General features: G+C 47.0%; 3 protein-coding genes across 3 annotated transcripts in view; 2 read left to right on the forward strand and 1 right to left on the reverse strand.

Annotated features, from left to right (window-relative positions):
* Nucleotides 1–7,441: 7,441 nt before the first annotated feature.
* LOC146355658 (vomeronasal type-2 receptor 26-like) lies at nucleotides 7,442–45,025 on the reverse strand. Its single transcript, XM_084829957.1, has 7 exons — nucleotides 44,982–45,025; nucleotides 20,511–20,802; nucleotides 16,398–16,483; nucleotides 15,650–15,995; nucleotides 10,885–11,094; nucleotides 9,135–9,261; nucleotides 7,442–8,343 (listed from the first exon to the last, which is right to left on the reverse strand). The coding sequence occupies exons 1-7, from the start codon at nucleotides 45,023–45,025 to the stop codon at nucleotides 7,442–7,444; spliced, it is 2,007 nt and encodes a 668-aa protein (XP_084686083.1).
* A 15,787-nt stretch (nucleotides 45,026–60,812) lies between these two features.
* Nucleotides 60,813–68,643, forward strand: LOC146355659 (uncharacterized). Its single transcript, XM_084832591.1, has 3 exons — nucleotides 60,813–60,997; nucleotides 61,619–62,034; nucleotides 65,568–68,643. The coding sequence occupies exons 2-3, from the start codon at nucleotides 61,623–61,625 to the stop codon at nucleotides 66,344–66,346; spliced, it is 1,191 nt and encodes a 396-aa protein (XP_084688717.1). The 5' UTR covers nucleotides 60,813–60,997; nucleotides 61,619–61,622; the 3' UTR covers nucleotides 66,347–68,643.
* LOC146355660 (zinc finger BED domain-containing protein 4-like) overlaps nucleotides 66,386–71,602 on the forward strand; it is a 10,729-nt gene continuing 5,512 nt past the window's right edge. The window contains exon 1 of the mRNA XM_084829958.1: nucleotides 66,386–66,450. Within this exon, the coding sequence (XP_084686084.1) occupies nucleotides 66,386–66,450 (65 nt within the window). The remainder of the gene's footprint in view (nucleotides 66,451–71,602) is intronic.

Here is a 71,602-nt window from a genome sequence, read left to right on the forward strand (position 1 = left end):
CCTGCTCAGCCTATTCCCATATCCCAATAATTCATAAATTACAATGATGAGATTTACTTTCTAGCTTTTTAACCTTAGACTTCAAAATAAGATTAGATCTCTGAAAAGAAGACAATGCAGTTTCATTAGCTCCAATTTTATCTTCAGGCTGTGGAATTCTAGTTTCCAGAAATGCAGCCTCCCTATCTTTCTGGCAATACACTCCTGTGACATTACTATAGAATAGGGATGGCAGAGAATTCCGGCACGGATCTCGGTGAGGCCGAATGCCAGTGCATTCAGCCCCCCGAAATCTGTGGCAGAATGGCCTGCCACCCCCCCCGCCCCCCCGCGGATCCCCCCCCCCGGGACGAGACTTACCTGGGGCGGATGTTCCGGCCGGCGGTGGCTCCAGCGGCGGCAGCGGCTGGTCTTCCAACCAGCTGCCACCGCAGCTGCCATTTGCGGACTTGTTGGGTTTTGTTTTGTTTTTCCAAGACATGATAGGCTACATAAAGATTTACGTAGCCTATCTTGGCCGGGTAAAAAAAAAGAAAACACGTACACAAATGGCTGCGGCTATGGCCGCCACCATTTGTGTTCCTTATTTTTGGTGTCTTAGTCTACGTAAATATTTACGTAGACTAAGACGGCGAAAATAAGGGAAACGCAAATAACGTAGCTGGCGCTATTTGTGTCCCTTTTTGATTTGCCGTTTTGGCCTATGTAAATATTTACGTAGACTAAAATGGCGAATCAAAAAGGGACACAAATAGCGCCCGCTACGCTATTTGCGTTCCCCTTTATTTTCACCATCATAGTCTACGTAAATATTTTCGTAGACTAAGATGGCCAAAAATAAGGAACGCAAATGGCGGTGGCCGTAGCTGCCGCCATTTGTGTACGCAGTGGGGGTTTGTTTTGTTTTGTTTTGTTCTACTCAGAGCCCTCCGCGGCCGGAAATCCGGCTGCAGATGGCTCTGGCCTGGGCCTGGCTGGCTGCTCTGCGGAGCTGCCGCAGAGCACAGTCGGCCATCGAGGATTCCGGGGGGGAGGAACGGATCGCCTCCCCCCCGTTGAGGATTCCGGGGGGGGGACGGAACGCCTCCCCCCCACCATAAATATAATCCGCGGAAAGGTAAGTACATTTCGTACATCCCTACTATAGAGGTGTTAATCATCTTCAAGTCTCCAGCTATAACTCTAAATAATGTCATAACATCTCCTTTGGATTCTTCTTCAGGCAGAGCCTTCACTGCCCCAGCAGTAGAGGGGTGGGGGGAGTTCATAAAATCATAGAATAGTAGGGTTGGAAGGAGCCTGTAAGACCATCTAGCCCAACCCCCCACTCAATGCAGGAATCCAAGTCAAAACATCCCTGACAGATGGCTGCCCAGCTTCATCTTGAATGCCTCCAGTGTGGGAGAGCCCAATATCTCCCTAGGGAATGGGTTCCATTGTCATATTGCTCTGTCAGGACGTTTTTCCTGATGTTCAGACGGAATCTGGCTTCCTGTCACTTGAGCCCATTATTCCGCGTCCTGCATTCTGGGATGATCGAGAAGAGATCCTGGCCTTCCTCTCTGGAAATATGGGTGCAACCGCCATTATCTATAAAGTAGCATAATTTATTCTTGCTGCTAGTGTCATTCCCTCTAATAGAGAGCCAAGGTGGTGAGCACCAACAGAATTTGAGCCAGAATGGGGCTGCTGAGAAACAAGAGGGAGACGTAAACGTGCTCGTGGAAACCTGAGGCTTGCAAAAGTACCCAAAAAGCAAACAAAACCCCTGACCAACAAAAACAATCCAGTGAGAAGAACTGAGAATGTCACCGGGGAGAGAAGAATGCTCTCCTTACAGGGGAGCTGAGAGCCATACAATGCATAGTATTGCAGAAGAGAGCATGGCTGCCTGGCAGGAACCCTGAAACATGCTGCTACTATCCATTGTAGCTGCCACGTGTCATATTTAAGTAACACTAATTCCTTAGAGTGCATTGGCAGGATTTTAAAATAATTCTGCAGTTATGGGGAATCTGCAGACTATCATGTTAAATCCACTTCCAGTTGCGTGAGAAAGAGCAAATGCCTCCGCAGTGGACAAAGATCCCAATGTGGAAAGAACCCCATTGTTGAACAAATAACTCAGCACATTAAGTTTCGAGACATTTATCGGCCTCCTTAAATAGATACATTTGAAACTAGACTAGCAGGGCATGCTCCAAAATGTTAGATTCATACACTTGATGTATTTCTGTATATCAGTATGTGTGTGTGTGTGTATGTATTTGATTCGGTTTGTACCTCACCGTTCTTACAAGAACAATAGTACTCAAGGCAGCTTGCAATCATCAATAAAATAGGATTAAAACAATAATAAAACAGTACATTAAACTGGGTTTCGGTTGTTATGGGTTTACTTTGTTTGCGCTATCTGTCTATAGTTCAGTACAAGAGCCTTTAGCTGCGTGTTTACTCCCTAGAGCAGATAAAAATATTCTAAACCAAGTGTACACCAAAAATTGTTTTAAGTGAATTCAGTTTTGGTTTTGTACGAACAAGAATTAGTGAAGGCAACTCTTTTTGATCCGTGTTTTATTCTTATTAGAAATATACTGTAGCATCACATGAGAATATATTGTGCATATTATGACATAAAACATTTCTGTTGTTAAACAGAACGCTGTTGAAGCTTCTTAGATCTTAACAGCTTAACAAGAAATAGAACTTCTTAAACATTTCTTGTTCTCAGACTTCTAGTTCTAATACTTTAAAACGGAGAGATCTCATTCTAAGTACCGATTTCCTCATTCACTATTGAATAGGCCATTTAGCTGACAGGTACATAGGTCTGGTGAGCTTCTAATAAGGATCTCCCACATTCTAAAATCAGCACATATGTATACTTTTTGTGTAGAAATTACCTCATAGCTTATATTATCTACTGTCTGATCAATTAGGGCTCACAGTCTTAATTCTTTCATTGTTATGAAACACTCTTAAAAATCAGAAGATACATAAAAGGCTTACACAGCCACCTTTCAGGCCAGATGAGATCAAATTTGAATTATACCTCTGAGAAGATCTCCTTACTCAAACTTTGCCAATGAAACGTAAGTACATTAATTTTTCTAGACATCTGTATACCAAGCTTTTTGATCTGTGGCCAACATAGTCTGCCTGAATGGTCTCTCCTCCACTTTCCTTCCACATTTACTCAGATATGAACCTCCAGACACATTGGAGGGGAGGCCGGAGGAGCTGAGCTAATAGGACAAGTGGGCATGAAAGGGCCGTTGTTCAGTGGTAGAGAAGACACTTCGTATGGGGAAGGTCCCAGGTTTGAGTCGCAGCATCTCCAGCTAGGGTTGGGAAAAACTCTTGTCTGAAACACTGGAGAGCCACTGCCAGTCTGTGTAAACCAGGAATAGGCAGGAAATGTGGCACCCATGGGACCTTCTATGCCATCGGACACCTTTCTGGGCTCCCACTGAAGTGTCCTAGTCCTACTTTTTATTTTGTTTATTTTTAATGGCAAAATGTCTTCGTGATATCTGGGATCCCTTCAAAATAAAGTGGGGGCCTCTATTTGCTCCTATCTTTTTTTCAATAAATTCCTCTGGGCCAGATGTGGGGCTCAGAGTCATTCTTAGAAGATGAAGATGGTGAGTGGCTGCAGGCTGATGCTTTCATCTGCAGGGTGCCCATGTTGTGGTGGCGCCCAGGATAGTTTCTCAAATTGCCAAATGTGCCCAGGGGCCCCAAAATGCCATCTACTGGTGTAGACAATGCAGAGCTTGACAGACAAATGGTCTAACTCTTTTTGAGACAACTTCCTCCAAAGTCTTTATGTCTCAGAGGGCTGTCTAGGTCCACAGTTTCATCTGGTTCAGAGGCTGTTATCGGTGGAAATATGACAGGCTACAGTTCTCTGTAGTTAAGGCCTTCTGTAGTTAAAGCCTGGTCACATGAGCATTTGGCCCTCACTATCCTCTGGGTGGCCTGAGGCAGGAGCTAAAACAGCAGCAGCCACCAAATCATCAACGGCACAGAGAGACCTTCCCTTCTAGGTCAAAGACAAACATAAGTTGAAAGAGAGTGGATTTACGTGCCCCGGCAGGGGAATTGAAACTTAGCTAGAAATAAGCAGACACCAAGTGATCAGACACCACCCCAGCCCCACATGGGAGGGCTCAGGGCATATTTATGTTAAGCACAGTTTCTCCAGAAGTCTTTGCTATTCGCATTCTGGATGGAAATCCATTGGGGATTCATCAGTAATTACTGTCATTTTGATAATTCCAGGTTCGAGAAATAACCACAGCCCAGAACCTCCCTTTGCACTTCGGAGGGAGAAAAACAGGTCTGCCTCACTCTTTGCTTCTCTGTAGACCAGTTGAATGTGACTTATTTGTCAAGTTCTGCCCTTTGACCTGTGCAGATCTGAGCACCTAATTCCAAGATGGGCTTGTGTCAAAGTTCATTACCCCAGACTGATGGCTGGAAAGGGAAGGAGTTGGTGCCTGATTACAGCAGTGCAAAGCTGGCCTGAGCTTGTTCAGGTTGGGCCCCCAGCCCCCCGCCCCCCCCCCATGTGAACTGGGAACTTCCAGAGGCCGAGGGAAAGGCCCTGCTTGCCTTTATGTGGACAGTGGGGGGTGGAGATTGTTCATTTATTTATTTACAGATTCTCTCCTCCCCCATTCTTCAGCTAAAAGGCCTCCCAAAGGCCTTCAGATAAAAGGCCATTCTTCAGATAAAAGGCCATTTTATCCTATGTAAAGATTTACATAGGCTAAAATGGTGAATGAAAAAGGGACGCAAATAGCGCCCGCTACGCTATTTGCGTTCCCCTTTATTTTCGCTGTCATAGTCTACGTAAATATTAACATAGATTAAGACAGCCGAACATAAGAAATGCAAATGGCGGCGGCCGTAGCCACCGCCATTTGCGTACACAGTTTTGTTTTGTTTTTACCCAGAGCCCTCCGTAGCTGGAAATCTGGCTGCGGACGGCTCTGGCCTGGCTGGGCCTGGCCGGCTGCTCCGTGGAGCTGCCGCGGAGCACAGACGGCCATTCAAGGATTCCAGGGGGAGGAACGGAGCGCCTCCCCCCCAGCGAGGATTCCGGGGGGAGGGACAGAATGCCTCCCCCCCACCATAAACATAATCCGCGAACAGGTAAGTCACTTTCGTACATCCCTAATTCCCCCCCTCCTAAAAAAAAGAAAAGAAAGAAAGATGTGGACTCCCTTTCCACATGAAATGTTCCACCTCTCCTTCTAAACTTTGCTGTTTTCTTAAGCAGCACTACCTCCATGCTGCCTGTCATTTTCAGAACACTGGTCCACAAGGAGCATGGGGGGAAGAGCATGTCCTATATTTGGATATCCTCAAAATGTAAAGTCTGCTCTTGCACAAAAATCCCAGCACGTATTCATCTGAAACCTGACAGAGTAGGTCCCCACAGAAGAGGAAACAGTCCCTGGAAATTTCATCCCATTCTGCCAAGAAATAAAAATGTCATTAACAGTGTCCGTAAACCCCAAACGCCCAAAATATAATCGGGCATAGCACACACACACACAAATCAGAAAGCCTCAGATATACACATTTTCTCGGGATGTACGAAAGTCACTTACCTTTTCAATGGGTGACATTCACAGTGGGGGGGAGGCGCTCCGTCCCTCCCCCCGAAATTCTCTCCAGCCAGCTCCACGCCGTGGCGATTCCGCGGAGCCGCTGGCCGGGGCCGCCTGCAGCTGGACATCCAGCCGCTGGGCAGCCTGCACAGGGACGCAAATGGCGGCTGCCGTAGCCGCCGCCATTTGCGTCCCTGTGTTTTGCCGTGATAGGCTATGTAAATATTTACGTAGCCTATCACGGCAAAAAACAAAACAAAGCAGCGAACGCAAATGGCGGCGGCTACAGTTGCCGCCATTTGCATTCCCTTTTATTTTGGCCATGATAGGCTATGTAAATATTTACGTAGCCTGTTACGGCAAAAGAGATGGGTGCAAATGGTGTCCCTGCATTAGCCGTGATAGGCTATGTAAGTATTTACGTAGCCTATCATTGCTATAATGAAGAAGTGAATGGCGGCCGTGGCCACCATTCACAAAGCAGCACGAACGGCAGCATGTAAGGTGTCCTGTTTTGCGTGCCTTTTCGGGGGGGGGCGGGGGGCTTCATTCCGCCACAGATTTCGTGGCAGAATTCTCTGACATCCCTAACATTTTCACATTTGAGTTTACAGGGGAAAACTGTGCATTTTGTGTGTGCGCTTAAAAATGTACACTGACATGCGTACTTTCCTCAGTCAAAAGGAGTAGGGAAGTGCTCATGTTTTGGGAATGGGAATGAGATCAACTGAGCTCTGTGGTGGAAATCAGAAAACCTGGATGAGCTCAAGCCTCACTGATTCTTCCAGCCATCTTAGAACCTAAGAACTCATGCCTGAGTTTTGTTTCTGGCAACTAAAATAAAGAGACAATATAATGAGAAAAAGAAGATTAGAATTATTGCACTATTTTATTTATCTTATACAAGTCACAGTAATTGCAACATATTAAGCACATAGTTGCAGAATGAGACTTCCGCTGCAATCCTATACCCACTTTCCTGGCAGTAAGTCACATGGAGCTCAATGTGACTTACCTCTGAGTTGACATCGATAGTATTGCATTATTACATTCCTAATATTCAATAAAAGTTCCCTAATGTTGAAAGAAATGTTATGCTGTTGTTTCTTCTCTCAACCTAGTTACCTGTTGTTGTTTTTATCATAGCATTCTCATGCATTTTACATTCCCATTTTGCAAATATGGGAGGAGCAACAATGGGGCACCTGAGAAACATGAGAGAGGTATCAGCATGTTTGGGGGGAAATCTCAGGTTTGTAGAAGAACCCTCATCATAAAATATAAAACTTTTACCAGGCAAAAAGGCCCAATGAGAAGAACAGAGAATGCCCTATAGCCAGAGAATGTTGTGTCAGTTGGCAGAGAAAAACAGGAAGCTGGTATGTCATGGGAGAGAGAAAAATGCTCTCCTTTCAGGCAAATCAATCTCCATACAAAATACACTATCACAGGAGAAGGCATGACTGACAGGTAGGAAACCTGAACCCTTAGGAGATGAACATAAAGTGCAACATTTTATTGCAGTGCCATGTGTCACATAAAACACTAATTCTTGATAGTGCATGGTCACCATTTTAAAACACTTCAGCCACTGTAAGGTTTAGATGGGGAATATACTGCCATACAAACAAACTTTTTAAAGCCACTTCAGGTTGCCTGGGAAAGAGCAAATGGCTCTGCGGTGGGCAAAGGCTCCAGTATGGAACATACCTCATTGTTTAAAAAATAAGTCAGCACATTAAATTTTGAGTAATTCTATTGGTGTTCCTAACTAGATATACTTGACAGGAAATTAGACTAGCAAGTCATGGTCCAAAGCATTAATTTTTTTTCCTTAGAAGTTGATCCTTGGTATTGACATTGGGCCTCAGTATAATAATGTAGCATTTGGGGAGAAAGATGCAACCCAGGAGACCAGCACCAGAGGCCAAGATGGAGAAGACCTCCACAGCCACCATGGACTTCCCTTTGGTGCTCAGGTAGGTGGGCACAAAGGAGATCCAGACACTGCAAAACATCAGCATGCTGAAGGTGATAAATTTGGCTTCATTGAAGCTGTCCGGCAATTTCCTAGCTAGGAAAGCCACTGCAAAGCTAACAATGGCCAGGAAACCCATGTAACCCAGGACAGTGTAAAACATGGTGACCGAGCCTTCGTTACATTCCGCTATGATCTCTCCAGATAGGGAATGGAAGTCCAAGTTTGGGAATGGGGGAGAGGTCGCAAGCCAGACAGCACAGACCACACCTTGGATGAGGGGACAAATCAGGACAATGGAGTTTGTCAGTTGTCTCCCCAAGAGTTTTCTAGCCGTATTTCCTGGTTTGGTGGCCATGAAGGCCAGAACAACCATGACAGTTTTTGCCAGAATGGAAGAAACAGCAACAGAGAAGAAGATGCCAAACACAGCTTGTCGAAGAAGGCAGGTGACCTTCATGGGTTGGCCAATGAACAGGAAGGAGCAGAGGAAGCAAAGCAGGAGGGAGATGAGGAGGACGTAGGTGAGGTCTCGATTGTTGGCTTTGACAATTGGTGTGTCACGGTGTTTAATGAAGGTTGCCAGGACTAGAGATGTGATCAGAGAGAGGAAAAGAGCTAGAAAAACTAAAACAAACCCCAGTGTCTCTTGATAGAAAAGGAAGTGGATCTTCTTGGGGCGACACTGGTCTTGGTTCTTGTTTGGGTGTTGATCTTCTGGGCATGGGGCACAGTGATCTGCATCTGGAATGAGCAACAAATATTAAAGCATCTCAAACATGACACAGATGTCCTTTTTTAGGGGGGCAGTTCATATCTCGAAGATGATGTACATATACATTCTCTAGCTTATTTTACACCTTAGGTTATTTTTTGTTTAAACGTCAGCAATCTTCATTTGAAAGTCAGAAAGCTGCAAAATACTAGGGATGTACAAAACTCCCCTTACCTGGCTCCGCCGGGTTCCACTGGGGGGGGAGGCATTCCGTCCCTCCCCCCAGAATCCTGGCCGGCTGGCTCCGCTCTGCAGGGATTCCACACTTGAATATTTATTTATTTATTTGTTTGTTTATTTTCTCGATTGCCCATCTGGCTGGTCACCCAGCCACTCTGGGCAATGTACAAGACAACAGTTTAAAACAAAATTCTACATTAGAACATCGTATTTCTAAAAATACCCTAACCCACCCCAAATGCCTGCCTGAACAACCACATTTTTAATGTGTGGTGGAAGCTCATTAAAGAGGGAGCATGGCAGAGTTCCCTAGGGAGGGAGTTCCACAGAGTGGGGCCCACCACAGAGAAGGCCCTCTCCCTCGTCCTCACCAGCCTAGCTGTCCTGGCTGATGAGACAGAGAGAAGGCATCTGAGGCTGATCTTGTTGAGTGGCCTGTCTGGTGTTGCTGGAGGTGCTCCTTGAGATAGGCTGGGCTGGAGCCATATAGGCTTTTAAAGGTCAAAACCAACACCTTGAATTTGCCCTGGAAAACAGCTGGTAACCAGTGCAACATGGCAGCTCTCAAATTTTCAGCTACCTGTCTGGTTAGAAAAGGTCCCTTCTGGACAACGGACACATTCATAGCAGCAAACTGGCTTTCCCTCTGGAACGTTTCTCCGGTGTCCTGGAAAGCAGCTCTCCACACATCTTGCAGAGGGCAGCTTCTGAAAAGGAAGGGAGAAATAGTTGAGGTTTTCCACATAACAGGTCTCAGAGTTACTCAACGGCATTTCCCATTTCATGGTGAGGAGAATCACCCATTTGGAGACCCAAACCTTTTCTGGAGATTTGCAAACATATCAGAAGAGGCTCATACAAAATACTGAGACAGATATAGGAGCACCGGAAGCTGCATTATAACAAGTCCCTCTAGCTCAAGACAGTGTTCTCTGACTGGCAGCTGCTCTCCGGGGTTTCAGATAATGGTCTTTGCCAACTCTAGCTTGAGATCCGGCATTTTAAGCATGCACACCAGGTGCTCTGCCACTGACTAATGGCTCCATAAAAATAAAACAAGATTCCAGTCCTCATCTTCATTTATTTATTTAATGAATTACTTGGTTATTACCTGGTCACAGTCTTCCCTGCTATGGTGAGACGTACTGATCTCGGAAGCTAAGCAGGGTCAGCCCTGGTTAGTACTTGAATGGGAGACCGCCTGGGAATCAGGCCTCCTGCACTGAGCAGCAGGTTGGACTCGATGGCCTTGTAGGCACCTTTCAACTCCATGATCCTATGACTCTATACTGGATTAAATTTATGATTTGCCAAGGCTCTCAGGCAGCAGCACACATAATAAAAGCCAATGCAATGAAACCGATTCTAACACATTACAAGGTTTATGAGAAGAAATGATAATTTTAAATACTATATAATGAAGAGACAAATCCCAAGCATCTAAAACATGAAAAAGGGTGCTTTTAAAGAATAGCATGAACTATATCCTTAAAAATTAAATAAGCAGCAGTTTAAAATTCTTTCCAAAGTTCTGGGAGAATAAAAAGGGATTTTGGTATCAAATAGTTGACAAAGTAGGTGCCAGGAGCTAGACAGGATATCCCGCAAGGGGGGGGGACTACAGACAAGGCCCCACTCATGCATAGCCACCCATGGATCGCAGTATGTGAGAACACTTGGAGCAAGGCCTCAGATGATGATCTCAGAGCATGGGCAGGAAGATGAGTTCCTTTAGATACTGTGGCCCCAAGCCATAAAGGGCTTTTCAGATTAAGACCAATGCCTTAAATTGGGCTCAGAAACAAACTAGCCGGAGTCTGTGAAAAAAGATAGTGAAGGTAGTACTAGACAGGCATAATATGTTCCCAGTGCCCAGTTCCAGTCAGTACAGTACCCCAGCTGACATATTTTTACTAACTGAAGTTCCTGAACCATCTGCAAGGGGAGACCCACATAGGACGTGTTGCAGTAATCTACCCAGAAGGCTGCCTGATCACTGAAGCCTGGCCAGTAGTAGCTCCATCTTGCCTAGATTGACCTAAAGTTTATTGGAGCTTACCCAGTCCATTAAAGTCGCTAGACTGTGATTTTGAATAAAAGGCCAATTAAATAGGAACAAAGGAAGCGAGTGCCATATCAATTCCCAGCCCTAGCTGGATCAAACTTTTTGCATGCGATGCAACACCAGTGCTTTACCACAGGGCAGCAGCCCTTCCCTGGACTCCACAGATCTCTGGAATAATCTAGAAAGACATCTTCTGTTCTCAAGGCATAGAGCTGCAACGTTCTTTACTTCTCCCATGACCCCAGAACATTGGCTTCAACCCCACCTCTGTAGCCCACACGATCACTTCTGAGCGAATGCTGAAGTCTTGGCCTGGGGGAGCCCCTGGGTCTATCCATCCAACTTCCACAGGATCAAAAGACCCATTTGGGAAGAAGACCCAGTTCAGGATATCATATCTTTTGCCATTTCCCTTAAAAGAGACTTCATCTCCTACGCTGTTGTTAAACCGGACGTTCCTCAAGGAGGCAAGAACCTGAAATGAAAGAGACACTAAGCAAACGGGGTGACGGGTTGTGACTGTGAGTGGTGTCTGGTGTTTTCAAACATACTGTGATGGTCAGCAAGGAAGGAGACGGTATTCATCTGCACCCCACTGTTTAGGGTTGGGCAACACATGACCAGTCAGCAGCATGCAGCCCCTGCAACCCACCAAATTCAGTAAAAAGGAAAAGTTGTCCATAGTGGCTATAGAGCACCAGAAGGGTCAAAATTGGCTTTCTTGCCCTTGTTACACTCCATAGCGATTACAGGAATCATCTTGTATTAATTTATTTTTATTTTTCAGCACCCACAGAGGGGGTGCAGGCTGCTTGAGGGTCCAGTGTCAAAACAGCCCCAGACTTCCCAAAGTTTCCACCCCTGGTTTAGTCGAAATCCTAAGATGCTTCTTCTTTGGGCAACAACCAATTGAAGACGTTTCCCCGCTGGTTCTCAGGTAGGGACGTTAGAGGATTCCACCACGGATCCCTGGGGGGCCAAATTCCAGTGAATTTGGCCCCCCAGAATCCGTGGCAGAATGGAGCCCCCCTCCCCACCACCCCACGAAAGCCCCGCGAAACGGACCCTACCTGGCTGCGGCTCTGGCGGCACCAGCGGCGCCGGCCACTGCCAGGCTGCTGCAGCCGCAAATGGCAGCTGTAGTAGCGGCCGCCATTTGCGTCCCTAAGGCGGCCCGTGATAGCCTATGTATATATTTACATAGCCTATCACAGCTAAAGCAGGGACTCAAATGGCAGCGGCTACGCCATTTGCGTTCCTGCTTTAGCTGTGATAGGCTACATAAATATTTATGTAGCCTATCACGGCTGAAGCAGGAATGCAAATGGCGTAGGGGACGCCGTTTGCGTCCCTGCTTTAGCCGTGATAGGCTACGTAAATATATACGTGGCCTATCATGGGCTTGCATAGGGACGAAAATGGCGTCCCCTATGCAGGATGCTATTTGCGTCTGCAGCAGCCCAGCAGCGGCTCGAGACCCCGCTGCAGGTTGGCCCGGCCGGCGGCTCCGTGGCTTGGCCACGGAGCAGAACCAGCCAGGCAGGATTCTGGGGGGGAGGAATGGATTGCCCCTCCCCCGTCGAGGATTCCGGGGGAGGAACCTATCGCCTCCCTCCACCTGAGGAACCTGAGCCAGGTAAGCGGGGTTTCGTACACCCCTATCTCAGGTGGGTGGGTGGGAGCTTAGCTAGCTTCCACTTGCTAGAAGACACTCTCACATCTTTGGGCCGGGGCTAGAGAAGATTGGCTCATACCAGGAGGGAGACCAATATCTCTGACATTTTCAGCCAGCTTGCACGAAGGAGCATGGGGGGGGGGTAGAGAGCTGCATGTAATTTGATTCTGCCAGTTGGTGGGGGGACAAATACTGTTTCATAGACAAGGACTGCATGTTTGGGGGGCTTCATTGATTCCTCCCTTATTAGTCATAGTTGTAAATACATAAGTAATTGTTGTTGTTGTTGTTCAGTCGTTCAGTCGTGTCCGACTCTTCGTGACCCCATGGACCATAGCATGCCAGGCCTTCCTATCCTGCACTCTCTCCCGGAGCGTGCTCAAGTTCATATTCATTGCATCGGTGATGCTATCTAGCCATCTCATCCTCTGCCGTCCCCTTCTCCTTTTGCCTTCAGTCTTTCCCAGCATCAGGGTCTTTTCCAGAGAGTTTTCTCTTCGCATTAGGTGGCCAAAATATTTCAGCTTCAGCTTCAGGATCTGTCCTTCCAATGAGCACTCAGGGTTGATTTCCTTTAGGATGGACTGATCTGACCTCCTTGCAGTCCTGGGGACTCGTAAGAGTCTTCTCCAGCACCACAGTTCGAAAGCATCTATTCTTCGGCGCTCAACCTTCCTTATAGTCCAGCTCTCACAGCCATACATTACTACTGGGAAAACCATCGCTTTGATTAGACGGACCTTTGTCGGTAAGGTGATGTCTCTGCTTCTTACTATGCTGTCTAGGTTTGCCATAGCTTTCCTCCCAAGGAGCAAGCGTCTTTTAATTTCATGGCTACAGTCACCGTCTGCGGTGATCTTGGAGCCCAAGAAAGTAAAATCTGTCCCTGCTTCCATTTCTTCCCCTTCTATATGCCAGGAAGTGATGGGGCCAGATGCCATGATCTTCGTTTTTTGAATGTTGAGTTTCAAACCAGCTTTTGCACTCTCCCCTTTCACCCTCAACAAGAGGCTCTTGAGATCTTCTTCGCTTTCTGTCATTAGGGTGGTATCGTCTGCATATCGGAGGTTGTTGATAATTCTCCCGGCAATCTTAATTCCGACCTGTGATTCATCCAACCCGGCATTTCTCATGATGTACTCCGCATATCAGTTAAATAAGCAGGGTGACAATATGCAGCCTTGTCGTACTCCTTTCCCAATTTTGAACCACTCTGTTGTTCCATGTCTGGTTCTTACTGTTGCTTCTTGACCCTCGTACAGGTTTCTCAGGAGACAGGTAAGGTGGTCTGGTACTCCCATCACTTTTAGAATTTGCCACAGTTTGTTGTGATCCACACAATCAAAGGCTTTAGTGTAGTCAATGAAGCAGAAATGGACTTTTTTCTGGAATTCTCTTGCTTTCTCCATGATGCAGCGAATGTTGGCGATTTGATCTCTAGTTCCTCTGCCTCTTCGAAACCCAGCTTGTACTTCCGGTAGTTCTCGATTCGCATACTGCTGAAGCCTAGCTTGTAGGATTTTGAGCATCACCTTGCTGGCATGTGAAATGAGCGCAATTGTGCGGTCGTTTGAACACTCTTTGGCATTGCCCTTCTTTGGAATTGGAATGTAAACTGACCTTTTCCAGTCTTGCTGCCATTGTTGAGTGTTCCAAAGTTGTTGGCATATTGAGTGCAGCACTTTCACAGCATCATCTTTTAGGATTTTCAATAGCTCAGCTGGAATACTGTCATCTCCACTAGCTTTGTTGTTACTAATGCTTCCTAAGGCCCACTTGACTTCACTCTCGAGGATGTCCAGCTCAAGTTCAGTGACCACACTATCATGGCTATCAGGGACATTCAGATCTTTCCTGTATAGTTCTTCTGTGTCTTCTTTCCACCTCTTCTTAATCTCATCTGCATCTGTTAGGTCCCTGCTTTCTTTGTCCTTTATCATGCCCGTCTTTGCACAGAACGTTCCCTTGAGATCTCCGATTTTCTTAAAGAGATCTCTAGTCTTTCCCATTCTGTTGTTTTCCTCGCTTTCTTTGCATTGTTCATTTAAGAAGGCCTTCTTGTCTCTCCTTGCTATTCTTTGGAACTCTGCATTCAGTTGCATATATCTTCCCCTTTCTCCCTTGCTTTCACTTCCCTTCTTTCCTCAGCTACTTGTAAAGCCTCATCAGACAGCCACTTGGCTTTCTTGCATTTCTTTTTCTTTGGGATGGATTTCGTTGCTGCCTCCTGAACAATGTGATGGACCTCCGTCCATAGTTCCTCAGGCACTCTGTCTATCAGGTCTAATCCCTGAAATCTATTCGTCACCTCCAATGTATATTCATAAGGGATATGATTGAGGTCATACATGAATGGTTTAGTGGTTTTCCCTACGTTCTTCAATTTAAGCCGAAATTTTGCAACAAGAAGCTCATGATCTGAGCCACAGTCAGCTCCAGGTCTTGTTTTGACTGACTGTATAGAGCTTCTCCATCTTTGGCTGCAAAGGACATAATCAATCTGATTTCGATATTGACCATCTGGTGATGTCCATGTGTAGAGTCGTCTCTTGTGCTGTTGGAAAAGAGTGTTTGCTATGATCAGCGTGTTCTCTTGGCAAAACTCTATTAGCTTTTGTCCTACTTCATTTTGTACACCAAGTCCATGGTTTGTACACCAAACACCAATTTCGGCCGGGCGAGGCGGGAAGCCTCCCCCCCAGCCTGAAGTTCGGCCGGGCGAGGCGGGTAGCCTCCCCCCCGGCCTGAACTTTGGGGGGAGAGCAGCGAAGCACCTCCCCCGCACCGCGAAAAGCTGCGAGACCAGGTAAGTGGCTTTCATGCACTCCTAATTCTGAGGGATCTCTGTAAATTCTGATGTGTGCAAGCCTCATTGAGCACAATGGGAGTTACGGCTGAGTAGACTCTAACTGGGAAACACAGGGGACAGCAAACACCCCTTGACCTGGGCGGGGCTAGCAGACCCGAGGTAAATGCGGGCGTTGGGGCACACAACAACTGTACCATGGAGAGCCCGACTTAAAATCGGACTTTAAGCAGTGTCAGGAAATCCGTTTTTTCCCCAGTAAGCTCTGGGGTGGCTGCTGGATGGCCATGACGTCATGTATGCCTAATGACCTCAACACACAGCCAGCTCAGAGTAAATAGCTGGTGGAGACACCCCCTGACTTCCTATTGCTTTTTAAGGGAAATCATGGCAGTAGAAGAATATCCAAAGGCAATCTTTCTTAGGATCTTTAGAATGGACAGATAGCTCTTTTCTAAGAGTCACTCTTTGCTTCCAGGGTCTGACCTTTAAAAACAACAACTCCAAGGCACTTTTTAGAACACTGCCAAATCTGAAGGAGGACGTTACCTGCCATGGCTGAACCTTCAGAAGCTTCTTGTTCTCCCCCGTCATGGCACGTGTGTATCCCAAGATGGACATGGCATGTAATGTGTGTGCCACGGAATAGATGGCATTGTAGATGATGTAGCTGCGACTGGTCATACTCATTTCGAACTTGGAGCCTGACAGGTCCTCTAGCTTCTCCTTTCCGGTACACTTTCTATTTCCACTTAGAAATGTTTGACGTGAGTTTGGAAACTGACAGACAAATACGTTTTCCCACCAGTCACAAAGAAAGACGTCTCCTTGAGGTCGTAAGGGGTCTAAAGCCTGGAGAAAAGGCCTGAATTCTGGCACATCCCTTCTGTGGAGTCTGAAGTGTAAAGCACCATGGAAAGGTTTTAGATATTGCCAGCCAAACTGGGACCCAGTTGCAGCAATTTCCCAATGAGATGTCAAGATCCAAACCTTCCTTAATGGGCTGTTGGTCTTTTGGAGATAAATAAACAATGATATAACTTCTGCTTCCCCAAAAAGAATAATAACTAAGGATTTCAGCCAAGAACTAGGAATATACATATCCTTAAATTCTTTCCCCATCATTATGACCCTGTCAGCAGGATCCAGCATTTTAGAGAAGACCATACAGATGTCATTCTGTTTGAGCAATGGTGTCAGTGTCTGGATGAAATTATCACCCCTTTCATCACTGCGGGAAACCAGCCCAATCCAGTTCCAGTGGAAATGCAGGAGCAGCTGGACTAAGCCCAGGTACTGAATATTTTCACTGGGATCAATCCGGTAAAAGGAAGGAAATACCCTTTTCTCGCTCTGAGTATGTTCAAAGAAGCCATAACCAAGCTGAAAGAAGGAATTTCGAGAGGGGTAGTCCCGTTAGCCTGTTGCAGTAAAAACAATACATTTTCTGGCACTTTACTGACTCACAGCTTTTCTCTGGCATAAACATTCATGGACTCCTCCAGACAACTTCATCAGAAGCATGACATTTTATCCTGAGGGAAGTTTTTAAAAATCGATTCCTGAATGTAAACGGAAGTTCTATGGTGATTGCCCAAAAGTGAGGGCTGCCATGGAGGAGGTAAGCCTGACACACTTGTCTGAAACAAGAGCTATTTTGTATGGGAATGTGTCCCAAAACAATCCATACGGCATCTCTACACCTGCAATTTATCACACGTTCATGATTGGCCACTTACGGAAGTTCGCAGGTCCATTACATGACATCCTAATCCTCCAGTGATTTTCCCATCATTTCCCCCGCCTATCCCATGTTATCCCCAAAGGGAAAACACACAGTATTTTTTTCAGCCCACACAATGGGAGTGCCATGGCCTGCCTGCGTACTTCTCCCGTCGCGCAAAAAAGCCCTGCCTCGTTTGGGGTTGTTGGGGGTGCGGTCGTGATGCTGATGGCAGTCGCATCAGGATGGTGGATGTGGCGGTATACTGACCTGTCAGCTTGCCACCATTCTGGCTTGCCACCATACCGTGGCTAAATGCAATGCACCAACTTTTGCTCCCAACTTCGGCTGCTTACTCCACAACACAGAATGGCCACCATGCCTGCATTCTAGCAGTTCGCCGGACAGCCGGTGCCTGTGGGGCAGGGGGTGGGCAGTTTGGGGGAGGTTGCTGTCCACCTGCATTACGTGTCAATCACGACAAAACCACGAGTAATATGTGAGGGGAGGGAAAGGGGCAGGAACCAGGGAGGACATTTCACAATGTCACAACACCCCTGCTGTGTGTAATGGGTTTTTGAGGAAAACAAGCCACAAGCTAAGCGATGAAACTGCAGCGCGGGGGGTGCCCAGGGTCGACTCTGCTTTTGAGCGTGAGCTCCTCTGTCGAACTGTTTGCAAACAATAAAATCGAGTTGGACCCAGCCTGAAGTTGACTCTCCTCTTTGGGGCAAATTGGACTCGCCTGCAGGGGGCGAAACTAGCATTTTGTGCAACAAAAAGGTAAGGAACAGAATATAACTAGATAGAAACCACTGTGTTTAGGATCCCGATCTAATCCCGCACTGAAACCGGATGGAGAAAGCCCCGGTATTGATGCAGATTTCTGCCCCCATGTGATGAACCTGATTGGACCATACAGATGGAAGGGGCCATTTAACCCATTGAGTCCAACCCCTTGCTCGGTGCAGGAATCCAGTTTAAAGCATCCCTGACAGACGGCTGTCCAGTTCTGCAACGGAGAGCCCACCACCTCCCTAGGCAGTCAGATCCATTGTCTGACTGCTCTGACATTTGGGACGTTTTTCCTGATGTTCAACCAAAATCTGCCTTCCTGTAATTCAAGCCTGCAATCTTGGATGACACAGAAACGTTGTGGCCTTCTGTGTGACAAAGCTAAACAGACCCAGTTTCCCAAACCTTTCCCCACAGGACTTAGATTCTAGTTCCCTGATCATGTTTGTTGCCCTTCTCTGATCTCGTTCCAATTTGTCTGAATCCTTCACACAGTGTGATGTATAGAACTGGACACAGTATTCAAGGTGAGATCTCACCAGTGCAGAGAAGAGTGGAACTATTACTTCCCATGGTTTAGAAAATATGCTTCTTTTGATGAAACCTGAAATTGCATTTGCCTTTTATGCAGCCACATCACACTGTTGACTCATATTCAGCTTGTGATAGTCTACATCTCCAAGTTCCCATTCACACATTCTACTGTAAAGGTATCCCCCTTCTATACCCATGCTTGTGATTTCTTTTTCCAAAATGAAGAAATTTACCCTTGTCTCTGTTCAATTACATGGTGTTATTTTCTGCCCGGTTTTCTAAGCTATCAAGATCATTTTGAATTTTGTCTCTGTCTATTAGCTATCCCATCCATTTTTGTGTCATCTGCAAATTTGATCAGCATTCCTCCACCTCTTCCTCCAAGTGATTAATAAAAGGGTTGAAGAGTACAAGGCCCAAGACCAAACTCTGTGCCCCCCCGATACCTCCCTCCAGTTTGATGAGGAACCATTGGCAAATGCACGCTGAGTATGGTTTTCCAGCCAGCTGTGTATCCACCTAGTAGTTGGACCACCCAGGCCACAATTAACTACCTTGCTAATCAGGCCACTGAGGGTCCCTTTGTCAAAAGCCTTTTTTGTTGTTGTTTATTCGTTCAGTTGCTTCCGACTCTTCGTGACTTCATGGACCAGCCCACGCCAGAGCTTCCTGTCAGCCGTCGCCACCCACATCTCCCCCAAGGTCGAGTCCGTCACCTCCAGAATATCATCCATCCATCTTGCCCTTGGTCGGCCCCTCTGCCTTTTGCCTTCCATTTCCCCTAGCATCAGCATCTTCTCCAGGGTGTCCTGTCTTCTCATGATGTGGCCAAAGTACTTCAGTTTTGCCTTTAATATCCTTCCCTCAAGTGAGCATTCTGGCTTGATTTCCTGGAGTATGGACTGGTTTGATCTTCTGGCAGTCCAAGGCACTCTCAGAATTTTCCTCCAGCACCACAGTTCAAAAGCATCTATCTTCCTTCGCTCAGCCTTCCTTATGGTCCAGCTCTCGCAGCCATAGCTTACTACGGGGAATACCATTGCTTTAACTACGTGGGCCTTTGTTGACAGTGTGATGTCTCTGCTCTTCACTATTTTATCAAGATTTGTCATTGCTGTCCTCCCAAGAAGTAAATGTCTTCTGATTTCCTGGCTGCAGTCACAAAGTCTGTCACTGCCTCCACGTTTTCTCCCTCGATTTGCCAGTGATCAATCAAGCTGGTTGCCATAATCTTGTTTTTTTTGAGGTTGAACTGCAACCCAGCTTTTGCACTTTCTTCTTCCACCTTCGTCATGAGGTTCCTCAGCTCCTCCTTGCTTTCAGCCATCAGAGTGGTATCATCTGCATATCGGGGATTGTTAAGGTTTCTTCCAGCGATTTTAACTCCAGCCTTGGCTTCATCAAGCCCACCACGTCGCATGATGTGTTCTGCATACAGGTTGAATAGGTAGGGCGAGAGTATACAACCCTGCCATGCTCCTTTCCCAATCTTAAACCACTCCGTTGTTCCGTGGTCTGTTCTTACCGTTGCTACTTGGTCGTTTACAGATTCCTCAGGAGGCAGACAAGATGACTTGGTATCCCCATACCACCACGAACTTGCCACAATTTGTGATGATCCACACAGTCAAAGGCTTTAGAAGAGTCAATAAAACAGAAATAGATGTTTTTCTGACACTCCCTGGCCTTCTCCATTATCCAGCGGATATTGGCAATTTGGTCTCTAGTTCCTCTGCCTTTTCTAAACCCAGCTTGCACATCTGGCAATTCTCGTTCCATGAATTGCTGGAGTTGACCTTGCAAGTTCTTGAGCTTTACCTTACTGGCATGTGAAATAAGTGCCACTGTTCGATAGTTTGAACATTCTTTGGTGCTTCCCTTTTTCGTATGGGTCAAATGCCTTACTTACGTCAAAATGTATTAGGTCCGCATCACCGAACATAAATCACAGATCTTATACTGTAGTGATCATGGGGGGCTACACCCAATCCCCAAAGGAGCAACTGTGTTAGTCATCTGCAGCAAGAACAACTAAGAGAGTTTTGGCACCTTGTTAGTATGTGAGTCTTTAAGGTGTTGCTACAATGTTTGCTGTTTCCCCAGTTGAAAACCTTTCCTTACATAAAAGAGCTGCTGCTGGGATTGGCCGTGCAACAGCCTCCTGACGTTCCTCATTCTGGATTATCGCCAAGGTTATTGCTGAAGTTGGAAGGCCATTCATTCCTGCCACCCAGAATTACAGCGACACAGCTGCACACACACCCACTGCGTTGCTTCCAGAAACTGGCCCTTCCATCTCCATGTTCCAGAGTCTTGCAGAACCCCCAAACACATCTCCCCCGCCCCCAGATTCATTACCTGTGGGATCTTGAGGATGCCCAGGATGTATGCCATCTGCCTTGAGGATTCAGAGTCAAGACCCCCAATAACAGAGAGCAATTTATCTCGCCCGTCACATTTATAATTGGGAACCATTCGCCCCCGAGTGGAAAGCAGGGAGAGGGTGCTCACGTATATCCTTCTGACAAACTGCTTGTGATCATAGATGCGGAAGCCGAGGGTGGTGTTGGGTAGGAGAGTTGGATCCTTGTTGAGCTCACTGATGGTGAAGGCAAAGGTCAGGATTTGCTGGTAGTACTTGAATATCCACCTGCAATGAGAACAATATTGGGAGGGAGGGTGGAATCACCAACAAAACTGCTGAGAAGTGAAGGGCAATGAAATCCATCTAATTTGACCCTCCTTTGGGGTGTGGGGGGGGAAGCTTCCAGATCAAAGCCACCCTCAGTCTATAAACCAAGGACACACAGAGAAATCTAGGTTCTTTGTTGACTCTCTGTCTGTCTATGTCTCCCTGTTTTTGTCTCTGCCTCTCTCACACACACATATACACACACGCACATGCACACACGTGCACACAGAAACAGTATTGCCAGCTGCATTTCAGAAGAGCCCAGCTGGATCATAGATCAGAGGTCAATATAGTTCAGCACATTTATTATCATTTCTCTATTTTAAGTATTTTGGGGATATCAATACTTAAAATAGAGAAATGATAATAAATGTGCTGAACTACATTGACCTCTGATCTATGATCCAGCTGGGCTCTTCTGAAATGCAGCTGGCAATACTGTTTCTGTGTGCACGTGTGTGCATGTGCGTGTGTGACCCACTCCAGTATTCTTGCCAAGAAAACCCCATGGAACGTATCACAAGGCTAAAAGAGATGACGCCGGAAGATGAGCCCCTCAGGTCGGAAGGTGTCCAATATACTACTGGGGAAGAGCAGAGGGTATTTCCAAGTAGCGCCAGAAAGAGTGAAGCAGCTGGGCCAAAGCCGAAAGGACACTCAGCTGTGGATGTGTCTGGTGGTGAAAAGAAAATCCGATGCTGTAAAGAACAATATTGTTTAGGAACCTGGAATGTTAGATCAATGAATCAAGGTAAGCTGGAGGTGGTCAAACATGAGATGGCAAGATTGAACATCGACATCTTGGGAATCAGCGAACTAAAATGGACAGGAATGGGCGAATTTAATTCAGGTGAGCATCATATCTACTATTGTGGGCAAGAATCCCTTAGAAGAAATGGAGTAGCACTCATAGTCAACAAAAAGGTGGGAAAAGCAATACTGGGGTACAATCTCAAAAATGATAGAATGATCTCAGTACGAATCCAAGGCAAACCATTCAACATCACAGTAATTCAAGTCTATGCCCCAACCACTGATGTCACAGAAGCTGAGGTTGATCGGTTCTATGAAGACCTCCAACACCTTCTAGAACTAACACCAAAAAAAGATGTCCTCTTCATCATAGGGGACTGGAATGCTAAAGTAGGAAGTCAAGAAATCACCGGGATAACAGGCAGGCATGGCCTTGGTGTACAAAATGAAGCAGGACAAAAGCTAATAGAGTTTTGCCAAGAGAACACGCTGATCATAGCAAACACTCTTTTCCAACAGCACAAGAGACGACTCTACACATGGACATCACCAGATGGTCAATATCGAAATCAGATTGATTATGTCCTTTGCAGCCAAAGATGGAGAAGCTCCATACAGTCAGTAAAAACAAGACCTGGAGCTGACTGTGGCTCAGATCATGAGCTGCTTCTTGCAAAATTTCAGCTGAAATTGAAGAACGTAGGGAAAACCACTAAACCATTCAGGTATGACCTAAATCATATCCCTGATGAATATACAGTGGAGGTGAGGAATAGATTTCAGGGATTAGACCTGATAGACAGAGTGCCTGAGGAACTATGGACGGAGGTCCGTAACATTGTTCAGGAGGCAGCAACGAAATCCATCCCAAAGAAAAAGAAATGCAAGAAAGCCAAGTGGCTGTCTGATGAGGCTTTACAAGTAGCTGAGGAAAAAAGGGAAGCAAAAAGCAAGGGAGAAAGGGGAAGATATATCCAACTGAATGCAGAGTTCCAGAGAATAGCAAGGAGAGACAAGAAGGCCTTCTTAAATGAACAATGCAAGGAAATCGAGGAAAACAACAGAATGGGAAAGACTAGAGATCTCTTCAAGAAAATTGGAGACCTCAAGGGAACGTTTTGTGCAAAGACGGGCATGATAAAGGACAAAGAAGGCAGGGCCCTCACAGAAGCAGATGAGATTAAGAAGAGGTGGAAAGAATACACAGAAGAACTATACAGGAAAGATCTTAATGTCCTTGATAGCCATGATAGTAATGTCCTTGATAGCCATGATAGTGCGGTCACTGAACTTGAGCCGGACATCCTCGAGAGTGAAGTCAAGTGGGCCTTAGGAAGCATTACTAACAACAAAGCTAGTGGAGATGACAGTATTCCAGCTGAGCTATTTAAGATCCTAAAAGATGATGCTGTTAAAGTGCTGCATTCAATATGCCAACAAATTTGGAACACTCAACAGTGGCCACAAGACTGGAAAAGGTCAGTTTACATTCCAATTCCAAAGAAGGGCAATGCCAAAGAGTGTTCAAACTACTGCACAATTGCGCTCATTTCACATGCCAGCAAGGTGATGCTCAAAATCCTACAAGCTAGGCTTCAGCAGTATGCGAACCGAGAACTACCGGAAGTACAAGCTGGGTTTCGAAGAGGCAGAGGAACTAGAGATCAAATCGCCAACATTCACTGCATCATGGAGAAAGCAAGAGAATTCCAGAAAAACGTCTATTTCTGCTTCATTGACTATGCTAAAGCCTTTGATTGTGTGGATCACAACAAACTCTGGCAAATTTTTAAAGTGATGGGAGTACCAGACCAACTTACCTGTCTCCTGAGAAACCTGTACGAGGGTCAAGAAGCAACAGTAAGAACCGGACATGGAACAACCGAGTGGTTCAAAATTGGGAAAGGAGTACGACAAGGCTGCATATTGTCACCCTGCTTATTTAACTTATATGCAGAGTACATCATGAGAAATGCCGGGTTGGATGAATCAGAGGTCGGAATTAAGATTGCTGGGAGAATTATCAACAACCTCCGATATGCAGACGATACCACCCTAATGGCAGAAAGTGAAGAGGATCTCAAGAGCCTCTTGTTGAGGGTGAAAGAGGAGAGTGCAAAAGCTGGTTTGAAACTCAACATTAAAAAAACGAAGATCATGGCATCTGGCCCTATCACTTCCTGGCATATAGAAGGGGAAGAAATGGAAGCAGTGACAGATTTTACTTTCTTGGTCTCCAAGATCACCGCAGACGGTGACTGTAGCCATGAAATTAAAAGACGCTTGCTCCTTGGGAGGAAAGCTATGGCAAACCTAGACAGCATAGTAAGAAGCAGAGACATCACCTTGCCAACAAAGGTCCGTCTAATCAAAGCTATGGTTTTCCCAGTAGTAATGTATGGCTGTGAGAGCTGGACTATAAGGAAGGCTGAGCGCCGAAGAATTGATGCTTTCGAACTGTGGTGCTGGAGAAGACTCTTGCGAGTCCCCTGGACTGCAAGGAGGTCAAATCAGTCCATCCTAAAGGAAATCAACCCTGAGTGCTCATTGGAAGGACAGATACTGAAGCTGAAGCTCAAATATTTTGGCCACCTAATGCGAAGAGAAAACTCTCTGGAAAAGACCCTGATGCTGGGAAAGACTGAAGGCAAAAGGAGAAGGGGACGGCAGAGGATGAGATGGCTAGATAGCATCACCGATGCAATGAATATGAACCTGAGCACACTCCGGGAGAGTGCGCAGGACAGGAAGGCCTGGCGTGCTATGGTCCATGGGGTCACGAAGAGTCGGACACGACTGAACGACTGAACAACAACAACAACAAATCCCACAAATATACTATTAATCATGCAAATCCTTCCAAAGTGGCTGTCAGGCAAAACCAAAATACAATAATAAAATCACAATATGAATAGTATAAAAATAAACAAACAAACAAACAGTTTAGCAGGAAACTTCCCACAGGGGAGGTACACCAGGCTTAACAATGGCCAAGGGAGACTGGGTCACCCTTGACTGACCCAGTCTCCCCCTTATATTTATCTAAGGAGAACATCAGAAGAGGAACATCAGAAGAGCCCTGCAGGGGCAAACCAAGGTGGCTCCATCCAGCTCAGCATCCTGTTTCCGACCATGGTGAACCAACATGCTTCCTGGGAGCCCTACAAGAAAGGGATGATGGCAACAACCCCCTTTCTTCTCCCCCCCCCCAACTCCAAGGGTTGACTGCCTCAAAATGTGGAATCCCTAGTTAGCTATGACAGGTAATAATTGTCAGTAGACCTTTCCTCCAGGAATTTGTCTGATACATTTAAGAGCAAACCTAACTTAGTGGAGATCACTGCACTTCCAGAGTGACACCGAAGCAAGATTTTGCCTGATTCTGAACTACTGAGGGGCTGGGCTGTAGCTCAGTGGTGGAGCTCCTTCTTTGCATGCAGAAGATCCCAGTTTCAAGGCACCTCCACGTAGGCTGGGAAAAACTCCTGTCTGAATCCCTGGAGAGCCAGTGAGTCCTCACACACACAAATCCACTCCTGGTTACCCCCAAGCTTTCTTTGTTTCAGCAGTATAATATAGGGTGAAAGGGAGTCATTTATTGCTACTTCTATTAAACGTTTGAGAGTCAGAAGTCCTGTCTGATCTACTGCAGATCACCCAGAGATCTCCCTTCTGCCCACCCCTCTCTTGGGTGACGACTGCTGGGGGTGGGGGATTTCTTAGTCATTATCCAATTCCTAACAAAAAACCAGGTATTGCTTAACTCTGCCTACCTTCTTTGCCCCAAAGAGGTTCTAGAAGCAGATCAACTGTTCTCCTGCTTAGCAAGGCATGTGATGGCAAATTCTCCCCTGATCACCTGTCCAGATCAATGTAAGGCCAGAATCTACAAAGGCAGATTTGGAATACAAATCTGAAAATAGTTTATTCCAAACTCAGCTACAAATAGACCAACTTCCAGTGACTTCATTCAGGGTGGAACAATGTCTGAAATATCATCTCTCAGTTGAGTCCCATGACACTTCCCTCCATGTTCCTGTACTCTGCATTGCATTGCATTGCATTGCATTGCCTTGCATTGCATTGCATTCTCTCTCTCTCTCTCTCTCTCTCTCTCTCTCTCTCTCACACACACACACACACACACACATGCACACACCCCACATATCTTGCCTTGCAGCAGTAGATGCATCAGCAGCACTCCCTCGCTCTCTCCAAAGTTTGGTTCCTAGGATGACTGCAACACTACTTCAGCACCATCAGTGATGCCAGAGACGGGAGGGGGAATCTTCCTCTACCTCAGAATGAAGCCAGAGAAGAACCCTCGATTGTCTGACTGGGTTCACATGTGCACAGGTGTTCAATAAACCACCTCTGCATACGCTGGCCACATACTGCCCAATTTCCCTAATTAGCTCCACCGGATAATTGTCATTACATGTGAACCCAGTGAGGGTGGGTGGCTGAAGTGGTTAACTGGCCCTCTGACTCTCAGTACAGGTTAAAGCCTATCATGACAAGCCTCTCAGACTCATATTTCAAATCAGGAAATGTCAGACATCAGCAGCATGGCTGAGACACGTCCCCGGCAGGAACCTTCTAATGTAAAAGCAAATCAGGCAAGCATCTGTCACAGATCCCTCTTGTGGAAACTTACAAATCAAAATAGGTAAATGGTGATGGGAGTAATTTCGTAAAGTCACATGTCTCCGTGGGATAATAATTGCCGAGTGGTATATTCCCACCGATAATGAGGTCTCCTGGCTTGTAATAGTCTTCTTGCAGTAGATAAGACCTGGTCAAAAGGCACCTTGTCCTCAGCATCTTCTGGGTGGCCTGAGGCAGGGGCCAAAATAAGAGCAGCAGGCCGAGCCAACCTTCAGGGGCACAGGGAGCTCTTCCATTCACAGTCAGAGACAAAGGGGACATGAAAGAGAGCCGATTAACATGCCTCAGCAGGAGAGTTATATCTTAGCCAGGAATGACCAGGTGCCAAATGATCAAACACCACCCCAGCCCCACATGGAAGGGCTCAGGGCGTATTTATATTAAGCATCCCCCCCTCCCGGATTTCTTTGTTCTTGGCTTGCTGGGTGGAAATCCATGGGGGATTTAACAAGAATTACTGTAATTTGAGAGTTCCTGGCCAGAGAAATAACCACAGCCCCAGAGTGCTGGGCTCCCTCTGCACTTCGGAGGGAAAAAAACACATTTGCATCACTCTTTGCTTGTCTCTCAGGCAGACAGGCTCAGGGATTTGACTTCAGTTGGTTTCAAACTTGGTTCTGTGTGAAGTTGAACTCCGAATTGCAAGATGGAGTCCAGGCTTATGCCAGAGTTTGTTAGCCAAAACTGAGGAGTGGGGAAGGGAGGAGTTGGCACCTGATTATAACAGTGCTGGGATGAACAATAAGGCACTGATGGATGAAACGTCTGGTGTGTCTGCAGTTATAATACCTTGCAGGGGCAGAGGACCTATTCCAATGGTCCACCCCCAAAACCCTATGCATCTGAGGGGTCCCTGAGTGCTTTGGGGGAGTCCCTGACTGGCATGGCTGGTGCCCCTGCCAATGCCCAAGTCTCAGTTTCCCACCTAAGCGTCCCAACTGGTCATTCAGAGTTCAGGTGGCTCCCTTGATTTCAGGAGAGTTTCTGGCTATGAAGCAGGCCAGAAAATGGCTAGAGCTCAAGTGGAGCAAGTATCAGAATAAATGCGACCAAGCACCCTTGAGAGGACATTACCATACCTACAATGGGGGGTGGCAGCAGTGAAGAAGACCTCGGCACACCCCCAAACTGATGGATTTGAATTTTGTTTTCACTGCCTCCCCTTGGGCCAGGATGACACTGAGCAGCTACTGTAAATCCAAGGTTCACATCTCAGGAGTCAAGCCATCATGGACCTTCCCCTGCCATACCCAGACAGATGCTGTGGTTGAATTCTGGATCTGTTTTGATACTGTGGAAGGTTGCCTGGGGGAACCCTTAGTCCGAGGATGATGTGTTGCCTCAACTCTGTCTCCGACACCTCTACACTCTATGCCTGGCATTCAGTCTTCTTGGCAATTTTTCAGGTTGCAGATACCATTGTCTCTACCAGCCTTCCCCAGCCTGGTGCCCTCCAGATGGATTGGACAGGAAACCCCACCATTCCTAACCAGTACAGCCATTGGTGATGGTGGCTGGTAATAATGGGAGCTGGAGTCCAACACATACAGAGAGCACCAGGTGGGGAAAGCTGGTCTATACCAATTATACCAAGGATAAAAAACATGTCCAGATACCATTATGGCAGCTATCCCAGAAAATACAGGATCCTGTGCAAAAGCAGATGCAAGATGTGTGACCACCATCGGGGATTATCAAGCCCTTCAGAAGCAGATGGAGATGTCCAGTTGTGCTGATGCCAACCCCTCGTGGATTGGTCTGTGCCTTCAGTGGCCATGAGAGGGATGGAGGGGTGGGGGGAGGAAGTGACTGTGGCTCCCAGTGGCTCTCCAGCACAGCTAAGTGGCCCACATGGTCTCCCTGAACAGAGACCCTCAAGATGCCTCTGTTTGCTCTCCCCCTAATTTACTCTGATATGAACCTCCAGCCACATAGGAGGTAAGGCTGTAAGAGCTGATCTAGAAGGACAGGGAGGCAGGGAAGGGCCACTGTTCATCGGAAGAGCACAAACGTTGCATGCAGAAGGTCTTGGGATCAATTCACAGCAGCTCTACTTAGGATTGGGAAAGACTCTTTTCTGAAACCCTGGAGAGCCACTGCCAGTCAATACAGATAACATGGCATGCATGGGAACTAGTGTGGCCAGGGACAACTTCCATGTTCCCGGCCAAGATTAACTACACGTCCTATGTTTTCTTTCATCTATATAGAGATACGCACGCACGCACGGGCGTGCTTGCGCTCCTTACTGGTGTCTGGGCTGCCTTCCAAGCCGCGTGAGGGCCCTTCCTTTTTTGCTGTTAACATCCCTGAGCCACACATGGGTCTCAAGGATGCTTTTAGGAAAGGAAGATGGCAGGGGGCTACAATCTGATGCTTTCATCTGCAGGTTACCCATGTTGTGGTGATTCCCAGAACACGTTCTGAAATTGCCAAATGTTCCCGCAGGCCAAACGTTGTGCCCATTCCTAGTACAGACAGTACTGAGCTTATATATATGCAGGACTGAGTATATATATGCAGCTTCCTTCAAAGTCTTTTTATCTCAGAGGAAGAAACTTCCTATCTTCCTTTCATCCCATTGAGGGACTTTTATCTGTGGAAATAGCATAGCCTCCAGATCTTCTGTACAGTTCGAGATTTGTGTGAAATGTGCACCCCACCGTTCTCTTATCATGTGGGCCTGAAATCCTTCCGATATCTTGTTAGTCCTGTATGCCAACAGATTCTAGAAACTTTAAATATCTTTCTCTACTACGGCAGCTTCTACGTCTGCCCATAACTGTGTCCCCTGAACCAAAGAGAGACCAAACAACCATCTTCAAGTGGCCACTCCTGGGCTGGGCACCTTGGGACGAAGATGACTCTCAAGTGCATTAGGAGGATATTTTACTACCTTCAGTTTGTTAATGTCGGTCCTGCCCCCAGTATGAACTGTTTGCTTCCGGAGCCCCAGGGAAAGACCCTACTTCTTGGCCACCGTCCCATCCTGAAGTGCACATTCTACCCCCAAAACCAATCCCTGGCCAAATTGCCAGGTAGAACAGGGAAAGAAAGCCTCTGCAGTGTATGCAAGATTGAACTAGATGGACCAGTGGTCTGTCTTGAAGGAGGGGAGCTGTCCAGGCAGCTCTATTAATTTTGTCTTGCTCGCTTTAGAGGGCAGCTACAGGGAACTGCTGAGTCTTTTCTGATCCAAAATAACACTTAACGTATATGTCAAATGATATGGATAATTGAGTATACAGCTTTTCTCTTCTTTTCCTTTCTTGGTATTTCTTCTCCAAGAGGGGAGCTAGTCTGGGAGGGATGTACGAAAGTGACTTGATGGTGGGAGGGGAGGCGTTCCGTCCCTCCCCCCAGAATCCTCGCCGGGGGGGAGGCGATCCGTTCCTCCCCCCCGGAATCCTCAATGGCCGACTGTGCTCCTGGCAGCTCTGCGGAGCAGCTGGCCAGGCCCAGCCCAGCCCAGAGTTGTCCGCAGCCGGATTTGTGGCCATGGAGGGCTCTGGGGGGGGGGACCGCATACGCAAATGGCGGCTACGGCCGCCGCCATTTGCGTTCCTTCTTTTTACCGTCTTAATCGAAGTAAATATTTACGTAGCCTATGACGGCAAAAATAAAGGGGAATGCAAATAGCGTAGCAGGTGCTATTTGCGTCCCTTTTTGTTTCGCCATTTTAGCCTACGTAAATATTTACATAGGCTAAAACGGTGAATGAAAAAGGGACGCAAATAGCGCCCGCTACGCTATTTGCGTTCCCCTTATTTTCGCCGTAGTCTACGTAAATGTTTACGTAGACTAGACGTGCCAAAATAAGGAACACAAATGGTGGCGCCCATGGGCTCTGCCATTTGCGTACACGTGTTTTTTTGTGTGTTTTTTACTCCTTTTTTTTTTTTTTTTTTACTCGGCCGTGATAGGCTATGTAAACATTTACGTAGCCTATCACGGCTGATTGCAGGGACGCAAACGGCGGCAGCTCCAGCTGCCACCATTTGCGTTCCCGGCCAGCCAGGATTCGCGGCGGCAGCAGCGGCTGGTGACAGCAGCGGCTGGTCTTCCGACTGGCTGCCACCGCCGCCACTTCCAGTCTTGTTAAAAAAAAAAAAAAAAGACGTGATAGGCTATGTAAAGATTTACGTAGCCTATGATGGCTGGGTTTAAAAAAAAAAAAAACACAATGTGATAGGCTACATAAATCTTTACATAGCCTATCATGGCTGGGTGGGTTTAGAAAAAACAAACAAACCGCGTACGCAAATGGCGGCGGCTACGGCTGCCGCCATTTGCGTTCCTTATTTTTGGCCATCTTAGTCTACGTAAATATTTACATAGACTATGATGTTGAAAATAAAGGGGAACGCAAATATCGTAGAGGGCGCTACTTGCGTCCCTTTTTGATTCGCCATTTTAGCCTACGTAAAGATTTATGTAGGCTAAAATGGTGAATAAAAAAGGGACGCAAATAGCGCCCGCTATGCTATTTGCGTTCCCCTTTATTTTTGCTGTCATAGTCTACATAAATATTTACGTAGATTCAGACGGCCAAAAATAAGGAACGCAAATGGTGGCGGCCATAGCTGCCACCATATGCGTACACGGTGTTGTTGTTGTTTTTCCCAGAGCCCTCCGCAGCTGGAAATCTGGCTGTGGACGGCTCTGGCCTGGGCTGGGCCTGGCCGGCTGCTCTACGGAGCTGCCGCGGAGCACAGCCAGCCATCAAGGATTCCAGGGGGGAGAAACAGATCACCTCCCCCCCTGTCCAGGATTCTGGGGGGAGGGACAGAACGCCTCCCCCCCATCAACATAATCCGCGAAAGGTAAGTCACTTTCGTACATCCCTAACACTGAGATGCCACAACTGGGGGCTGGTGCAAAAAAGTCACCACTTGGGGTCGGGGGACATTTCTTAGTCATTACAAGATTGTCAATATGAAACCAAGTTATCAGTTATCTCTGCCTCTGCTCCTTGCAAATAAACTCTCAGAATGAAGCTGGAGAAGGACCCTCAAGTCTCTGACTGTCAGGACAGGTTGAAGCCAATCACGACAAGCCTGTGAGATGCATATATCAAATGAGGACATTTTGAGCTTCAGCAGCATCGTTAATGTATAACTCTGGAAGGTGCCCTCTAAACTGGAAGCGAAGAAGGCAAACATCTATCCCAGATCCTGTCTGTAGAAACGTACTCTCGAAGAACATAGACCTGGAATCAGGGTGAACTAGAGAAGTCTATTTTCTTTACATACTGGTAACTGCCAAGTGGAGTGGTCAATTCCCACCAACAATGAAATCTCTTGGCCTGTAATAACCTATTTGCACTTCATAAGGCCTGATCACAGGGCACGTGGTCCTCAGTATCCTCCTGAGTCCCCCGAGGCAGCAGCAGCCAAATCATCATTGGCACGGAGAGATCTTCCCTTCTAGGTCAGAGACAAAGAGAACCTGAAAGAGAGATGATTTTACAGGTCCGAGCAGGGAAATTAGATCTTAGCCAGAAATGACAAATAGAGGGAGAAAACGTGGAGGCAGTGACAGACTTTGTCTTTCTAGGCGCAAAGATTACTGCAGACGCTGACTGCAGCCAGGAAATCAGAAGATGTTTACTTCTTGGGAGGAGAGCAATGACAAATCTTCATAAAATAGTGAAGAGCAAAGACATCACACTGACAACACAGGTCCGCATAGTTCAAGCAATGGTATTCCCTGTAGTGACCAATGGCTGCGAGAGCTGGACCATAAGGAAGGCTGGGCGAAGGAAGATAGATGCTGTTGAACTGTGGTGCTGGAGGAAAATCCTGAGAGTGCCTTGGACTACAAGAAGATCAAACCAGTCCATACTCCAGGAAATCAAGCCAGACTGCTCACTTGAGGGAAGGATATTAAAGGCAAAACTGAAGTGCTTTGGCCACATCATGAGAAGACAGGATACCCTGGACAAGATGCTGATGCTAGGGGAAGTGGAAGGCAAAAGGCAGAGGGGCTGGCCAAGGGCAAGATGGATGGATAATATTCTGGAGGTGACGGGCTCGACCTTGGGGGAGCTGGGGATGGCAACGGCCGACAGGAAGCTCTGGCGTGGGCTGGTCCATGAAGTCACGAAGAGTCGGAAGCGACTGAACGGATAAACAACAACAGAAATGACAAGGCCCCAAGTGATCAGACTCCATCCCAGCTCCACATGGAAGGGATCACAGCATATTTACATCAAGCATGTTTTCTCCAGGATGTCTTTGTTATTAACTTGATGGATGGGAATCCATGGGAATCCTCAAGAACTGCAGTCAGTTTGATAATTCCAGAGTAGCAAAATTACCACAGGCTGAGAGAGCTGGGCTCCCTTTGCACTTTGGAAGGAGAAAACAGATTTGCATCACTCTTTGCTTCTCCACAGGCCAATTGGTCTTGTCTTTAATTTTCAGTTTCTGCCCTTTGGCCTGTGTAAATCTGAGCACCTCGATCTAAGATGGAGTCTGGGTGTGTGTCAAACTTCATTAGCCCAGATTGATGACTGGGAAGGGAGAAGTTGGTGCCTGGTTATAGCTGTGCAGGGCTGACCAATAAGGCATTGCTGGATGAGATGTCTGGTCTGTTATAACAGTTATAACATTGGAGGGGGGGATGTATTAAGATTGTCTGCCTCCAAAGACCTTTGGAATCCAAGGGGTTCCAGAATGCTTTGGATGACTTTTTGTTTGGCACAGATCATGTCCCTGCCAAGGCCATAGTCTCACTACCATGCCTAATGGAACTTTCTGTGCAAATGGAACATTCGCCCCCTCTGAGGAGAGGGGGGAGAAGAAGCCATTTGCTCAAAGCAAGGCCACTAATATGCCCAAATTGCTCTTTCTCCTCCACCCTTCCAGGAGGGGGAGAAGGAGCCTTTCTTTCTTTCTTTCTTTCTTTCTTTCTTTCTTTCTTTCTTTCTTTCTTTCGCCAGCATGGTGTAGTGGCAAGAGTGTTGGACTGGGAGCCAGGAGATCCGGGTTCTAGTCCCCACACTGCCATGGAAGCTCACTGGGTGACTTCGAGCCAGTCACAGACTCTCAGCCCAACCCACCTCACAGGGTTGTTGTTGTGAGGATAAACGGAGGAGGAGGAGGACTATGTATGCCGACTTGGGTTCCTTACGGAGGAAAAAAGGAGGGATATAAATGCAATGAATGAATGAAAATGTATTTATTTGTTTCCATACTGCCCCATAGCCAAAGTTCTCTGTGCATCTTATTTGTGCATAATAGTGGCAGTGCCACAGGCTCCTGCCACCGCCGCCATGCACAAACCACTCGTGTTCTCCTTGGCATGGAGAGCGCGAGGGGTTTGCGCACGGAGGTGGCGGCACCAGTGGCTGTGGGTGGTGGCATTGGGACTCCTTCAGCCACCGGCCACCGCCGCCATTTGCAGCAAAAAAAAACTTGGTCAAGTTCCCGAGTTTGGGGAACTTCACAGGTATCCGTCGGCCCCCAAAACAGCCAGATTTTCCCGCGATGGACAACCCCAACCTTTACACCATCAATGATCCTTGCCAATGTCTGGAGATTGGTTTGTGCATTCAACTGGGGAGGGAGTGATGGTCGCCCCCAGCAGGCCTCCAGCACACCTAGATGGCCCACATGGTCTCCCTGAATGCACACCTCCTAGATGCCTCCATTCTCCCTCCCCATTTGCTCAGATAGGAACCTCAGGTCAAATAGGAAAGGAGACCGGAGGAGCTGAGCTAGTGGGACGGTGGACAGAACAGGCCTGTAGTTCATTGGCAGAGCACAGACTTTGCATGCAGAAGGCTCTGTACAGCAAGGGCTGGGAAGGACTCATGTCTGAAACCCTGGAGAGCCAGTGACTGCCAGAGTAGAACACAGGACAGTCTAGAACACAGGCAGAAAATGTGGTACCCATGAGTGCCTGTGAATACTCCAGCACCTTTGCTAGTCCCTGCTGAGGTGCCCAACCCCTCCTACTTTTTATTTTGATTTTAAAGAGTGAAATTTCTTTGTGGATCCCTTCTGAAACCAAGATAAGTGAGGGCCTCTAGTTGCTCCCATCCTCTTTCCCTGTAAATGCCCCTGGGCCTGTATTGGCCCCAAGAGAGCAATCAAGTCAGCTGTAGTGTTAGAGGGGCCTAGAGATCCATAATGCTTGCTTAGGTTCATAATTGGTGCAATTCCCTTGCTAGTGAGCCTCTGAACATGTGAAGATGAGTCAAGAGGCCAATAACAGGTTTAGCACATTCCATATGAATGAGTACAGTGCCTTGTGCCTGGGAAGCGAGGTTCATTTATCTTAGATGGCTGTGATAAGAACCAAGCAATGCTAGTCTGTAGTGGGAATGAACGCTAGAGGTGCTTGCTGCTGTTAGACTACCTCACTGTTGACATGTATGGTATAAAACCCATTGTACCCCATGGCTCTGAGTTCAGAGAAGCTGTCTGATCCAACCATTGAGTTGTTGCCATAGCTGCCTCTTAAAGACCCTTCCAGTAGCCAAAACAAGACACAGACAAAAAGGATTCTTTCCCAGAATTTATTCCTTTACAACTTAATGACTCTTTCAGATGCTAATTTCCAGCGACTAAGCAAGGAACTGCAAAGGGTATCTTAGCAGGGTATCCTAAGCACCATGTACGCAGTTGGTCCCCATTTGGAGGAGAAGGGCGAGAAAGCTCTGAAACTTAAGGGCTAGGAGGGGAGGCTCCCCCCTTACCCGTGGGGCATCGGGGCACAGCCATTGCCATAGCGCCAAGTGGGCTGAGCGCATCCTCTCAGCACCCTCCACCTCGCGCCTCTCTCTGCACTGGCGCCTTGTGTCTAGCAACAACTGATCTCTCGCTCTTTCGCTGCCAGGGTCACTATCTCTCTCAGGAATGCGAGCGGGGGGGGGGCTTTCCCTGCAGCTGCGCCTCTGAGAGACGAGCGGGGTCCTCTCCCATGGGTTGTAGCTCTTCCTCAGAATCAGAGCTGCTTTGGGGCTCCATGGGCTCAGTTCCAACCCTGACATCAGTATGCCTGTGTGCTATAAGTTACTCAGTAAAGTAGCTCCTTGTAAGTCAACCTTTGAGTCTGATTTATCACTCTCTTGGCACCTCTAAATTAGGAGGTCAACGCCCATGGCCGGGGCAATACAGGGCCACACATGGGGCTCAGAGACATTCTCAGGAAATGAAGATGGAAGGTGGCTACAGGCTGATGCTTTCATCTGTGAGGTGCCCATTTTGTGATGGTGCCCAAGGCAGTTTCTGAAATTGACCAATATACTTACTTGTGGTGTAGACAATACTGAGTTCAATGGACCAAGGGTCTAACTCAGTATAAGGCAGCCTCCTTCACAGCCTCAGAGGGAACAACTCCATAAGTGTCACTTTGTTATAGTTAAAGCCTTATATGTAGGGATGGCAGAGAATTCCGCCACGGATTCCATTTCGCCCCCGGAATCCATGGCGGAATGGCCTCCTGCCCCCCCGCCCCCCGCAGAATCCCCCCAGGACGGCATTTACCTGGGGTGGATGCAGCGGCGGCAGCGGCTCCGGCAGCGGCTGGTCTCCTGGCCAGCCGCAGCCAGGCTGCTGTGACCGCCATTGCTGTCCTTCAAGCTGTGATAGGCTACGTAAGAATTTACGTAGTCTATCATGGCTAACCAAAAAAACCAGTGTATGCAAATGGTGGCAGCTATGGCGGCCGCCATTTGCATTCCCTATTTTTCACCGTTCTAGCCTACATAAATATTTACGTAGGCTTTTACACTGGGAAAAAAAAGAAACACAAATAGCGCCCACTACGCTATTTGCGGTTCCCTTTTTTTTCCGCCGTAATTGCCTACGTAAATATTTATGTAGGCTAGAACAGTGAAAAATAGGGAACGCAAATGGCGGACACCGTAAATTTGCGTCCGCCGTTTTGGGGGGGGCATGCCATGATAGGCTATGTAAATACTTATGTAGCCTATCATGGCAGCCTGGAAGGATGCAAATGGCGACCGCTATGGATGGCCCTGGACGGCTGCTCTGCGGAGCCACTGCGGAGCAGAGCCGGCCGGGCAGGATTCCGGGGGGGAGGACCGGATCGCCTCCCCCCCAACGAGGATTCCGGGGGAGGAACAGAGCACCTCCCCCCCCCAATGGATGCCCCGACCGGAATGGTAAGTGGATTTCGTACATCCCTACTTATATAGAATGTGCTTTCCAGCTTTCTTTCCTAATTTCAGCCTCTAAACCTTCAGATATCATGCTAGGCCTATATGGAAACTAGGGATGTACGGATGGTGTAAAATCCCTTCCATCTGTGTTTCACAGATTATAACGGGCCTTTCATTCCATTGTCTGCCCATTGACAGAATCGGATTGCTTCTGCCTCCAAATTTGCGCAAATTTGCATTTGCAGAAAAGTACATCTGCACAAATCCTCATGTGCAGAAATGTGCAAATTCCCCCAAATGCACATTTCCATGCTTAAACTTGTGGGGGAAATTGACATTTTGGGCCCTTTTAAAAATTTTGCATAGTGTTGAGGGATGTTGGAGAATTCTGCTACGGACTCCAGTCAGGCTGGATTATTTAGAATCCAGCCCCCCGGAGTCCGTGGCAGAACAGACTACACCCGCTCCACCCCCCAAAATCCCCGCCGGAGCAGACCTACCTTGCGGCTCCAGCGGCTCAAGGGGCGGCTCCAGCGGCAGCTCCGGCAGCGGCTGCAGCTCCGAGTGGTCTTCTGGCTGCAGCCGGGCTGCGGCCGCCATTTGCATCCTTGCCAAGCCGTGATTGGCTACGTAAGTATCTTAAGTGATAGGCTACGTAAGTATTATGTCAAGATGGACTTGACATGATTTTCAGGTTCTGCCCTTTGGCCTCTGTAAATCTGAGCACCTAAACACAAGGTGGAGTCCAAGTTTATGCCAAAGCTTATTTGCACTGAAGGAAATGGCACCTGGTTATAGCACTGCAGGGCTGGGCAATAACACATTGCTGGATTAAATGAAAGGTCTGCCTGCACTTATAACTTCATGCGGGGTACAGAAGACCTATCAGCATGGATCTCAAGCAAAGGCCAACAGAATGTCAGGGATTCCTGAATGCTTTGGGGAAGTTTTTGTTTTGCGGAGTGCCTATTCTCACTGCCACATGTAAGCCTCCCCTCTCTGGCACTGTGGAGCTCAGATGGCTGCCTGGATTTCAGGAGAGCTTTGGGCTGTGAAGCGGGCTGGATAACAGCTGGAGCTCAAGTGGCCTGAGGATAAAGACAAACAGGACTCTGCACAGTTGAGAGCACAATATCACATGTACCAGGTGGTGCTGGTGGTGGTGGTGGCAGAGAAGAAGGCCAACTTCTTGGCCACCATTACACCTCCACGTGGATGGATTTGACTTGAGTCGTCAGTGTTCGCCCTTGGGCCTGTGTGACGCTGAGCACCGAAATCCAAGGTTCACATCTCAGGAGTCAAGGCAGCATGGACCTTCCCCTCCCATCCCCAGAGAGATATTCTGGTTGAGTGCTAGAATTCCACCCCCAAATTGATCCTTCGGAAGTTTAATTGGAAGAACATTCAGGCCTTTTAGTTTATGTATTTATTTAAAACATTTCTTGGCCACCTTTCAGGGCAGAAGCCTTCCCAAGGCAGCTTACAGCAAAAAAAAATACATAAAAACAATTAAAATATTAAAAGCGATAAAAACATAAAAACAATAAAAACAGTAAAAGCCAACAATAGAACCAGGTGCAACAATGGCATTAACAGCAACAACAGAAGTCCTATCAAGAGAAGGCCATTGTAAAGTAATATGTTTTCAAGGTCTTCTTAAAAGCCTGCAATGACAGAGTATGATGGACCTCCAATGGCAGCTTGTTCCAAAAGTGTGGGGCCACTGCAGAGAAGGCCCTCTCACATGTGATCACCCACCTTACTGCTCTCACGGGTGGACAAATGAGAAGAGCCTCTCTTTCTGATCTTAAAGTGTGGGCAGGCTGATACGGGTAAAGGCAATCCTTCAAATAACTTGGTCCCAAACCTTTTAAGGCTTTAAAGATAAAAACCAGCACTTTCAATTGGGCTTTGAAACACACCTTGGTTGACATGTTGCCTTGACCCTTTCTCAGATGACCCACTTCTACAATGTAATCGACACCTGGCATTCAGTATTTTTGGTGACTCCTCAGGCACCAGGTAGCATCGTGTATGCCAGTGTTACCCAATCTGGGGCTTTCCAGATGTTTTTGACTAGAACTCCCATAATTCCTAACCAGTTTGGCCATTGGCTATGATAGCTCAGAATGATGGTACTTGAAGTCCAAAAGAACTGGACAGTGCCAGGAAAAGGAGAGCTGTTCTACACCAATTATACCAGGAATGCAAAACATCTCCAGGTTCAACTACAGTTGAGACTCCAGAAAGTGTTCAGCCCTTCCAAAGAGGAGATGCAAAATGTGTGATGATTGGGGGTTCTTGAGCCCTTCAGATGCCACTGGAGAAATACAATTGTGATGGTGCCAAAGTCTGGCCAGATTCTAAGTTGCCCACATTTTTTTTCCCCTGCACACACACCTTCAACATGCTTCCATTCCCTCTCTCCATTTCCTCTGATATGAATCTCAGATCACTTAGGAGTGGAGGATGGGGGAGCTGAACTAGTAGGACAGGTGGGCAGGGAAGGGTCATTGTTCAGTGGGAGAGCACACAACTGGCATGCAAAAGGTCTCAGGTTTGATCCACAGCTTCTCCAGACAGGGTTAGGAAAGACTCTTGTCTGAAACCCTGTAGAGCTGATGCAGTCAGTGTTGGCATTTTTTCCCCCAACCTGGTGTCCTCCATATGTTTGGGACATCAACCCCCACTATTCCTGACCCTTGACCATTCTGGGTGGGCCTGATGACAGGGCACCAGGACACCTGGTTGGGGAAGGCGGGAACAGACAATACTGAATGATGTGGACCAAGGGCCTGACCCATATAAGGGTAAGGGAGCTTCCCATATTTCAATTTTAAGGTAGCCCTTTTTTCATGTCACCTGGGGAGGTGCATCCCTTGGCTGGGATCCCCGAAATTCAAACCCGTATGATGCTGATAGGTTTTTTGTTTTGTTTTGTTTTGTTTTTTACTCAGGCGAGAAAAATGGCAACAAAGATTGTGGAAAAGGTTCCTGAGGAAACAGGGAAGAGGGAGCGATCCGAAGGTGGCTGTGAAAAGACCAGGAAAGTGAGCAGCAGGGGGAGCATTCTCTCTTTCCTCGGAGACTGTGCAGTTACCTCTAGTCCTGGACTGCAGTCCTAGGGACAGGTCTGAAGAAATCCCTCAAACTTTGTGGTCCATATAACTGTTGGACTCAGTTCCTGTGGTGTTATTCTTTGGAGACGTTCTGCTGTTCATCCATCTGAATGTTAGATTTCCTTCCTGTCCCTTCATCGTTAAAGAAATCCTAGTTTTGTTTTGTGTATCTCATTTAATTTTCCCCTCCATCCCCTTTCAGAGAATATGGTTATGGTGGGCACTGGGTGCCACACACTAGTTTGGGGTCAGCATTTTTCTCCCTCAGTTGTCCCTAGGGATGGACAAGCCCCCACCCATCTGGGTTCTCCGGGCACCCACCCAGCCTCTGCCCCCGTTCACCAGCCCCCCCAGACCGCGCTCAGTCCCCTCCCGTGCTCAGCAAGTGGCCCACAACTTACCGGGCCCATCCACGCCCACTGCAATTGCCATGCTTTTAAAAAACATGGTGATCAGAAGTCTGTGCCCATAGTTGTTGTTGTTCAGTCGTTCAGTCGTGTCCGACTCTTCGTGACCCCATGGACCATAGCACGCCAGGCCTTCCTGTCCTGCGCTCTCTCCCGGAGCATGCTCAAGTTCATATTCATTGCATCCGTGATGCTATCTAGCCATCTCATCCTCTGCCGTCCCCTTCTCCTTTTGCCTTCAGTCTTTCCCAGCATCAGGGTCTTTTCCAGAGAGTTTTCTCTTCGCATTAGGTGGCCAAAATATTGGAGCTTCAGCTTCATTATCTGTCCTTCCAATGAGCACTCAGGGTTGATTTCCTTTAGGATGGACTGATTTGACCTCCTTGCAGTCCAGGGGACTCGTAAGAGTCTTCTCCAGCACCACAGTTCGAAAGCATCAATTCTTCGGCGCTCAACCTTCCTTATAGTCCAGCTCTCACAGCCATACATTACTACTGGGAAAACCATAGCTTTGATTAGATTGACCTTTGACGGCAAGGTGATGTCTCTGCTTCTTACTATGCTGTCTAGGTTGGCCATAGCTTTCCTCCCAAGGAGCAAGCATCTTTTAATTTCATGGCTACAGTCACCGTCTGCGGTGATCTTGGAGCCCAAGAAAGTAAAATCTGTCACTGCTTCCATTTCTTCCCCTTCTATATGCCAGCAAGTGATGGGGCCAGATGCCATGATCTTCGTTTTTTTAATGTTGAGTTTCAAACCAGCTTTTGCACTCTCCTCTTTCACCCTCAACAAGAGGCTCTTGAGATCCTCTTCGCTTTCTGCCATTAGGGTGGTATCGTCTGCATATCGGAGGTTGTTGATAATTCTCCCAACAATCTTAATTCCGACCTCTGATTCATCCAACCCGGCATTTCTCATGATGTACTCTGCATATAAGTTAAATAAGCAGGGTGACAATATGCAGCCTTGTCGTACTCCTTTCCCAATTTTGAACCAATCGGTTGTTCCATGTCTGGTTCTTACTGTTGCTTCTTGACCCTCGTACAGGTTTCTCAGGAGACAGGTAAGGTGGTCTGGTACTCCCATCACTTTAAGAATTTGCCACAGTTTGTTGTGATCCACACAATCAAAGGCTTTAGCGTAGTCAATGAAGCAGAAAGAGACGTTTTTCTGGAATTCTCTTGCTTTCTCCATGATCCCGCAAACGTTGGCGATTTGATCTCTAGTTCCTCTGCCTCTTCTAAACCCAGCTTGTACTTCTGGTAGTTCTCGGTTCGCATACTGCTGAAGCCTAGCTTGTAGGATTTTGAGCATCACCTTGCTGGCATGTGAAATGAGCGCAATTGTGCGGTAGTTTGAACACTCTTTGGCGTTGCCCTTCTTTGGAATTGGAATGTAAACTGACCTTTTCCAGTCTTGTGGCCACTGTTGAGTGTTCCAGATTTGTTGGCATATTGAATGCAGCACTTTAACAGCATCATCTTTTAGGATTTTAAATAGCTCGGCTGGAATACTGTCATCTCCGATAGCTTTGTTGTTACTAATGCTTCCTAAGGCCCACTTGACTTCACTCTCTAGGATGTCCGGCTCAAGTTCAGTGACCGCACTATCATGGCTATCAGGGACATTCAGATCTTTCCTGTATAGTTCTTCTGTGTATTCTTGCCACCTCTTCTTAATCTCATGTGCTTCTGTTAGGTCCCTGCCTTCTTTGTCCTTTATCATGCCCGTCTTTGCACGAAACGTTCCCTTGAGATCTCCAATTTTCTTGAAGAGATCTCTAGTCTCTAGTCTCTATGTGCCCATAGACTTATGTGCAAAAAATGCCGTGAATCTTGTGTATATAGGCTATTCACGGTGCTTTTTGTGCTAAAGTCTATGTGCTCACAGGTCTGAACACGACTATTGAGATCAGTAGGCTGCAGTTAGGGATGGAGGAGAATTTTGCCATGGACCCCAATTTTGCCATGGACCCCCGGAGTCTGTGGCGGAATGGAGCACTTACCTCCGCCTCCCTCTGGAATCCTCTTTGGCAGGATCCTGCTTGTGGCGATCCTGCGGAGCCACCGGCCGGCTCCGGAACACCAGCAATACGGCCACCATTGCCGTATCACTGGCTGAGGGGGACTGTCTCCAGATGCAAATGGTGTCCAGTACGCCATTTGCGGCCATAAAGGTCTTTGTTTAAGCTAAATGCAGCCATTTACGGCTGCATTTACCTTAAACTAAGTCCTTTATGGCCGCAAATGACGTACTGGATGCCATTTGCATCCCCGCTGTTTCATGCAATAGGCTACGCAAATATTTGCATAGCCTATCGTGTTAGAAAATAGGGACTCAAATGCCGTCCAGTACGCCATTTGTGTCCGCAGTCAATCCCGCTCAGCTAGCGATATGGCAATGGCAGCCATATTGCTGTCGCTTTGGAGCTGGACAGCAGCTCCGCGGAATCACCGCGAAGCGGAGCCAGCTGGCCAGGATTCCAGGGGGAGGAACGGATCGCCTCCCCGCCATGGGCGGATTCTCCCTGGAGCATGGGGGGAGTGGAATGCTCTCCTGACAGTGAAATTGAGCTCCATACAACTGAGAGTATCCCAGAGGAGGATATGACTGGCTAGAAGGAAAACTAAACTCTTAGGAGTTGAAGATACTTTGCAGTGTTTTGTTGCAGTTGCCATATGTCATATATAACACTAATTTTGGATAGCGCGTGGAATGGACACCATTTTAAGATAGTTCAACAATCGCAGGATTTTTTAAAATGGGAAATAAAGCCCCACACAGACAGTTGTTTTAAGGTGTGCTTCTAGTTGACTGGGAGCAGGCAAATGCCTCGGCAGTGGGCAATGGCCCCAGTGTGGAAAGAACTCTGTTTCTTAACAAAAGACCTACCACATCAATTTCTGAATACTGTTATTTGCCTCCAAAAATAGATATACTTGATTGGAAGCTAAACTCTCTGAGCATGCTCCAAAGTGTTAGATTCCTTAATTCGTTTTCCTTATAAGATGATTGCTGGTGTTAAGATTGGGCCTCAACACAATGATATAGCATTTGGGGGAAAAGATCCAACCAAGGAGACCAGCACCAGAGGCCAAGATGGAAAAGATCTCCACAGCTACTGTGGACTTCCCCTTGGTGCTCAAGTAGGATGGCACAAAGGAGACCCAAACGCTGCAAAAGACCAGCATGCTGAAGGTGATACACTTTGCTTCATTGAAGCTGTCTGGCAATTTCCTTGCTAGGAAAGCCACCATGAAACTGACAAGAGCCAGGAAACCCATGTAGCACAAGACAGCGTAAAACATGGAGGCTGAGCCTTCATTGCATTCCACTATGATCTCTCCTGTCAGGGAATGGAAGTCCAAGTTTGGGAATGGGGGACAGGTCACCAGCCAGACAGTACAGATCACAGCTTGGATGAGGGGACAGGCCAAGACAATGGAGTTTGTCAGGTGTCTCCCCAAGAGTTTTCTTGCCATGTTTCCTGGCTTGGTGGCCATGAAGGCCAGAACCACCATGATGGTTTTTGCCAAAATGGAAGAAACAGCAATGGAGAAGGTAATGCTGAAGGCAGTTTGTCGCAGAAGACAGGTGAACGTCGTGGGTCGACCAATGAACAGGAAGGAGCAGCAGAAACAGAGCAGGAGAGAGATGAGGAGGATGTAGGTGAGGTCTTGGTTGTTGGCTTTGACGATTGGCGTGTTGCGATGTTTAATGACAGTTGCCAGCACTAGAGATGTGATCAGAGAGAAGAAAAGAACCAGAGAAGCTAAAATGATACCCAGTGACTCTTGATAGGAAAGGAAGTGGGTCTTCTTTGGGATACACCAGTCTTGCTTCCTGTTTGGGTGTTGATCTTCTGGGCATGGGTCACAGTGATCTGCATCTGGAACGAGCAGAAGCTACTGAGGTATCTCAAATATGACATAGATGTTCTTTATGTGGGGACCGTTCAGCCCACAAAGAAAGAAATATGCATTCCCTAGCTTACTATACACCTAATGGTACAACCTCCCTTCAAGTATTTCCTGTGTAAGCTTCAGCATCATACTTCCTAATAGGGATGTGCGAAAGTCACTTACCTTTTCGAAGGGGTGATTAGCGAAATCCTAACCTGGCTGGCTCTGCTGCATGGCAACTCAATGGAGCCGCCGGTCGGGTGCATTCACAGGCATGCGGAGCCTGCGGACACAAATGGCAGTGGCTACAGCGGCCGCCATTTGCGTTCCTGTTTTTTTTGCCATGATAGGCTATGTAAATATTTACATAGCCTACCACGGCCTCCGCAGGGACGCAAATGGCGTCCCTGCGTTAGCCGTGATAGGCTACGTAAGTATTTATGTAGCCTATCATGGCAAAAATGGGGGAGCGAATGGCGGCCGCAGATGTGGCCGCCATTCGCAAAGCAGCACAAACGGCACCAGGTAAGTGCTCTGTTTCATGCGCCTTTTGTGGGGTGGGGGGTGGGGGGGCTTCGTTCTGCCACAGGTTTCGGGGGGCTGAATGCACTGGCATTCGGCCTCACTGAGATCTGTGGCGGAATCCTCTGACATCCCTACTTCCTAATAAAGGAAGTCCTTCTGTCCTTCTGCCTGCATACAACTGAACACCAAAATCCAAGATGGAGTCCAGGGTTATGCTAAAGTTCATTAGCCCAGATTGATGGCTGGGAAAGGGAGGAGTTGGCAGCTCATCATGGCAGAGCGGGGATGGGCAATTCGGCATTGCTGGATGAAAGGACTCATTTGTCTGAAGTTATAACATCTTGCAGGAAAAGAGGACTTCTTAGGATGGTCCACCACAAAAGATCTATGAATGCTTTGGGGGGAGTGTTTGCTTGGCACAGCTAGAGCTCTTGCCGAAGCCCAAGTCTCACTGTCACAACTATGTGTCCCCTCTGGTACTGTGGAGCTGAGACGTCTCCATGGATTTCAGGATAGCTTTGGAGTCGGAGTTTGGACTACGAAGCAGGCTGGATAATGACTTGAGCACAAGTGATGCGAGGATCAGAATAAATGTGACCGCACACTGGTGAGAGCACATAATCATGCTTACCATGTGGTGGTTGTGGCAGCCGAGAATGCCTTCTTCTTGGCCATCATTGCACCCTCAAGTCAATGGATATTACTTTAGTTGTCGGGGTCTGCCCTGGGCCTCTGTGAAGCTGAGCACCTGAATCCAAGGTTCACACCATGGCGCTAGTACTGTAGGCTGAAATTGATGCTGGGAGAAGTCTAAGACCTAGCATGCTCACCAGGTGTTTTTGACTGGAACTCCCCTCATCCTAACCTGTGCCACTGGCTATGGTGCTTGGAATGATGGGATTTACAGTGCGACACCATTGGATTGCATTAGGTGGGGGAAAGCAGGTCTGTGTCAATTATACCAGGGGTGATGAACTTGACCAGGTACCACTAAAGTCCCAGCCCTAAAACGTACAGGGCCCTGCTGCCCAAGAGGAGGTGCAAGAGGTGTGATGGCCATGGATTCTTGAGCCCTCCACTAGCAGAAGGGTAAGTCTGATTGTGATGGTGCTGAAGCCTGGCAGATAGGTCTGCGCCTTCAGTGGGCAAGAGGGGGATTAGGGATAGATGGACTCATCTCTGTCCGGGGCACGGGGAGCTCAACAAGCTCCACCCCCACTCGCGTGGCCTGGACCCACTCCGCAATCCTCCCTGCGCAGCCTGCCCACCCACCAAGCAGGCCCTCCTCCGTGCACAAAGGACCCCGGCAGTCAAGCCCTTGTACTTCATGCACACAAGGGCTTGACTGCTGGAGCCCTCAGTGTAGCACACACCCCAAGTGTGCTATCCTTCTCCTCCTGAGGAGGACAGGGCTAGATGCTTGGGCACTGCCGGGGGCCCTCCTGCCCGCGCCAGTTGTCAAGGGCTTCTTTGACAGCCGGCAGAGGCAGGACGAGGCCTCGGTGTGGTGCACCCCCCGAGCTCTCTAGCCTCTCCTCCTCCTGGGGAGGACAGGGCTAGAGCGCTTGGGTGCACATTGACTCCCTGAACACACCACCAACATGCCTCCACTCACCCTTCCTATTTACTCTGATATGAACCTCGGGTCACATAGGAGGGGAGACTGGTACTGGAGGAGATACGCTGGTGGGACAGGTGGGCAGGAAAGTTCAGTGGTGGAGCCCACACACTGCATGCAGAAGCAGCGGGGTTCAATCCACAGCATCTCCAGCTCGGGTTGGGAAAGACTCTCATCTGACACCCTGGAGTGCCACTGCTACTCAGTCTAGTCCAGGAGCAGGCAATGTGGCACTGCTGGGCAGCACAGCCCCTTCAGGCGCCTTTCTGCTGAGGTGCCCTACCTCTCCTAATTTTAATTTTTCTTATGTTGATGTGACAAAATTTTGTACGGGAAGCTATAATTCCTCCAAAGCAATGTGAGGGTCTCTACATGCTGCCATCTTCATGTGGGTCTCAGAGACCTTCTTAGGAAATGGGGGTGCCAGGGGGCTGCAGGCTGGTGCTTTTATCTGCAGTGTGGCCCAGTGCAGACAACGCTGACCTCGGTCCAAGGCAGCTTCCTTCAACGCCTTTTTGAGTTTGGGGGCAACTGCATAAGTTCATTTCATCTAGCTGGGGACGTTTAGCTGTGGAACTGTTCCAGGCTCAAGTTCATCCCTGTCGTTAAAGACTTGTGTGAACTGTGCTTCCCACCTTCCTGTCGAACTTCGGGCCTCAAATCCTTCAGGTATCATGTTGGTCCTATACTGCAATATCTTTAACATGGTGGCTTCTATGTCTGCCCAAAATTGTTATCTGATATCCGGCTATCAGTTTGTACAGCAACTGTTTGTATTGCTGCCGACTTGAATGTTGTAGGGTCAAACTACAATTTTAGTTGTATCTTTTTTTCAGGTGCCTATGGCAATTCACCCTCCACTTCACTTTGGTTGGCTTTCGGTGTCTTAATGGTTGCCCCAAAAAGATTTGCCTGGTTTGAGGAACAGGGAGGGGTGCTGGTGTGGATAATGACCCAGTACCCAGAGCTTAATTTCTGAACCAAGAGATACCAAGCAACGATCTTAGAGATGGCCACATTCAGTTCTATTCCCCCCACCAAATCCGGAACAAGAGTATCAAGCTCTACCTGGGCATTGCTATGTTTTGCATTTCTGGAATTGCTCTTGGTCCTAACACCTGGTTGCTCTCAGGTCCTGAATGCTAGTTGAGCCTGTTTGCAAATGCCTGACTCTCCTTTGCCCTTAGTTCATGGGGACACCCCCACGTCTGCTCTTGGAAGAGTCAGAAGGGGAGCAAATCCTGAGATGGTGGAGGGCAATGAACTGTGTGGACAGGAGGAATCCTTCAGGACATGGTCCACGAAAGTCTTCATGGCAGCCTTCTTCCATTTGGCCCTTTGGGGGAGCAGGGGGAGCTTTGTGGGAGGGTCTTTTGGCCTCGGGACCAGGACACTTGGGAAAGTTGCATGGCTGGCACTGTGAGCTCCAAGCTGCCTGCGGTATGGTGTGCATGGACAGTACTGCCAAGACATCCATCAGAAAGCAAAGCAGTGCCTCTCTTTGGGAGGGCAGAAAAGAACAATGGAGAGAACATCTCTAATAGTCCCCAATAATAGTCTTCAGACACATGTAGGAAGAAAGCCAGACTATGAAGCACATGGTCTTTGATGTCTATGTACTAATGCCCAGGGTATGGGAAACAAACAGAATGAACTTGTACTCTTAATACAGGAGGGAAATTGTGACTTGATAGGTGTAACTGAAATTGGTGGGATGACTCCCATGGCTGGAATACAGCAACTGAGGGATATAACTTGTTCAAAAAGAACAGGAGGAACAGAAAGGGAGGTGGGGTTGCACTGTTTGTGAAAAATACATATCTCTGCACAGAAATACAGGAGGAGGAGCTTGGTAGCCCCATCGAGAGCATTTGGGTTAAAATGACTTCTGCTTGGAACCAATATCGCTCTGGTAGCATCCCACAGGCTCTCCATGGGAGCTTTCTCAAACAGCTTTTTAAAAGGTTGAAAAACCTTTTCATCTCCCCCCTGGAATTAAAAAGGAGGGCAAGGCAGCTCTGGATAACATCTTGGAGAAAAATACCCCCCACAAGATAGTGGGGGGGCTGGATTCCAGGATTATCTCCCCAGAGCTTTACCAATGCAAAAAGCTGTTCTGAAACTCCTATTTCATAGGAGAAAACAGGGCTGACGTGTTCCATAATAATATATGCTTTAAGAAATATCAACAACTCCTGAGGGATGATTTAAGAAATAGTAACAATATTTGAGAACATCTCAGGACCTGCAAGATGTGTTTGAGAGAAACATGACTACACCGCGGGGAAGAAAGGGGCTGGCATCACCGCCAACTCCCCCCATACCTACGGTGTCAAAAGTTTGAAAACAGAAGATATAGGGGAATTATTTACTCTGATATAGACTTTGTCTTCACAATTTATTAGGGATGGATGAAAGGGACTTATCTCATCCCACAGCTTGCTTCGTGGTGGGGGGAGGCGCTTCGGTTCTCCCCCCGAAGCTCAGGCGAGGGGGGGGAGGCACCCCACCTCGCCCAGCCGAAATTCAGGCTGGGGGGGAGGCGCCCCATCTCCCGCCGGCGAAATTCAGGCCGGGGAGGAGCGCCCCGTCTACCCGGCCACGAAAAAAAAAGTAAAACACACACACACACACACACACCCGTGATAGGCTATGTAACGATTTACGTAGCCTATCATGGCTAGATTTCCAAAGTCAGCCGTGATAGGCTATGTAAATCGCCATGTAGCCGATCACGGGTGACTTTGAAAAAAAAAAAGCGCGTACACAAATGGCGGCTCCCATGGGGACCGCTATTTGCATTCCTTATTTTGGCACGTCTAGTCTACGTAAAGATTTACGTAGACTACGGCGAAAATAAGGGCAACGCAAATAGCGTTCCCTTATTTTCGCCGTAGTCTACGTAAATGTTTACGTAGACTAGACGTGCAAAAATAAGGAACGCAAATGGCGGCACCCCATGTGAGCCGCCATTTGCGTACGCACTTTTTTTTTTTCAAAGTCACCCATGATAGGCTACATGGCGATTTACATAGCCTATCACGGCTGACTTTGGAAATCTAGCTGTGATAGACTACGTAAATCGTTACGTAGCCTATCACGGGTGTGTGTGTGTTTGTTTTTACTTTACTTCTTTTTTTGCAATGGTGGTAGCGGCACCCGGTCGGGAGACTGGCCGCCGCCCCCGCCCCCGCCGAAATGCTGCCAAAACGCCGCCGGGACCCACCGCCGAGAGGGCATTCGCCGAAGGTGAGTCCCATCCCGGGGGGGTGGGGGGCCGGCGGAGAATTTCCCCAACACTTTCGGGGGTCCGAATGCGTCAGCACTCGGCCTCCCGAAGATTCGTGGAGACATTCTCCACCAACCCTACAATTTATGGAGGAAGCCAAAAGGTTGGATTTAATCCAAAATTCCATCACTGCCTTGCAAGGAGCGGTGGATCTAATTAATCCGTCATGGCAAAAAATGGAGATGAAAATTAACGAGCTAGAAGACCAAATGGCTGGGAATGAAACTACGACACAAGTATGTTTGAAAAATGTCTGCAACAGAATTTCTCAACTGGAGGCCTTTACGCAAAGATCCAATGTACGTATTATTGGGATTAAAAATCTGTCTAATGATGTAAAATTGCCTATTTTTGTGGATAAACATTTGCATGAGATACTCCCTATTTCATCTGATTATTTACTTGATATTGAGCAGGCATTTCATGTGCCAAATGCTAAAGGGACTGACTATACCATCATAATCCAATTTGCAAAAGTCTCCACAAAGAATATCCTGGGTTTGGCAAGAGAGGGTGGAAGCCTTTCCTGGAAACAAGATAAAGTTATGTTATTTCCAGATTACATCAAAGAGGTGGCAAATCAAAGAAGGCAATTTATCAAAGCGAAAAATATGGCAAAAGAAATGAACTTACAATATTACTTAAAATATCCGGCTACACTTTGTATTGTGTCTGAAGGTCAGATGAAAAAGTTTCTAAATCATGAAATGGCAGAGGCACGTAAAAATGCATGAGCTTTCTGTCACAACCCCATGAACTGGAATCTTTAAACAAGCTTTGTTAACTGTTTGTGTTTAGTGCATGATGCAGGCTAGGTCAGAAGATAAATGATTATACATATATTCATTTATTCTCTTTCATCTTTCTTTTTTTCATGCTTTTCTTTAATTTTTTATTTCAAAATAGATACAGTATGCTGTATTTAAATTTATTGTTTGAGGGTAATTGTGCACATGTATTTATATATAAAATATATTACTGATTGTTGAGGGTTTATTTTAAGTTTTATTATTATATAACACTATATTTATTTTTATTATCATTATTATTATTATTACTATTATTAATAATATAGGCTACTGGGAATGAACTGTAGACCTGTTTCTTTGATATAAGATTGATGATATGATATTGAAATGTAAGGTTATTTATTAAACTGTAAGATTGTTAAGGTTATAGATATAATTTGTAAATAGAATGGCATCGGAGGCCAGGGGGTATTGGAGTTTAAACTTAATTCTTTAAAGGGGAGGGAGAAGGAGAGGGGGAGGGAGGGGAAAAGAATCTTCTTTTCTTTTTCTTTACTTCCTTTCCTCCTCTCTTTTCCTTTTTTTCTTTTTCTTTTCCCTTTCCCTTTTCTTTTTGTTATTGTGGTGTCCTCATCAGAATATTGTATTGTTGGGAAATTGTAGTATTGATGAGGTTGTTGATATTTTTGGTATTGTTTATTTCATTTCTAAAGATAAGATAAAATAAATAAAAATATATTCAAAAAAAGAGAGACAGAGCATCTGAGTTAAAATAAATGGAGCAAAGAATAAAAGGAACATGGTGGTCGGAGTCTACTACCGGCCACCCAATCAAGGAGAAGACAAGGATGAAACTTTTGAAAAGCAAATAGCCAATGTTTCAAAGAAGCATGATGTAGTAGTAATGGGGGACTTCAATTTCCCTGATATTTGTTGGGAGACAAATTCGGCAAAACATGGCCCCTCCAAGAAATTCCTGACTTGTGTTGTGGATAATTTCCTCCTACAGAAAGTAGAGGAAGGAACTAGAGGATCAGCTATCCTTGACTTGATCCTAACCAACAGAGATGACTTAGGGGATCAAGTAGCAGTTACAGGAACTCTGGGGGAAAGCGACCATGTTATACTTGAGTTCTTGGTTCTAAAGGAAGCAAAAGCCAAGTGTAGCCAAACGCACACCCTGGATTTTAGGAAAGCAGATTTTAATAAACTCAAAACAATGATAAGTAAGGTCCCATGGCAAGTGACTCTAATGAGAAAAGGAGTCCAAGATGGGTGGGAGTTTTTAAAAAAGGAAATTCTCAAGGCACAATTACAAACAATTCCAACAAGAAAAAAGGTGGAAGACAACGGAAGAAGCCAATGTGGCTTTACAAAAAGCTTAGAGATTACCTTAAAACAAAAAGGACACATATAGAAAGTGGAAGGAAGGCCAAGCAACAAAGGAAGAGTACAGGCAGGTAGCACAGAATTGCAGGGGTAATGTCAGGAAAGTTAAAGCTGAGAATGAACTGAGGTTAATGAGGGATGCTAAAAGCAACAAAAAGGCTTTCTTCAGATATATACATAGTAAAAGACAGAGGAAAGAAATGGTGGTTCAACTAGTAAAAAAGGATGGAAAATGGATAACAGATGATAAAGAAAAGGCAGAGGTGCTCAGTTCTTACTTTAGCTCAGTCTTCTCCCAAAATAAGGTCTATGAGCCCCCTGGCAAAGGCAAAATACAGGCTGAAGGGGCAGGATTGCAGCTTGAGATCGACAGGCATATGGTCAAGGAACACCACATTACTTTGAATGAGTTCAAATCTCCAGGGCCAGATGAACTCCATCCTAGACTAAGAAAGGAACTGGCAGAAGAACTCTCAGAACCACTGTCTATTCTCTTTGAGCAATCATGGAGGACGGGTGAAGTGCCAGATGACTGGAGGAGGGCTAATGTTGATCCTATCTTCAAAAAGGGTAAAAAGGAGGAACCTGGGAACTACAGACCAGTCAGTCTGACATCAATCCCTGGAAAAATTCTGGAACAGATGATAAAGCAATCACTCTGTAAGACCTTGAAAACAATGCAGTGAAAGCCAACATGGATTTGTCAAGAACAAATCCTGCCAGATGAATCTGATCTCTATTTTTGATCAGGTAACCTCTCTTGTGGACTGTGGGAATGATGTGGACATAATAGACCTCGACTTCAGCAAAGCTTTTGACCAAGTGCCCCATGATATCCTGATGAGCAAACTGGCTCAAAGTTGGTTAGATGAAACAACCATCTGGTGGATCCACAGTTGGCTAGAGAATTGGACTCAAGGAGTGCTTATCAATGGGATCTTCTCAAACTGCAGAGAGGTAACGAGCGGGGTACCGCAGGGCTCAGTCCCAGGCCCAGTGCTCTTCAACATTTGTATTAATGACTTGGAGGAGGAGGTGCAGGAAATGCTTCTCAGATTTGCAATCACACAAAATTGGGTGGGGTAGCTAATACCCTGGAAGACAGAAACAAAATTCAAAGTGATCTTGACAGGCTGGAGTGCTGGGCAGAAAACAACAGAATGGCATTTAATAGGGATAAATGCCAAGTTCTGCACCTAGGAAAAGAAACCAAATGCACAGTTACAAGATGGCCCTGGGCAATCCTTGGCTCAACAATACTACAAGCGAGAAGGATCTTTGAATTGTTGTCGATCACAAGCTGAATATGAGACAACAATGTGATGTGGCTGCAGAAAAAGGCAAAAGCTATTTGGGGCTGCATTAATAGAAGGATAGCTTCCAAATCCTGTGAAGTACTCATTCCTGTCTACTCAGCACTGGTTAGGCCTCATCTGGAGTACTGTGTCCAGTTCTGGGCACTGCATTTTAAGAAGGATGCAGACAAGGATGGAGGGGGTTCAGAGAAGGGCAACGAAGATGATCAGGGGACTGACAACAAAGCCCTATGAAGAGGGACTGAAAGAACTGGGCATGTTTAGCCTTGAGAAGAGAAGACTGGGGGGAGATATAATAGTACTCTTCAGGTACTTGAAAGGTTGTCACAGAGAGGAAGGCTAGGATCTCTTCTCGATCATCCCAGAGTGCAGGACATGGAATAATGGGCTCAAGTTACAGGAAGCCAGAGTCTGGCTGAACATCAGGAGAAACCTCCTGACTGTTAGTGCAATACGACAATGGAACCAATTCCATAGGGAGGTGGTGGGATCTCCCACACTGGAGGAATTCAAGATGAAGCTGGACAGCCACTTGTCAGGGATGGTTTGATTTGTATTTCTGCACTGAGCAGGGGGTTGTACTCAATGGTCTTATAGGCCCCTTCCAACCCAACTATTCTATGCTTCTATGAATATTAGCCTTATGATTCTGGTGGGAAGGAGGTGCTCATGTCAAAACTGTGTAAAGCCAGTGAGTCTGAAGGCCCGGTACTCACTCAGGAGAACCCAGGAAAAGGAGGGTGTGCCTGAGGCCCCATATTTGCCTGAACTTAGTCAAATAAGAATACACCATGAACCCGGCTCAGGGAGTAGAAGGGTCAGTCCAGTGCAGCCTCCTCCTTCAGCTATTAGTACAAGATAACTAATAGCCCTCTGGAAACTCTTGACTGGATGAAGCTCTTCTAGCTTTCAGGCTGCACCCAGTACTGCTGGGGCAAAGGAACATAATGGTTGATCCAGCTCTACTAGTCAACAACTGTTCCACCCTATCTTTGGGTGGGATGCCTGTGACCAAGCCCCACTGATGCCAGGATAAGGACACATCCTGTGGGATGCCTCCATCATCATACAGGCCTTCTTGACCCATTCCAGCTCCCAGTGAAACACATCAACAGAAAGTTATGACACCTGTCTATCCTCAGATCTTGGAGAGGTGTTACCTCCAGGCATCTACTTGATTTACTGAAACTTTAGAATTAAGAGTCACGGAGCTGGAAGGGAACCTGAATCTCTTTGCAATCAGAGTCTTTGTGCTGTAAGGGACTCATGAAAGATAATTCAGAACAACCCCAAACCCATAACAATATACAGCTTTCCATAACTTGAAACAAATAACAAAAACCACTCTACCAAGGCAGTATGAATATGTATAGCATTAATGAAGTTCTTTCAAATGTTTTATTTTAAAATATAATAAATAAGGATCACAATTACTCCTGTAAGGATAAACAGCACAGTGAATTGTGATTGACTCACTGGACAATGAATTGGCAAAGATCCTCCCGCCCTTAACGTATTATACTCACAGATTCTTTCTCCTTATTAAATGATCTTTACAATTGAGATTGGGCCTCAGGAGAATAATGTAGCATTTGGGGAGAAAGAGGCAACCCAGGAGACCAGCACTAGAGGCCAAGATGGAGAAGATCTCCACAGCCACCATGGACTTCCCCTTGGTGCTCAGGTAGGATGGCACAAAGGAAATCCAAATGCTGCAAAAGACCAGCATGCTGAAGGTGATACATTTTGCTTCATTGAAACTGTCGGGCAATTTCCTTGCTAGGAAAGCCACCATGAAACTGATGAGAGCCAAGAAACCCATGTACCCCAGGAAAATGCAAAACATAGTGACCGAGCCTTCATTACATTCCACTATGATCTCTCCAGCCAGGGAGTAGAAGTCTGGAACTGGAAATGGGGGAGAGGTGACCAGACAGACAGCACAGATCACAGCCTGGATGAGGGGACAGGCCAGGACAATGGAGTTTGTTAATTGTCTCCCCAAGAGTTTTCTCGCCATGTTTCCTGGCTTGGTGGCCATGAACGCCAGAACCACTGTGACAGTTTTTGCCAACACAGAAGAAACAGCAACAGAGAAGGTGATGCTGAAAGCAGTTTGTCAAAGAAGACAGGTGACCTTCGTAGGTCAGCCGATGAATAGGAAGAAGCAGAGGAAGCAGAGCAGGAGGGAGAGGAGAGGAGGAGGACGTAGGTGAGGTCTCGGTTGTTGGCTTTGACAATTGGCGTGTCACGGTGCTTAATGAAGATTGCCAGCACTAGAGATGTAATCATTGAAAGGAAAAGGGCTAGAGAAGCTAAAACGAACCCCAGTGTCTCTTGATAGGAAAGGAAGTGGATCTTCTTGGGGATACACTGGTCTTGGTTCTTGTTTGGGTGTTGATCTTCTGGGCACAGGGCACAGCGATCTGCATCTGGAATGAGCAACAAAAATCGAAGCACCTCAAACATGACTCAGATGTTCTTTTTGTCGGGGCCAGTCCAGCCCCCAAAGAAGGAGATGGAAATATCAGTGGTCTAGCTTTTTTTACACCTTTGGTTATTTTTTTCTTTAAGCTTTGGAAATCATAAGCTAGAGTCCAAAGAGGTACAAAATGGGTTTGTTTTCATATGACAGGCCCCTGTATTTGATCGATGTTCAATATTCTGCAAGGAAGAAAATCCAAAATTCTGTCACTTGAAATGTAACCTGGGTTAATGTGAGAATTGAACCACAATTGGTGCTATCTGAATGGGCTAACAAACAAATGCTGTCTGTCATTTTCTTAAGATTATGCACTGTCCCTTCAGGAGATATTTGATGCAGAGGCTGGTGAACATGTTATAGAAATAACTATTGAAAAAAAGGGGCATGTTAGACATTGGAGTAACATGCTCCAATTATTACAAGGATGACAAACCACCTGCCTTGATCACTGTTCTGCCCTAACTGCTTAAGGTCCGATGCTAAAACAACCGAGGCTGGAAACATCGTCTTTAAAAATTATGCATGAAAAGCTGACCCAATGTGAATATGGAAGAAAACCCAACAGATTCTGTTCTTGTGAATATGAGTAACTTACTGGGAGTCATTATTTCATTATGTACATAGAAGTTTTGTTCAGGAAGTTGTGAATACTTTGCAAACAAGTAAACCACAGAGGTATGCACTCCAAAATGGAGTTATGGTTTATATTGAAATCATTCCATCGAGAAATGACAGACTCTTCTCCTTGTCTATGATCTTCCCCTTGGCCCTGCTTCATTCTGACCCCAGTATATTCTGCACTTTTTCATGGCTCAAAGTTTGAGGTACCTGTCCAGTTAGCAATCATCCCCGTCGAACAATGATCACAAGTGTAGCAACAAATGGGCTTCCCCTCTGGAATTTTTCTCTGGTGCCCCGGACAGCACCTCGCCACACATCTCACAAAGGGCATCTTCTAAAAGGGCAAGACAAACTGTTGAGGATTTTCAGGTGAGAGAAATTGCATTCAGCAGGACTCAGAGTTACTAGCAGAGTTTCCCATTACATGATGAATGTTATCAGCCCTTTAGTAGGGACTGACTCTCTTCTGGTTGCCTGCAGTTTAGTAAAAACCATCAAAAAAAGAAGCCCCCAACTGAGTCAGACACTTGGTCGACCTAACCCATTGTTCTCTGCCCTGATTGGCAGCGGCTCTCCAGGGTTTCAGTCAGGGGCATTTTTACAGGACTACATGTGGGGATGTCAGAGAATTCTGCCATGGATCTTGGTGAGGCCGAATGCCAGTGCATTCGGCCCCCCGAAATCCATAGAGGAACGAAGCCCCTGCCCCCCCAACCCACGAAAGGCATGCGGGACAGAGCCCCCACCCCACGAAAGTCGCGCAAAATGGAGCACTTACCTGCTGCCATCCGTGCTGACTTGCAAATGGCAGCCGTCCTGCGGCCGCCATTCGCTTCTTCATCAAAGCCGTGATAGGCTACATAAGTACTTACATAGCCTATCACGGATAACGCAGGGACACCTTTTGCGTCCCTGCGGAGGCCATGATAGGCTACGTAAGAATTTACATAGCCTATCACGGCAAGCAAAACAAACAAACAAACGCATACGCAAATGGCGGCGGCTACGGCGGCTGCCATTTGCATTCCCTTTTTTTTGCCATATTAACCTACATAAATATTTACGTAGGCTAGTACAGTGAAAAAAAAGGGGAACGCAAATACCGTAGTGGGTGCTATTTGCGTTCCTTTTTTTTTTCACCATAATAGCCTAGGTAAATATTTACATAGGCTAAAACGGCAAAAAAAAGGAATGTAAATAGTGCCTACTACGCCATTTGCATTCCCTTTTTTTCACCGTAATAGCTTACATAAATATTTACGTAAGCTAAAAAAGCAAAAAAAAGGGAATGCAAATGGCGGCTGCCGCAGCCACCACCATTTGCATACGCGTTTTTGTTGTTTTTTTTGCTTGCCGTGATAGGATACGTAAATTCTTACGTAGCCTATCAGGGCAGCCTAGCTGGATGCAAATGGCAGCCGCTAAGGTGGCCGCCATTTGTGTCTGCAGCAGCCCATCTGCGGCCGGAACTCCAGCTGTGGACGGGCCTGGCCGGCTGCTCTGCGGAACTACCACAGAGCAGAGCTGGCCGGGCAGGATTCCGGGAAGTGGGACGGAGCACCTCCCCCCTGTCGAGGATTCCAGAGGGACGGATGGAGTGCCTCCCCCCCCACTCCCTCCCCCCCACTTTCACAAGCAGATCTGTGAAACAGTAAGTGACTTTCGTACATCCCTACCTACATGGAGATGCTGGGAACCAAATCTGGGCATCTCTATTCAACAACTGTATTTTAGAACTGTACAATAGCCACCTCCCACCACAGACTTGACTCAATAGGCCTTTAGTCTCAACTTTTAAACACACACACACACACACACACACAGCACCTCTTGATGGACAGAACCGCATCATTCTTTAATCTGGAAAATTAGCATGAAAATATTGTTTGTAACTGCAGGATAACACCTCCCTGCAACCAATAGGCCTTTGGTCTGAACTAGAAAGACAACTTCTATTCACAAGGGATAGAACTGCAGCATTCTTTAGCTCTGCAATGATCCCAGAACATTCTCTTCAACCTCACCTTGGTAGACCATATGATTGCATCAGACTGAATGATGAAATCTTGGCCTGGAGAAGCTCCAGAATCCACCAGTCCAACTTTCACAGGAACAAACGACAAATTTGGGAAGAAGATCCAGTTCAGGATATCATATTTCTTACCATTTTCAGTGAAAGAGACTTCATCTCCAGCACTGTTGTTAAACTGGATGTTTGCCAAAGAGACAAGAATCTGAAATGGAAGAGAGACTTTGAAAATGGGGTAAATGCAAGTGAGTCTGGCAGGTTCTATTATAATGTAACTGCCATCAAATTAGGAGATATGTACCACACACACACACACACACACACACACAACTCTGTTGCTTAGTTTAATGTTTAAGATACATCTTCTTTGGGCACTCTCGGCTCAGATATGCTTGCCCAGTGGTTTGGCTTTTTTGGCTTGTGTCTACTTGTTCAACCCACCCTCATATCTTTGGGTGGGAGATGGAGGGAGTTTGCTCATAGCAGCAAGGACACCAACATCTGGGGGTCTGCCGCTCACTATAAAGAAGGAACATGGGGTGTGGGGAGCTGTCTGCCATTTGCTTCTGAGTTTTGTGGGGAACAAATATTGCTGTATAAACTAGACCTTTGTTTTGGATGGGGGTTTGCCTGATTCCCCCCTCCTCAATATGCACAGCTGTAAATATGTAATTATTACTGATGCTCTACAAATCTTTGCTACTGTTTATATACTTTCTAATGCTTTTTAAGGGAAATGATGCCCAGGAAATTATACCCATAGGGAATATCTTTCTTAGGATCCTTAAAATGGACCAGTAGGCTTTCTCCAGGTTCACCCTTTGCTTCCAGGATCACACCTGTGAGAAACCATCAAGGTATCTTTTATAAGATTCCGGAATCAGAAGGAGGATGTTACCTGCCACGGCTGAATATTCAGAAGCCTCTTGCCTTTCCCCATCAATCCACGTTTGGATCGTGATAGAGCATGTAATGCATGTGCTACAGAACAAACACTGTTGTAGATGCTGTAGCTATGACTGAACATGCTCCTGTCAAACAAGGGACACGGCATCTCCTCTAGCTTCTCCTTCCCAGTACAGTTTCTCCATCCCCATGGAGAGGTTTGGCCTGATTTCAGAAATGTACACTGAAATGCCCCTTCCCACCAGAAATGGAGAAAGACATCCCCTCGTGGTCGGAGTAGATCTAAAGCCTGGAGAAAATGCTTGAATTCTGGCACATCCCTTGTCTGGACTCTGAAGTGCAAAGCACCGTGGAAGACACCTAGATCGCTCTTGCCATGGGGGATCCCGTCACAGCAATTTCCCAGTGGGATGTCAGGATCCACACTTTCCTAAATGGCATGTTGGTATTTTCTTGATGAGCACCCAACAACATTTTTAAGTGTCCTATAACAATGAAATCTGCAAACACAATCATCACTTGGGGCTCGAACCAAGAACTAGGAATAGAACCACCCTGTACTTGAAGCAAAAGGAATGTGTCAGTCAACTTGAACATTTCTGTGACGGCCACACAGATGTCCTCCTGTTTGAGCATTGGTGTCAATGTCTGGATGAAATGTTCACCACGGTCATCACTGGGAGCAACCAGCCCAATCCAGTTCCAGTGGAAATGCAGGAGCAACTGGACTAAACCTGTATACTGAGGCATTTCATTGGGATCAATCTGGTAGAAGGAAGGAAATTCCCTTTTCTCTCCCTGAACAGGGTCAAACAAGCTGTAACCAAGCTGAATGAAAGAATTTCCTGTTAGTTTGTTGTAGAAGAATTTTGTGACACTTTCAACAAGACTAGCACATTTACTATGGCATCAATTTCCATTGACTACTACAGCCAACTTCAGATGCATGAAATTTATCCTGAAGGAAGACGTCCATTTTAAAAATGGACAACTAAATATAAAATGAAGCTCAGTGTCTTTAAGGTTCGCCACTTGTGTTGATATCACCCCAAAAGTCAGGGCTGTAATGAAGGAAACCCAAACACAATATCAAAGCATTGCAATAATTAGTCTCATTTGTCTATACTGAAGAAATGTGACTGTACGCATATTGGGGCCTTGTTGGCATTAGGGCCCCTCCCCAAATACAATTGGTCAGTCAAAATGTTTCCATTCTGTGTAGAAAAGCATCAGGGCACACAAAATAGAAAATGTGACACAATGTTAGTGGGGTTAGCCAGACATCCCTAAAGTGACTCCACTCCACTCTCTACCTTCTGTTTACATCCTGAGGCATATGGCTGAAATATAGGCTATTATATATGGAAATAAGAACATGAGAAAACTATAAGAGCCATGCTGGATCAGACCAAGGGTCATCTAGTCCAGCATTCTATTCGCACAGTGGCCAAGCAGCTGCCCATAGGAAACCCACAACCAGGACATGAGTGTAATAGCACCCTCCCGGTCATGTTCCCTGTGAACTAGTGTACATAGGCATACTGCCTCAGATACCACTGGAAATTAGGGATGTCCGAGAAATTCTCTCAAAAGTGAAATGGGCCCGAAATCAAACACATTTGGCCCGCCGAACCTTCCCCTGGGACAGGAAGCCCCGTCTCCCTGAACCGGAGCTCACGTGGTACTTTTTTTTTTTCTCTCTGCCGAAAATTTTACGAAGGTATTCATGAAGGAAACTTCTCAAATTTGGACGAAAGATGGCGAAAGGGATTTTACAAAACTATTTAATAAACATGCAGTTTCCTGCTACGACGTGGCTTTCTTTCGCTGGGAGGGACAGGGTCACGAAGTGCACGTAGCCTGCCTGCCCTGAGACTGAGTCACGACCTGCACGTAGCCTCATCTTTTGTTTTATTGTCTGTGGGAGGTCAGGTTCAGGTCAGGTGAGGTCAGGTGAGCGAGATCCCTCCAGGCCACCCCCCCACCCCACCAGGAAGATAACGTCATTGAGGGGAGGGAACTCATCGACCATTTATCCTGTGGATTCCCGCCTTCAGTTCACATAGGACAGCGGTCGTGTATGTCCAGCAGCCTCACTTGCTCCAGGCCAGAGTCCAGAGTCCAGACAGACTAGAACAGGTGCCGCTGCTGCAGACAGAGTGTCCGTCCCAGCTGCTGCAAGGAGTGTGTTTCTCTGCATCCCCATGTTCTATGGCACTGCAGTTCAACCTTTATTACAGTGAAGGTATGTTTACTTTACCTGAATGTGCCCCTATGCTTAGTGATTTTGGGGTGAGATGGAGGAGCAGGGGGAACTGGGTGGGAAGGCATCCTGCAAGGACTCCATCCCCCATCCTCCTGGGCTTTCCAGGATTAATCCATGTGCCTGCCTATGTATTTCTGAGTGGTTGGGTTGGGGTGGGGGGAGGGGGGACTGGCCTGGGAGGGGGGAAAACCATGCTCCAGCAGCCATTGCTATTGCTAGTCTGCAAGGCAAGGACTCCATCCCCCATCCTCCTGGGCTATCCAGGATTAATCCATGTGCCTGCCTATGTATTTCTGAGTGGGGTGGGGTGGGGGGAGGGGGGGACTGGCCTGGGAGGGGGGGGGAGGCATGCTCCAGCAGCCATTGCTATTGCTAGTCTGCAAGGCAAGGATTCCATCCCCCATCCTCCTGGGCACGGATGGACCACATCCTCCATCCTGGGCTTTTCAGCCTAGTCTGCTGTACAATATGCCCCTATTTAGTTAGCATTGAATGGCTGGATTGGTGGGTAACTACTTCTACACTGTACTATATCTGCGATTGTAGGCTGTTCACATGATTTCAGCTTTGCCACATGCATTTATGTCTCCTTCTGCCCAGAGACATGAACATGGAGAAAAGAGGAACCCATGGTCAATCCAGCTGGTTCAATCGTGCTGGTCAATCCAGCACTCAAAAGAGGCGTGGATCCCCGGCGAGAACATACACCGCTGAGGTTGCATTTCAGCGGTATTTTAATAATGAGATGGAAGTGGAGGAAGCCCAAGGTGTGACCAGCAGTGACAGCGGCCCCAGCCCCAGTCCACCCCGCACCCGTAAGCAGCGCACACCACCAATTTCCGCTACAGAAAGTGGCACAGGCACAGACGGCCACAACTCCAGAGGAAGAAAGTTCTTGGATGGTGAGTGGAAGGGCAGTGTCTCCAAACCCAAAGTGGATGAAAATGTTCCCAAGGAGACTCTACAGTGGTGGAATGAAAGTCAAGATATCTACCTCATTCCAAAGGATGAATCTGGTAAGACTCTGTCATCACAGATGCTTGTAAATATCTGGATACAAATAAATATCTTCGAATATTTGAATAGTCCCTACATTAGCCTTCTGCAACCTGCAGCCTTCCAGATGTTTTGGGCTACAGCTCCCAGCATTATTTACCATTGGTCATGCCAGCTGGGCCTGATGGGAGTTGAAGGCCAAAACCTTTGGAGGGGAGCATTTGTGGAAGGGATCTTCTTCTTCAACACAACAAAACATACACAACTGTTTTACATTCATTCATTGCTGTGAACATATTTCATATTATTTAAATGTTACATGGTGCTCCAGTACTAAAGAAAAGAAAACCCCAAGTCTTTAAAAGAACTGCAATACTTTCTCAAACAATACACCTTTTTGGTGGGAAAACACTTCAGTGTTTTGTGCTTGCTTTGTTTCCAAAGCCATTCATCATAGTTTGCTGTCTTGTTTGGCCTTGATCTCTTTTAACTAGAGCTGCAATGTGAATTGATTAAGCAATTACATTTCTGAGGATGGTTTTTAAAATGTTGCAGAAATCTGAGTCAGAGACTTATTTAGTCTCTTTAGTCTGACCGCCGATATGGCTACTACATTCCCCCCTTAAATGCATAATTTTATTACAATTATAGCATTTCTGATAAGCGAATGCTCGTAATACTCTGCGAAGCACAATACAAAACGTTTTATAACAGACATATTACTTAACCTTCTGTTGGGCTATTAGAGCATGGAGGGCAGCAGTTTTATTAGCTGAGACATAAAACAGATTGGTTAAACAGCGCATAAGACAAAGAATGCAAAGGCATAACAGTATTTTTATGAACAACACTGGTAGAATTAGGATGAACAATGCCTTGAGCCAGCTGAAATTTGGGAGCCAGGAGGTTAACTAATTTAGCCAATTGTTTTGTCCCATTGTTATGTCAGCCACTATATTATGCAGATTATTGATCTGAACATCTACAGCATTACTATTATTAGTCCAATTAAAACAACAAAGCGTCTGGTGTACTTCACAGCTTAAATGATGGAGGAGGAAAAGATAAAAAACCTGTTTGCAGGTATATCTCTTGGCAAACAAAAATGCTTTACTCCAGTGATGTTAGCTAGATGAAGCCAGTAATTATCAGTGAATTGCTGGCACAGATTTTCCTCTCTAGGGGCAGACCCCCCTTAAGTACATGTTATTAAGGAAACACAATGCAACAGTACTAACACTACAAAATGCATGTTTGGTTTTCTTTGGGATCTGACCAAACGCCGGGCAGCTATTCACCTGGCTAGCTGCAGTAGGGTCTAGTCCCCTTCTTCAATTCTCTCCAGTTGCAGGTCTGACCGTACGCAGGGTGGACAGTCTCCCGGTGTGCCCACAGTAAGGTCTAGCCTGAGTCTTCTTACTGCTTTTTCAGAATGATTTTTAAGGGATTTTTAGCTACAGTCTACTCCCCCCTTTGCTTTCTTGACTTGTGTCCAATGTATCCAGGGTTTAACTCCAGCTACTTTCAGAGCTGTGGGGGTGGAAAGTATCACAATTTTGGATCCTCTCCACCTGGGAGTTAAAGGGTCATTTTTCCATTCTTTAACCCATACTTCATCTCCCGGTTGGCAAGGATGAACTTCTGTGATGGGAATTGGGGGCCTGTTTTCTAAGACAAAGCGATGCTGGGCTTGAAGAACTTTGCCCAGTGTTTGGACTTCTTGTTTAAGGCTAACGTTCGCTTGCTCTTGATGCTGCTCCAGTGTCAATCATGAAGTCAATGTCATGGCCCCTCACAGTGGCAGTGACCAGGGGCTTCACGGGGCCGAGATTAAGGGGGCCCGGTCTGTCTTATTTAAGACTTTTGGCTTTACCCTTTTTTAATGAAGGGGGCTTCTTTATACATTTTTATAGACCCCTGCTTTTGCCAGTTTGGTTGCTAACCAAGCTGTATCTTCTTTCGCCCGTTCTGGCCTCTTTGGTTCTCTCCTTTGTGTATTTGATCCATTTTATTTGGGCATTCATGCCACTAATGTCCATCTTGTCTGCACTGGGCACACTGGTTCTTTCTCAAGAATCCTCCGCCTCCGCCGGGTCTTCTTCTTTTCCTCTTCCACGTCTTCGACCCCTCTGGGTCGAGGGGGGTATACTGGCGATAGGCATTTAAAAGATGCTCCAAGTACGCTCTGGGGGCTTCGGTGGCACCTTGCAGCACTTCAGACACTTTAGTCATATTAACTGACTTCTTCATTTCTGCCCTCATGGCTTCTAACAGCAGGGTTGATACTGGGTGAGGCGCTCTAGCCCCACTTGTTTGTTGGGAGAGAGAAATCTCTCTCTCCCTCTCTTGCTTTTTCTCTCTTTTGCTGATCTGCCTGTATTGCAGATCATGTTTTAAACTTCCTATATAAAACCCTCCGCTCTATGCACCAGCCTTGTCTCTTTGAAATTTAACACAATGAATGGAAAACACTTCTTGCATGGTAAGGCATGATGGAGCAGATCCAGCAATCATACTGCTCCTCTGGCTGAAAGCTCAGGGCCCCTCAAAATCAAGGGACGGGCATACCCACACACGCAAAGAGTTCTAGGTCACCATTTTTGCATCGGCAACTCTATTGTTTTTATAGACATTGTGACACATAGGAAAATGCTCCTATGTGGTTTTGCAGTATTCAGTATGTCCTCTTTAAACACAATTGTTTATAGCCCAGGACATGGGTTATAGGACATGATAAGCAGAGAACAGCAGAGAACACCAGAGAACATGATATCCCATTCTGGCCTCAGTTGTATTGACAAGAAATGAAATTCCTGCATCTAGTCAGCTTACAAACATATATTCAAAAGAGAAAGGGCTCAGCAAGAACATGAAGCATGAGGCTATTTAGTCTGACCCCCGATATGGCTACTACAAAAAGAGGGCCTGACTAATCAGGCACTGCTCCCGGGGGACCACAAATGCACCCTGGAAAAAGGCAGTGGGATTCGCCAAGTATGTGCTCAGGTCAGGACCAGCCCTATCGTTAGGGAGCCTTGCAGCTCCTCAGCCAGTTTGTTGTCCTCTGGTGTGGTGGAAGAGGCTCATTGTCACTGTTCAAGTAAGATTCAGCTATCGCTCTATGTAGGATGGAGGGGTGCCATTTTACCCTTTGCCTCTGGAAGCAAAACGCTTTGGGCCAGCCCTGTAGTTGATGAGTCCCACACAATGGCATAATAGAGCTGATGAAAGGAGTGGACCTTACAAGGGAGCCAGATATCTCCTCTCCCATGCTTTTCAGACTTTCACCAGTGAGAACACGTTTAGATAACTCTCGTTGAGTTTCCCAGTCTGTACAGTACCTTTTTTTTGCACCTAATGTGTTTTCTCAGTGCTCGCTAGTGCAGGAGTAGCTTACATCTGCACCTTGTGTCATGTTGATTGATTGCAATTCCTCCAAGCTATGTTTCATAGATTTCTACAACTACACAGCTTTATTCTCTTGGCTATTACTCATGTGTAAAAGTTGCATTTCTCATGAAACTCTGCTTCTATGTATTTTGAATCTTTACAGAGATGCCCACAACCGTCCTCCCTGCATCAGACAGCGGAAGTGGGACAGGTGAACCAGGTCCACAGCTGCCTGCTGATAATCACCTCATGGGCGGCGGCTCATGTGATTTTGAAAAAAAGCCCAGAGGACTTAGCGTCATCAGTGATCCGGACAGCGAAGATGATGAGGAGCTCTTCTATATCGATGATGTCCCTGCTGAGACTGGGTCTGACTCTGTTCTCCACTTCCAGCCTTCTGGGTTCTGTGGGAGCAATCCCAAACCTCAGGAACAAACGTCCCCTGCCAAGCACTGGTCAGCGCCATCAACAACACCAACAACAATACCATCCACAGATGAGCGGAAACGTGCAGCTCCCGATGCCACCTCATCTGGAACCGAAACCCCCATTCCCCAAAGAAGAAATGGTGGTGGCAGGGTGAGCTCCTATGTGTGGCACTTCTTCAAATACGCAGAGAACGACCGCTATGTCATGATTTGCGATATTTGTCGAAGCCGTGTGCAGCTAGGAAAAGAAGGGGGCTGTCCACAAGTGGGCACGTCTGCCATGAGGCGACACATGGAGGTGCATCATCCACTTCTTGTGCCCAAAGATAGCAACGGGAAGCCACAACCATCCAAAAAGAACAATACCGCCTTCTTTGCCTCATCTTCCAAAGACTTCATGCAAAGTGGTCTGGGTGAGAAGGGCACAGAAGGCAGCTTCGCTAAGAGGCAGGCGTCACTGGAGGAATGCCTCGCGCTGACACAGAAATTCCCCACTGACAGCATCCAGGCATGAAGATGGATCCACAACCTGACAGTGGTCATTGCAGCATGTATGCTTCCCTTCTCCCTGGTGGAAGATGAAGACGTTTTGCGCTTCATTAAGAGCATGTGCCCTCGGTGGGATGTCCCCTCTCATCACTACATTAGTGGCGTAGCCATTCCAGCCCTGGCTTCTGCAATCAGACGGGTGATCCAACAGGATTTGAAATGTGCAGTTGGAGGAAGTGTACATTTAACGAGTGACACATGGACAAGTAACCAAACAAAGTCTTATCTGTGTGTCACCGTGCACTGGGTATCCATCAGTGCGAGCAGCCGACTGACTCGTAGAACAGCGACATTGTCCCTCACAATGCTCTCAGGGACACACACAGCGGAAAACATCAGCAGCAGCAGCAGTGGTGTTGTTCAGTCCTGATTGGCCCCCTTAAATCTAACAGTGGGCTGTGTAGCAACAGACAATGCCTCAAACTACCTAAAAACAGCCAGCATTGCATGGCTAAACCACGTTCACTGTGTTGTGCACTGTTTGAACCTTGTGGTGTATTCTGGATTGAGTAACACCTCTCCTAAAATAGGCAAGCTACTTAAGGTGGCCCGATCCATTTGCACCCACTTCAGGCAGTCCTGCTCAGCAATGGAGGCAATCGGCACCGTCCAACGTAGCCGTGGCCTTCCAGAACACAAATTCATTTTGGATGTGTGCACATGCTGGAACAGCACATTGCATATGCTTCAGAGACTCTGTGAGCAGAGATCAGCTATAAATGACTACATCACTGAGAAACAACACCACCCCAAATTTTTTGTCACACCACATCAGTGGCTCTGGATGCAAGACCTGGTGGACATTTTAAAAATTTTCGATGAATGCACAGCAGTACTTAGTGCAGACTATGCCACACTGGGCCAAGTGCTTCCTGTGCTGAGGATCATAGAGGGGGTGCTGAGAAAACGCCATACTGAGATTTGTGAGCGCACCAGTGCTGGAGGCAGTCTATTCCCCAATCCTGCAGTTAGGCTTGCAGAATTCCTTCTGCAGGAGCTGGGCACCAACAAACACATCACTTCAATCAGGGGGGACATGAAATACGTTGCTGCTGCATTTCTTGAACCACGGTTCAGGGATAGCTCAACAAGTGCGGTGCCTCCAAACGACAACCCTGACTTCCAAAGTTTAAAAAAATATTTGACTGAGAAAGTCATGGAGTGCTGCCAAAGAGATGGGCTGGATGAGAAGGAGCTGGGGAAGAGCGAGGCTAGTAGGACTACTACCACCCCTGAAGATAATATCTGCAGCAGTAGCACCATCACCAGCAGGAGGGGCGATGATGACGCCACAGCAGCTGCACCAGCAACACAACAAACAGAGTCAGACACAGGGGCATCTTGGCTCAAGTTCAGCTTGTACTCCTCAATGGCAGTGGAGCTGGTGTAAGTGGGAGCAGGCAGGGGGAATGTGCCAAAGCAGCCAGGAAAGGATCAGCCTATGATGTGGCTATCCAGGAACTGGAAGCTTATTCCAGAGAGAGTTTCTCGGGAACACAGATCAGCCCAGAGAGTGATCCTCTCCTATACTGGGATACAAAACGTGGCGTTTGGCCACATCTGAGCAAAGTTGCCATTTGGCATCTATCTTGCCCTCCCTCGAGTGTGGCCTCTGAAAGGCTTTTCTCCACCACTGGCAACATTGTCACCACCCACCGAAGCAGACTCACACCACAACATGTCTCCACACTCGCCTTCATACGCTCCAACAGGGGATGGATTCCCAAGGAGCACCTCCCCCCCCCCACCATCAGCTGTCAGCAGAGTGGAGCAGTCATCAAGTGACGAGGAGGACCCCTGGGATGATGACACTGCTGCTAATGTGAGCCAGAGTTCTGAGGGACAATGAGGCAGAATGATATAATTTATGAGTGTGGTCACACTGAGGTGTCCCTCAGAACTTTGTCCAAACAAGCAGTCCCTGTCTGGCCTGGGCAGAGCCCAAAGCACTGGCGATATGTGGCGGAGCTTTATAATACCTCACATGCAGAGTCCAGTTGCGCTGCCCGACTGTGTGTGGCGGACTATGCAACAGCATACATCCCTACTACAAACACACACACACACACACACACACACACACACAGAGTTCTCTATGCATCCCAGTGTACTTTGCTATTGACTGTATATGTGTGTCTTTTACCCCTCTGAATGTTAGTATGATTCTGATTCCCCAAATGTATGTATAGTTCTAATTCTCTTGATGTTGATGTGTGCTTTTAATTCATTTAAAATTCTTTCATAAATCAAGGAATTGCTTTCAAAGACCTTGTTGAGTTCTCTTCCTGGACTCCCTCAGCTTTTGGGTTTTCCTAAGCACCGAGAGTTCTATGTGAAAAGATCCCTCTGGTATGCGTCCAGTTTACATGTATGTGATATGCACCTCCACATAAAACAAAGCATACTTCATAGAATCGTAGAGCCAAAGAATCATAGGGTTGGAAGGGGCCTACAAAGCCATCGGGTCCAACCACCTGCTCAATGCAGGTATCCAAGTCAGAGCATCCCTGGCAGATGGCTGTCCAGCCTCGTCTTGAATGCATTCATTCATAAAATCAGGGATGCGGACTGGCCATCTCTAGGGATGTACGAAAATCACTTACCTTTTCGCAGCTTGGCTTCGCGGTGGGGGGGAGGCACTTCGCTTCTCCCCCCAAAGTTCAGGCGAGGGGGGGGAGGCGTCCCGCCTCGCCCGGCTGAAATTCAGGCCAGGGAGAAGCACCCCGTCTCCCCAGCCGCAAAACAAAAAGTAAAAAAAAAAAAAGACCCCATGATAGGCTACGTAAATCGTCACATAGCCTATCACGGGTGACTTTGGGAGGGGTGGAAAAAGCACGTACGCAAATGGCGTCGCCCATGGGACGCCGCCATTTGCGTTCCTTATTTTGGCATGTCTAGTCTACGTAAAGATTTACGTGGACTACGGCGAAAATAAGGGCAATGCAAATATTGTTCCCTTATTTTCGCCGTAGTCTACGTAAATCTTTACGTAGACTAGATGTGCCAAAATAAGGAATGCAAATGGCGGCGCCCATGGGCCGCTGTCATTTGCGTGTGCGCTTTTTTTTTTCAAAGTCACCAGTGATAGGCTACGTAGCCTATCATGGCTGACTTTGGAAATCCAGCCATGATACGCTACGTAAATCATTACATAGCCTATCACAGGTGTGTGTGGTTTTGTTTTTACTTTAGTTTTTTTTTTTTTGCAATGGCGGAGGTGGCAGCTGGTCAGGAGACCGGCCGCCACCCCCGCCCACAACGAAACACCGCCGAACCGCCACCGGGACCCACCGCCGAGAGGGACATTCGCCGAAGGTAAGTCCTGTCCCGGGGGGGGCGGGGGGCCGGCGGAGAATTTCGCACCAACTTCAGGAGGCCAAATGCATCGGCGCTCGGCCTCCCGAAGATTCGGGGAGAAATTCTCCGTCATCCCTAGCCCATCTCCCTATGAGGGAAGCTTACAACAGCTGTTCTTGTTTGGCCAGGATTCTGGGGAGGCATTCTTGTTGCGGTTAACAGTAAGCAAACACAGAGATCATTGTGTACAATGATCTAGATTTAAAAAATTACATCTGTGGACTTGAACCAAGGAATTGTTACCTTTTTTTTAGAAAGAACTTTATATACAAACAGAACAGATCAAAACAAAACACAGAAACAATTGCAACGTTGGGCTGGCTGGCTGTGGCTGCAGGCCTCAGCTCATAGTAGGAGGATGCCTTTCCTGCTCCAGGGCCTCCATCCTTCTTTGAAGGTCGTCACCTGTGTGTAGAAAGAAAGAGAAGAATAAAGCACAATGGTAATATGCACCTTGCAGGCAGAGTTGTTAGCTCAGGTGCCATTCTGTAGTACTACTTACAGGTCCTCCTGAGCATCTGGACGTCTCTCATCAGACGCATCAGGATCACAAGAGGAGGGGCTTCATCTGTGGAAGAAGGGTGGCCTTCCTCCACAGATGCTGCTCCTCTTGCTGCTGGCTCTTCCTCTTCCTCCTCCTCCTCCTCCTCCTCTTCCTCCTCCTCCTCTGTCCTCTCCCTCTCCGCGGCCCTCAGTGCCTCCTCCACCAGCAAGGCACGATGCACAGCTGTGGGATGTCACAGTAACAGAATGAATGCCTTTATATATGTGGTGAGTGAACAAAACCACAGTCGCTGATCTGTCTATCACCATCCCCACTACCATAAGGACCACTGATTCTGTCTTCCCACCACAAGGTCTAGTGATGAGGGGATAATTAGGGAGGCAGATTATACAGTACTGACAGTTTTGGTGTGATGGGGACTGCTGGACTTCTGTAAACATGCACAGGATTGCACTTCTAGTCACCCCATTTCTACATTTGCAATGCCATGGTATCTGTTTATTCTATTGATGCATTGCATAAATGCCACCTTTTTTCCTAGCACAAGGAACCCAAGGCGGCTCTTCTTCCTCTCCATTTAACGCTGACAACAACAAAACTGAGGTAGGCTGGGGCTTTCTGACTGGGCTCAACTTTCTGAGTGGTGGCCCGCTCGCTCCATCCTCCTCTTTCTCTGGGCCCAATAAAATTCATTGCGGCAGGAGGAGCTGCCAAACAGCACTGCCACCGCCTCGCTGCGCTTAATGTTGCTGAGGAGGGCCTTGGTCTCCTCATGGTCTCCACCATTTGTGTACACGCTTCTTTTTCCCCCTCAAAGTCAGCTCAGCCGTGATAGGCTACATAAGGATTTACGTAGCCTATCACGGCTGACTGAAAAATCTAGCTGTGATAGGCTACATAAATCTTTACGTAGCCTATCTAGGGATGTCAGAGAAATTCTCTCGAAAGTGAAATGGGCTCGAAAACAGTCACTTTCAGTTCGCCGAACCCTTCCCCGAGACGAGGCGCCCAGGTCTACCCAAACGTGAGCTCACGCGACCCTTTTTTTTTTTTTTAATCTGCCGAAAGTTTTACGAAGGTATTTACGAAGGCAACTTCACAAATTAGGACGAAAGATGGCGAAAGGGATTTCACGAAACTATTTAATAAACATTCAGTTTCCTTCCCTGCTACGACGCGGCTTTCTTTTGCTGGGAGGGACGGGGTCGCGAAGTGCACGTAGCCTGCCTGCCCTGAGCTGCATAGCCTCATCTTTTGTTTTATACTTTTATTGTATGTGTGAGGTCAGGTTCAGGTCAGGTGAGGTCACCTGAGCGAGATCCCTCCAGGCCACCCCCCCACCCCACCAGGAAGATAATT

The sequence above is a fragment of the Heloderma suspectum genome, chromosome 2, assembly GCF_057233095.1.
Source record: "Heloderma suspectum isolate Gila_16-S chromosome 2, 16-S_ref, whole genome shotgun sequence".
Lineage (NCBI taxonomy): Eukaryota > Metazoa > Chordata > Lepidosauria > Squamata > Helodermatidae > Heloderma > Heloderma suspectum.

Coding starts and splice junctions, on each gene's coding strand:
- LOC146355658 (XM_084829957.1), bottom strand. CDS start 45,025: ATGGCCAAGAAGAAGGCATTCTCGGCTGCCACAACCACCACATG. Junction 15,996..16,397: donor GATCCCAGTGAAAATATTCA/GTACCTGGGCTT, acceptor TTTACACTTCAG/ACTCCACAGAAGGGATGTGC. Junction 8,344..9,134: donor GACCTTTTCTAACCAGACAG/GTAGCTGAAAAT, acceptor TGCTCATTCCAG/ATGCAGATCACTGTGCCCCA.
- LOC146355659 (XM_084832591.1), top strand. CDS start 61,623: ATGAACATGGAGAAAAGAGGAACCCATGGTCAATCCAGCTGGTTCAAT. Junction 62,035..65,567: donor CATTCCAAAGGATGAATCTG/GTAAGACTCTGT, acceptor GAATCTTTACAG/AGATGCCCACAACCGTCCTC.